At 44.5% G+C, this 72,089-nt stretch overlaps 1 protein-coding gene across 1 annotated transcript; it reads left to right on the top strand.

Moving 5' to 3' along the window:
• The first annotated feature begins 23,825 nt into the window (after positions 1-23,825).
• LOC142214635 (NACHT, LRR and PYD domains-containing protein 12-like) lies at positions 23,826-68,676 on the top strand. The gene is made up of 14 exons (XM_075283572.1): positions 23,826-23,865; positions 24,572-24,735; positions 31,865-31,960; positions 32,383-32,387; positions 42,621-42,691; positions 43,201-43,266; positions 46,393-48,094; positions 49,374-49,544; positions 49,946-50,116; positions 59,971-60,141; positions 60,361-60,531; positions 61,785-61,955; positions 65,551-65,721; positions 68,589-68,676. The coding sequence occupies exons 1-14, from the start codon at positions 23,826-23,828 to the stop codon at positions 68,674-68,676; spliced, it is 3,258 nt and encodes a 1,085-aa protein (XP_075139673.1).
• Positions 68,677-72,089: the final 3,413 nt, after the last annotated feature.

The following is a 72,089-nucleotide window of genomic DNA, read 5'->3' as shown; positions in this document are numbered from 1 at the left end:
TTGCCATCTCACCTTAAAAAATATGCTATAAAAAGTGATCAAAAAGTCGTATGTACACCAAAATAGTACCAATGAAAAGCACAGGTTGTCTTGCAAAAAATAAGCCCTCAACCAACTCTGTCAATCGAAAAATAAAAATGTTACGCATCTCAGAAGATGGCGATGCATAAAACATTGATTTATGTCCCCAAATGGGTTTTTGTTCAGCAAAATTACTAACGCATAAAAAACCTATAAATGAGGTATCGCCGTAACCGTACCGACCCGCAGAATAAAGTTCACATGATACTTATGCTGTACGCCATGTGGAAAACATTTAAAAAGTAAAATGCAATGCCATAATTGAGTGATTTTTTTTATCCAGCAAAAAAAGAGTTAATAAAAAATAGCCAATAAGCTATAGGCACCCAAAAATGGTGTCATTACAAAATGCATCATATCCCGGAAAAATACAAGCACTCATATGGCCACATCAACACAAAAATAAAAAAATATAGCTTGAATAATGTGAAGACAAAAAGAAAACAAAATCGCCAAATGCGTCAGGAGGGGAATATATAAGTGGTGTGAGCGTATGTCAGGGTACAGACCAGTTTTGCAGCTTACAAGAAAAAAAACAATAGAAGAGACCCCCAAAGCGACCCCCCCCCAGTCATAGGAGCTACCGGGACATAGTAGGGAATTTGATGCTCCCAATGTCCTCCGCACCGCTTATATATTCCCTCTTCACCATCCGCTGTGCAGTCACATCTGGGATACTAATACTCATTACACCCCCTGATAAATTCTTTGAGGGGTGCTGTTTCCAAAATGGGGTCACTTGTGGGGGTTTCCCACTATTGTGGTACTTCTAGGGCTCTCTAAATGCAACATGGTATCTAAAAACCATCCTAATGAAATTGCTGCCCGAAATCCCTAAAGGTGCTCTTTGATTTCTGAGGACACGTATTGAGTCACATTGCACAGAAGGGCCACATATGGAATATTTCTACAAACTGCAGTATCAGAGAAATAAATATTATGGTATGTTTTGCTGTTAACCCCTTCTTTGTTACGGAAAAATGTGGTTTGAAATGGAAAATGTGCATAAAAAAGTGACATTTGGAAATTTGACCTTCATTTTGCATTAATTCCTGTGGAACACCTAAAGGGTTAATAAAGTTCCTATATACAATTTTGAATAGTTTGAAGACTACTGTTTCAAAAATGGGGTCATTTATGGGAGTTTTCTATTATATAGGACCCTCAAAGTGACTTCACAACTAAATAGGTCCCTAGAAAACAAAATCTTTACATTTTCTTGAAAATCTGACAATTTGCTACTAAAGTTATAAGCCTTCTAACTTCCTAGAAAAGTAAAAGGACATTGAAGAAACAGCTGATATAAAGTAGACATATGGGAAATGTTAATTAGGAAGAATTTTGTGTGATAGGACTGTCTTTGTTTTCACGAGATTAACAGAAACTTTCAAAAATGATAATTTTATGTAATTTTCAGTATATTGTCCTTTTTTTTAACAAACAAACGCAAAGTATAATGACCAAAATTTACCACCAACATAAAGTACAATGTGTCACGAAAAAATCTTGGAATCACCTGGATAGGTAAATGCATTATGAAGCTATCCTCACATAAAGTAAAAGACGTCATATTTGAAAAACAGGGTCTGAGCCTTAAGGCCCAAAGTACCCTGCGTCCTTAAGGGGTTGAAGGTAAGCTTGCTGTCCACCAAAATCCCTAAGTCTTTTTCATTGGCAGTCTTACCCAGTAATTTACTATTAAGTACATAATCATACATTTTATTACATCGACCAAAGTGCATTACCTTACATTTGTCAACATTAAACTTCATTTGCCAAGTCTCCGCCCATGCTTTCAATTTCCTTAGATCCCCTTGTATTATTCTACTATCCTCCTCATTATTAATTACCCTACAAAGTTTAGTATCATCTGCAAATATGGACACCCTGCTCTGTAATATGGACACCCTGGTTTGTAAACCCTCTACCAGGTCATTAATAAAGATATTAAACAAGAGAGGACCTAATACTGACCCTTGTGGCACCCCACTGGTGACTGTGGCCCAGTCTGAATATTTACCATTAACAAGTACCCTCTGTTTCCTATCAGTGAGCCAGTTGCTAACCCAAATGCAGATGTTTGCCCCCAGTCCCAACATACTCATTTTGCATGCCAACCGTTTATGTGGAACAGTATCAAAAGCCTTTGAAAAGTCCAGATACAGCACGTCCACTGCATTACCCATGTCCAGATACAGCACGTCCACTGCATTACCCATGTCCAGATACAGCACGTCCACTGCATTACCCATGTCCAGATACAGCACGTCCACTGCATTACCCATGTCCAGATACAGCACGTCCACTGCATTACCCATGTCCAGATACAGCACGTCCACTGCATTACCCATGTCCAGATACAGCACGTCCACTGCATTACCCATGTCCAGATACAGCACGTCCACTGCATTACCCATGTCCAGATACACCACGTCCACTGCATTACCCATGTCCAGATACAGCACGTCCACTGCATTACCCATGTCCAGATACAGCACGTCCACTGCATTACCCATGTCCAGATACAGCACGTCCACTGCATTACCCATGTCCAGATACAGCACGTCCACTGCATTACCCATGTCCAGGTACACCACGTCCACTGCATTACCCATGTCCAGATACACCACGTCCACTGCATTACCCATGTCCAGATACACCACGTCCACTGCATTACCCATGTCCAGATACAGCACGTCCACTGCATTACCCATGTCCAGGTACACCACGTCCACTGCATTACCCATGTCCAATCTTGAACTGACCTCCTCATAGAAGCTGATCAGATTAGTCTGACAGGGCTGATCCCTCATACACCCATGCTGATTTGGTGTTTTAAGATTATTTACATTGAGATACTCCAGGACAGCATCTCTTAGAAAGCCCTCAAATATCTTTCCCACCACAGAAGTTAAACTTACTGGCCTATAGTTTCCAGGTTCACTTTTACACCCCTTTTTGAAAATTGACACCACATTTCCTATTCAACAATCCTGTGGAACAGACCCAGTCATTACTGAATCCTTAAATATTAGATACAAGGGTCTATCTATGACCATGCTTAATTCCCTCAGAACTCAGGGTGTACTCCATCTGGACCGGGCGATTTCTCTATTTTAGTGTTTTGCAGGCAGCGCCGCACTTCTTCCTGGGTTAAGCAGGTAACATGTAATTGAGAGTTAACATTACCCCTAATTATGTCGCTGCCAATGGATTTTCTTGTGTAAACACTGTAGAGAAGAAGGCATTTAATACTTGTATTATTTATGTAATTGAAGAATAATTTTGGATTACTTTTACTTTCCTTGGCAATGTTTCTCTCAGCCTCAATCTTCGCCTCTTTTATTTGTCTTTTGCGCAGGTTATTTTTCTCCTTATAGTATTTAATGCTGTGTTGCTACTCTCTTGTTTTAGTACTTTAGATGCTTCCTTTTTATCCCTCATTGCATTCTGTACCGTTTTAGTTAGCCACATTGGGTTTCTATGATTTCTGGCCCGCTTATTCCCATATGGTATGGGTTTTCTAGTGCTCCTATTTAGTATATTTTTGAAGATGTCCCATTTAGTTTGTGTTCCCTTCACGTTGTGGACATTGTCCCAGTTTATGCTTCCAAGCTCCTCTCTCAGTTGGTTAAAATTTGCCTTCCTGAAGTTTAGTGTTTTTGAACCCCCTCTAATGAACATCTTATTAATGTGTACAAGAAAACTTATTATGTTATGGTCACTATTACCCAGATGTCCCCCAACCTCCACTTTTGACAGTGTGTCAGGTTCATTTGTTAAAATTAGGTCTAAAAGTGCCTCGCCTCTTGTTGGGTCCTGCACTAGTTGCGATAGGTAATTGTCTTTTATTACTGACAAGAACCTGTTCCCTTTGTTGGATCTGCAGGTTTCTGCCTCCCAGTTGATATCAGGGTAGTTGAAATCCCCCATAATAATGACTTTATTCTGCTTTGGCGGCCGTCCGGCTGCTATAGCGAACCCGCCGGCATGCGCCGTAGTACAACAGCGTATGTCGGCAAAGAGTTAACTGAGCGCCAGTAGTGACAGAGGCGTGTATGGTGGGCGCTTGGTATAAGAATCCAGCCGGTATGGGCCGTAGTATTCAGGCACTGTAAAAGTTAAATTAAACTACCCCCCCCCCCCCCGTTTTAAAATAACTTAAAAAAGAATGTTCTCTACTTACGGAACGTGCACCCTGGGCGGGCATTCAGGGTGCGCCGTCTTCTTCTTCCCCGCCTCTTCTTCCTCTGACGTCTTCGGGTCCCGTCCTCCTCCGGCGCTTGCTCGCAGACACGGATAAAAAAAAATAGCCTGGGCGCATGCGCAGTAGCCGTAGTAGAAGCTGCGTAAGTAGAGAACATTCTTTTTTAAGTTATTTTAAAACGGGGGGGTAGTTTAATTTAACTTTTACAGTGCCTGAATAGCCTTTTTAACGGCTATGCACGCATATGTGGGGGCTCTATCAGCATGATTTTGCTGATAGAGCCCCTTTAAGTGAATGTCTGGTGTTTTGGTGTGTGGGGGGGGGGGGATTGAAGGAGACGGCAGACAGGCAGATTGTTCAGATGTTATGGGCCGTAACGTGTGTATGGGTGTGTTCAGAGGGTACAGCGGAGTGTAGAGGAAAAGGAGTGATTGCGGCTGTGGAGCCGAACTTACCAGTGTGGCATGTAGAGCTTGGGAACGTGGATGGATGGTGAAGACGAAACAGCAGTGTGGTCACAGTGCAGTCAGGGAGAGTAGCTGGCTGGAGACAGTATGTCGGGTGCTGCGGCCTACATTGGAGGCGTAAAATGGTAGCGTGCAGGAACACGTTCTGTAGGTGGGTAACATACGCATGCTCCTGGCAACAAAGTGGAGTGGCTGGGTGGGCGTTGTTGCGGAGCGTGCAAGGGGTGGAGGGTCGGCAAACATGGCTGCTCCGGAGCATGGAAGAAGTAGCCTCCTGCAGTATCGTTAAGGTGAGGGGAAAAGTCTTAAAGTATGTGTAAATGTGATTGTGTGAGGTTAGGGGCTAGGCTGTAGAGGGCAATAGGAAGTTTTGTGGTTTGCTATGCTTGAAAGTGTGTGAGATTACACAGATGGAGATGTGAGTTTGGGTTTTGTGGGGGTCCTAGGAAAAACGTATGTGCGCTATTGTGACGAAAAGTAGCCTATTGCGCAATCCAGTGTAGTAACTATGTTTGTGGAAACTTTGAACCAAATCGGTGGAGCGGGTTTTGCGTGATTGAGGAACAAACATCCAAACACACAAAACTCACAAACTTTCACCTTTATAATATTAATAGGATTTTCAGCTTCTTCCGTTATATTTGGAGATTTATAACAAATCCTTATCAGTATTTTATTATTTTTTGTTCCTCCCATAAGGACTCCACATATTCATTTTCCTCCCAGATGTCCTCACGCAGAACTGGCTTAAGGCCTGATTTTTGTATAAGCAAACCCCTCCCGCTTTCTTATTTCTACACTCCTTTCTAAACATACTGGACCCTGTTCCTCTCTTCTAAGGGCTCGTTCACATCTGCGGCCCGGTCTCCGTATTTGGGTTTCCGTTTCCTGCCTAAAACACAGGCAGGATACGGAAACCTGCAGGAGACTTTCTCACCCATTCATTTGAATGGGTGAGAAAGCTGTCCGGCGGTGAGCGTTTTGCGCTCTCCGCCGCGAAACCGGGTTTTATAATCCGGACACAGAGTCGGACATGCACTACTCTGTGTCCGGATAAAAAAAATCCGGTTTCGCGGCGGAGAGCCTAAAACGCTCACCGCCGTGCACGGCCGGACCCGGTCTATGGTTTCCGTCTTCTGGCATGCAGAAGACGGAAACCATAGAACGGAGACCCCAGACGCAGGTGTGAACCCAGCGTAAATTAGATGTTGTTCTCCTTCCCCCCCTTTTCGTTTCCTGTCCTCGTGGTGTCTTGTCTTCCCCTAGTTCTGTGTTGTTCTGGTATCGCTCTTGGGGCCGTGTTGTGTCCGCAGATTTTCTTTTTGATTTGTTTTGATTTGTGTTCTGCTGGCACTTATGCTTCTTGTTTAGCCCGTTTAGGGCACTGTTTTGCCGTTTTCCTGTTATTGAACTTACTTTTGGTTAGTCTTCTTTCTGTTATTTTGTACTGTACTGTGATTCTGTTTCTTTATTTTGAAAATTTCAATAAAATTCAGTTTACACCTAAACATACTGGACCCTTGTATATTTACCCTTGTATATTTACAGCCCATTTTGTCTTGATTCCTGTTAAGCACTTATAGGGTTGAAATACTTGATAGTGTTGTTTTGGCTTATTTAAGGGGGTGCAGTTTTGAAAATGGGGTGATTTATGGGGGGGGGGGGGGGTTTAATACAAGGGTCTTTCAAAACCCCTTCATAACTGGATTAGTCCCTTAAAAAAATGGGTTTTAGAAATTTCTTGAAAATTTTGAATATTGTTGTTTCACTTGTAAACCTTATGATGTCCGTAAAAAATAAAAAGGCGACTAAAGTTTGATGCCGACATAAAGCAGAGATCTGGGACATGAGATTTATGATATAATTTTGGTGGTCTGACTATCTGTATGCAATGCACATCATTTCAAACTTTATAAAATGCATATTTTTCAAAATTTCCACCAAATTTCCTATTTTTTCATAATTAAAACATAACCAAAATTTACCACTAACACGAAGTACAATGTGTTACGAAAAAACAATGTCAAAATCACTTTGGTAAGTTATAGCATTCCAAAATTATTGCCACATAAAGTAACACGCCAGTTTTGAAAAATCGAGCTTCATCAGAAAGTCAAAAAGTAGCAGGAAGGGGTTAATATTTTAAAGATAATAAACATAAAAGTATATAAATTTGTCATTCATGGGATTGGACCGATCTGGAGAAAAAAAGATAACCCGGCATTTTTATTACACCCTGAATGCCATAGAAACAAGACCCACAAGAAAATCCAGCAATTCAGTAACATCCCACTTAGAATACGTTTCTGGCTTCAAGGCAGATTCCGTTTTAGGGATAGTTCACACAGGGACAAAGAGGCTGATTTTCAAAGCGGATTTCGCATCAAAATCATCCCTTTTATAATAGTGGTCTATGTAGACTGCTAGCTTCTTTTTTTTTCTGCTAGCAGAAGAAAAAAAGCGACATGACCTTTCTTCAAGAGTTTTCTGCCTGAAGAAAGCAATAGATGTGAATGGGAGGTGAAAAACGCCTAGTTTTTTTTTTGCAAAAAAAAAGTGACCGAAACCGCAAGGCGCTTTTTTTTTCCGGCCTATTCACTTTATGGGAGGGGAAAACAGCCTGGCGTTTTTTGAGAAGGTTTTTACAAAAAACGCTCCTAAAAAAAAAAAAAAAAAAAACCTCCAAAAAGCGCGGCATGGTCCAAAAAAAGCCTAATGGGATGGGAAGCGTATTTGGCCGATGCCAAAATAAGCCACATGTAATTTACGTTTGAACTAGCCCTTAGATCATGTTCAGAGCTAATGACTAGTCACCAAGACCAGATACATCATATAGACTATGACGGATATACTGTGCTAGCCTCTGCCCGCGACTTCATCTGCAGGTTGTTGGAGTGGATGATCCGCCTATATTCAACAAATTGCTGCCGTCGATGGATTGTCTGCTCCAGCGTTTTGGCAGCTCTTATTCTGTCCTGCTGCTGAACTTGTTTCTTGCACTCTGCCTGTGATTGTTCCGGCAACTCAGCAGCTCACTGGGACACTATATAACGAGTGTGTTGTTGGCGTTGATAATCCACCTGCTCCGGCAGCTCTCAAGTTGGCCTGGCACTGAAATTGTTCTTCGCACCGTGCCTGTAATTGTTCCGGTATCTCAGCAGCTCGCTGCGACGCCACATAATGCATGTGTTGTTAACATCAATGATTCCCCCCCGCCCCCCTCAGCTCCGCTTGAGAAGTCTGTGACTTCTGGCTTCCTTCATAGCTCTCCTTTGCAACAAATTAGATTCTCTTTTTCCAGGAATGTTTAAGATTGACAAACTGCCAATTTGGATTAAAGGTATTTGCTCATGTCAGTTTGTCTCCACTGACTGGAGCAGATAAGATGATATGCAAATGCTGTACCCAAGCCACTGAGGGTTAGCGTATGTTTACACATAGAGATAACAGCCCTGGGACCTGAGATAAGCTGCTGCAGGAGCAGTGTAATATAGTATGTGAACATAAATTCATAACAGTTGTGAAGCCATGTCATTTACTGGGATAAAAAATAGCCTGTGTTTTAATTGAGGTTATAAACTATGTGCCAAATTTCATTAAAATCAGTTCAGCCCTATTTGCGTGATTTAGGAACAAAAATCCGAACTTTCACATTATTAGGATAGGAGGAGTAGGATAGGATATACCTATACAGCCATTCATATACATTAACCATATACTATACAGCCAGTCCTATACACTAACCATATACTATACAGCCAGTCCTATCCACTAACCATATACTATACAGCCAGTCCTATCCACTAACCATATAATATACAGCCAGTCCTATCCACTAACCGTATACTATACAGCCAGTCCTATCCACTAACCATATACTATACAGCCAGTCCTATCCACTAACCATATACTATACAGCCAGTCCTATCCACTAACCATATACTATACAGCCAGTCCTATCCACTAACCATATACTATACAGCCAGTCCTATCCACTAACCATATACTATACAGCCAGTCCTATCCACTAACCATATACTATACAGCCAGTCCTATCCACTAACCATATACTATACAACCAGTCCTATCCACTAACCGTATACTATACAGCCAGTCCCATCCACTAACTATATACTATACAGCCAGTCCCATCCACTAACCATATACAATACAGCCAGTCCTATCCACTAACCATATACTATACAGCCAGTCCTATGCACTAACCGTATACTATACAGCCAGTCCTATCCACTAACCGTATACTATACAGCCAGTCCTATCCACTAACCGTATACTATACAGCCAGTCCTATCCACTAACCGTATACTATACAGCCAGTCCTATCCACTAACCGTATACTATACAGCCAGTCCTATATACTAACCATATACTATACAGCCAGTCCTATCCACTAACCGTATACTATACAGCCAGTCCTATCCACTAACCATATACTATACAGCCAGTCCTATCCACTAACCATATACTATACAGCCAGTCCTATCCACTAACCATATACTATACAGCCAGTCCTATCCACTAACCGTATACTATACAGCCAGTCCTATATACTAACCATATACTATACAGCCAGTCCCATCCACTAACCATATACTATACAGCCAGTCCTATCCACTAACCATATACTATACAGCCAGTCCTATCCACTAACCATATACTATACAGCCAGTCCCATCCACTAACCATATACTATACAGCCAGTCCTATACACTAACCATATACTATACAGCCAGTCCCATCCACTAACCATATACTATACAGCCAGTCCTATCCACTAACCGTATACTATACAGCCAGTCCTATACACTAACCATATACTATACAGCCAGTCCTATCCACTAACCATATACTATACAGCCAGTCCTATCCACTAACCATATACTATACAGCCATATACACTAACCATATACTATACAGCCAGTCCTATACACTAACCATATACTATACAGCCAATCCTATATACTAACCATATACTATACAGCCAGTCCTATCCACTAACCGTATACTATACAGCCAGTCCTATCCACTAACCATATACTATACAGCCAGTCCTATCCACTAACCATATACTATACAGCCATATACACTAACCATATACTATACAGCCAGTCCTATCCACTAACCATATACTATACAGCCAGTCCTATATACTAACCATATACTATACAGCCAGTCCCATCCACTAACCATATACTATACAGCCAGTCCTATCCACTAACCATATACTATACAGCCAGTCCTATCCACTAACCGTATACTATACAGCCAGTCCTATCCACTAACCGTATACTATACAGCCAGTCCTATCCACTAACCGTATACTATACAGCCAGTCCTATCCACTAACCATATACTATACAGCCAGTCCTATCCACTAACCATATACTATACAGCCAGTCCTATACAGTAACCATATACTATACAGCCAGTCCTATCCACTAACCATATACTATACAGCCAGTCCTATCCACTAACCATATACTATACAGCCAGTCCTATCCACTAACCATATACTATACAGCCAGTCCTATCCACTAACCGTATACTATACAGCCAGTCCTATATACTAACCATATACTATACAGCCAGTCCCATCCACTAACCATATACTATACAGCCAGTCCTATCCACTAACCATATAATATACAGCCAGTCCTATCCACTAACCGTATACTATACAGCCAGTCCTATACACTAACCATATACTATACAGCCAGTCCTATCCACTAACCATATAATATACAGCCAGTCCCATCCACTAACCATATACTATACAGCCAGTCCTATCCACTAACCATATACTATACAGCCAGTCCTATCCACTAACCGTATACTATACAGCCAGTCCTATCCACTAACCGTATACTATACAGCCAGTCCTATCCACTAACCATATACTATACAGCCAGTCCTATCCACTAACCATATACTATACAGCCAGTCCTATACAGTAACCATATACTATACAGCCAGTCCTATCCACTAACCATATACTATACAGCCAGTCCTATACACTAACCATATACTATACAGCCAGTCCTATCCACTAACCATATACTATACAGCCAGTCCTATCCACTAACCATATACTATACAGCCATATACACTAACCATATACTATACAGCCAGTCCTATACACTAACCATATACTATACAGCCAATCCTATATACTAACCATATACTATACAGCCAGTCCTATCCACTAACCGTATACTATACAGCCAGTCCTATCCACTAACCATATACTATACAGCCAGTCCTATCCACTAACCATATACTATACAGCCATATACACTAACCATATACTATACAGCCAGTCCTATCCACTAACCATATACTATACAGCCAGTCCTATATACTAACCATATACTATACAGCCAGTCCCATCCACTAACCATATACTATACAGCCAGTCCTATCCACTAACCATATACTATACAGCCAGTCCTATCCACTAACCGTATACTATACAGCCAGTCCTATCCACTAACCGTATACTATACAGCCAGTCCTATCCACTAACCATATACTATACAGCCAGTCCTATCCACTAACCATATACTATACAGCCAGTCCTATACAGTAACCATATACTATACAGCCAGTCCTATCCACTAACCATATACTATACAGCCAGTCCTATCCACTAACCATATACTATACAGCCAGTCCTATCCACTAACCATATACTATACAGCCAGTCCTATCCACTAACCGTATACTATACAGCCAGTCCCATATACTAACCATATACTATACAGCCAGTCCCATCCACTAACCATATACTATACAGCCAGTCCTATCCACTAACCATATAATATACAGCCAGTCCTATCCACTAACCGTATACTATACAGCCAGTCCTATACACTAACCATATACTATACAGCCAGTCCTATATACTAACCATATACTATACAGCCAGTCCCATCCACTAACCATATACTATACAGCCAGTCCTATACACTAACCATATACTATACAGCCAGTCCCATCCACTAACCATATACTATACAGCCAGTCCTATCCACTAACCGTATACTATACAGTCAGTCCTATACACTAACCATATACTATACAGCCAGTCCTATCCACTAACCATATACTATACAGCCAGTCCTATCCACTAACCATATACTATACAGCCATATACACTAACCATATACTATACAGCCAGTCCTATACACTAACCATATACTATACAGCCAATCCTATATACTAACCATATACTATACAGCCAGTCCTATCCACTAACCGTATACTATACAGCCAGTCCTATCCACTAACCATATACTATACAGCCAGTCCTATCCACTAACCATATACTATACAGCCAGTCCTATCCACTAACCATATACTATACAGCCAGTCCTATCCACTAACCATATACTATACAGCCAGTCCTATCCACTAACCATATACTATACAGCCAGTCCTATCCACTAACCGTATACTATACAGCCAGTCCTATACACTAACCGTATACTATACAGCCAGTCCTATATACTAACCATATACTATACAGCCAGTCCTATCCACTAACCATAAACTATACAGCCAGTCCTATACACTAACTATATACTATACAGCCAGTCCTATCCACTAACCATATAATATACAGCCAGTCCTATCCACTAACCATATAATATACAGCCAGTCCTATCCACTAACCGTATACTATACAGCCAGTCCTATATACTAACCATATAATATACAGCCAGTCCTATCCACTAACCGTATACTATACAGCCAGTCCTATCCACTAACCGTATAATATACAGCCAGTCCTATATACTAACCATATACTATACAGCCAGTCCTATCCACTAACCGTATACTATACAGCCAGTCCTATCCACTAACCGTATACTATACAGCCAGTCCTATCCACTAACCGTATACTATACAGCCAGTCCCATCCACTAACCATATACTATACAGCCAGTCCCATCCACTAACCGTATACTATACAGCCAGTCCTATCCACTAACCATATACTATACAGCCAGTCCTATCCACTAACCATATACTATACAGCCAGTCCTATATACTAACCATATACTATACAGCCAGTCCTATCCACTAACCATATACTATACAGCCAGTCCTATCCACTAACCGTATACTATACAGCCAGTCCTATCCACTAACCATATACTATACAGCCAGTCCTATACACTAACCATATACTATACAGCCAGTCCTATCCACTAACCATATACCACACAGCCAGTCCTATACACTAACCGTATACTATACAGCCAGTCCTATCCACTAACCATATACTATACAGCCATATACACTAACCATATACTATACAGCCAGTCCTATCCACTAACCATATACTATACAGCCAGTCCTATATACTAACCATATACTATACAGCCAGTCCCATCCACTAACCATATACTATACAGCCAGTCCTATCCACTAACCGTATACTATACAGCCAGTCCTATCCACTAACCGTATACTATACAGCCAGTCCTATCCACTAACCATATACTATACAGCCAGTCCTATCCACTAACCATATACTATACAGCCAGTCCTATCCACTAACCATATACTATACAGCCAGTCCTATACAGTAACCATATACTATACAGCCAGTCCTATCCACTAACCATATACTATACAGCCAGTCCTATCCACTAACCATATACTATACAGCCAGTCCTATCCACTAACCATATACTATACAGCCAGTCCTATCCACTAACCGTATACTATACAGCCAGTCCTATATACTAACCATATACTATACAGCCAGTCCCATCCACTAACCATATACTATACAGCCAGTCCTATCCACTAACCATATAATATACAGCCAGTCCTATCCACTAACCGTATACTATACAGCCAGTCCTATACACTAACCATATACTATACAGCCAGTCCTATATACTAACCATATACTATACAGCCAGTCCCATCCACTAACCATATACTATACAGCCAGTCCTATACACTAACCATATACTATACAGCCAGTCCCATCCACTAACCATATACTATACAGCCAGTCCTATCCACTAACCGTATACTATACAGCCAGTCCTATCCACTAACCATATACTATACAGCCATTCCTATCCACTAACCATATACTATACAGCCAGTCCTATCCACTAACCGTATACTATACAGCCAGTCCTATCCACTAACCATATACTATACAGCCAGTCCTATCCACTAACCATATACTATACAGCCAGTCCTATCCACTAACCATATACTATACAGCCAGTCCTATCCACTAACCATATACTATACAGCCAGTCCTATCCACTAACCATATACTATACAGCCAGTCCTATCCACTAACCGTATACTATACAGCCAGTCCTATCCACTAACCATATACTATACAGCCAGTCCTATCCACTAACCGTATACTATACAGCCAGTCCTATCCACTAACCATATACTATACAGCCATTCCTATCCACTAACCATATACTATACAGCCAGTCCTATCCACTAACCGTATACTATACAGCCAGTCCTATCCACTAACCATATACTATACAGCCAGTCCTATCCACTAACCATATACTATACAGCCAGTCCTATCCACTAACCATATACTATACAGCCAGTCCTATCCACTAACCATATACTATACAGCCAGTCCTATCCACTAACCGTATACTATACAGCCAGTCCTATATACTAACCATATACTATACAGCCAGTCCTATCCACTAACCATAAACTATACAGCCAGTCCTATACACTAACTATATACTATACAGCCAGTCCTATCCACTAACCATATAATATACAGCCAGTCCTATCCACTAACCATATAATATACAGCCAGTCCTATCCACTAACCGTATACTATACAGCCAGTCCTATATACTAACCATATAATATACAGCCAGTCCTATCCACTAACCGTATACTATACAGCCAGTCCTATCCACTAACCGTATAATATACAGCCAGTCCTATATACTAACCATATACTATACAGCCAGTCCTATCCACTAACCGTATACTATACAGCCAGTCCTATCCACTAACCGTATACTATACAGCCAGTCCCATCCACTAACCGTATACTATACAGCCAGTCCTATCCACTAACCATATAATATACAGCCAGTCCTATCCACTAACCGTATACTATACAGCCAGTCCTATATACTAACCATATACTATACAGCCAGTCCTATCCACTAACCATATACTATACAGCCAGTCCTATCCACTAACCGTATACTATACAGCCAGTCCTATCCACTAACCATATACTATACAGCCAGTCCTATACACTAACCATATACTATACAGCCAGTCCTATCCACTAACCATATACTATACAGCCAGTCCTATACACTAACCGTATACTATACAGCCAGTCCTATCCACTAACCACATACTATACAGCCAGTCCTATCCACTAACCATATACTATACAGCCAGTCCTATACACTAACCGTATACTATACAGCCAGTCCTATCCACTAATCATATACTATACAGCCAGTCCTATCCACTAACCATATACTATACAGCCAGTCCTATATACTAACCATATACTATACAGCCAGTCCTATCCACTAACCATATACTATACAGCCAGTCCTATCTACTAACCATATACTATACAGCCAGTCCTATCCACTAACCATATACTATACAGCCAGTCCTATCCACTAACCATATACTATACAGCCAGTCCTATACACTAACCATATACTATACAGCCAGTCCTATCCACTAACCGTATACTATACAGCCAGTCCTATATACTAACCATATACTATACAGCCAGTCCTATCCACTAACCATATACTATACAGCCAGTCCTATCCACTAACCATATACTATACAGCCAGTCCTATACACTAACCATATACTATACAGCCAGTCCTATATACTAACCATATACTATACAGCCAGTCCTATCCACTAACCATATACTATACAGCCAGTCCTATCCACTAACCGTATACTATACAGCCAGTCCTATATACTAACCATATACTATACAGCCAGTCCTATCCACTAACCATATACTATACAGCCAGTCCTATATACTAACCATATACTATACAGCCAGTCCTATACACTAACCATATACTATACAGCCAGTCCTATCTACTAACCACATACTATACAGCCAGTCCTATACACTAACCATATACTATACAGCCAGTCCTATCCACTAACCACATACTATACAGCCAGTCCTATACACTAACCGTATACTATACAGCCAGTAATATACACTGACCTTGGCCCTAACAGACAAGACTCCATCACGCCGGTAGAAGTGTCTGTAGGCTCTGAGGTAATTTCCCGCCCAGTGTTTGCTCTTTTTCTCATCCATAGCTCGGCCCCGCCCTCCCGGTATCTGGCCCCGCCCCGGGTATCTGGCCCCGCCCCATGAAGCCTGTGTCATGTGACAGTGATGGCAGTGAGGAGCTCTACATGGTGTAATATGGAGGCAGGTGTATATGGAGGCAGTGAGGTGTGATGAGTAAGTATAGCCCAGGAGTGTGAGGAGATGTCACTGACTAGAGCTGCCCTGTGAGGAGTGACTGAGGCCCTGACTGGCTGCAGCACCACCATATTATACCGCCAGTGTCTCCTCAGTCCTCACAGCGCCTCCTGCTGGTGCACCCTGGCCCCTCCTCATCTCCCCAGGTAGATGCCTCTTCCCGTCAGACCCTCTTCACATCTTCGTTCATTATTCTGTTGGAGGAGTCGGCTTAGGGACCCCCGAATGGAAACCTATATACATTACCTAAGAAACCAGACAGACCTCATAGACTAGAATGGGGTCCATGTGGTTTCCGCACATGAAGAGAGAAGATAGAAGAGTGCTGCTTGTATCGCTCGTGATTTTTCATACTGATGACCGGTCCTGTTTATCAGTATATGAGCTGTCCAACACCCGGCCCCCGCACACATCAGTTATTATGGCCACCTCTGGGGTCTGGTAGATACAGTAGTGGCCAGGGGGGGGCATGTACCTGCTTCTATTCCTGTACTAGCCCCGGCCACTGCTGAGGCTTCCAGGGCTCGGAGGAATGACCGATGTGTGCGGGGTCTGGGCGGCGGACCACCACACATTATATACTGATGGCCTATGCTGTGGAGAGGTCAGTAGGAAATATCATTATGGGTCTGTCTGGACAACCCCATTTAAAGGGGGATTCACATTACTGTTATTTAAAGGGATTCTGTCATTAGAAACCCTTTGTACAATAAATACACGAAGGGATAGCCTTAAGAAAGACTCTTCTCTTACCTTTATTACTCTGATCTGCAATGCCATTTCTGAGGAATTTCTTCTTTCTTCCTTATACAAATAAGTTTTCTCGTAGCACGGGGGGCGTCCCTGGTCCTGTGTGACAACTCTCCAGCGACGGCCTCTGTCTTCTTCCCTCGCGCTGCTTCTTCTCTGGGTCCAAAAGCACTGACTGAGCATGTCCGTCGGCCATTTTCCTGTGGGCCAAACGGGAGAGGTCATAGGAAAATGGCCGACTGCTCATGTCCATCTTACATGTATTTATTGTAAAAAGCGTTTCTAATGATAGGATCCCTTTAATGTCTATTGCTCTTTTCCATCATAGGATAAGAGCAACAGACATTAACAACTGATGCAGGCGGAGCCCCTCCATCTGCTGTCGTCTACATTCACCCTCTTATAAATAACGTAACAAAAGCTTTCTTCTGTCAGGATTTTTACTTTTCTGATGGATGCATGAAGGTTACAAAAGTAAAGTGACAGAAGGACGGACACAAGAAAGGGCAGAAGAGGCGTCCGCCATGTTTTTAGGGTGGATGCTGAGAGCCATTTCCGGAGGGGTTGGGCTGAGAATAAATAGAGGAGTCCATTTTGGTGGTTCGACTTCCCGACTCCCCAGTCCTGGCCTGCGGGGGATCATTCATGGTGTCCACTGCTGTCCACTTTGGATCATATAATACTGTGGGGAGGTCACTGTAAGCATATAATACGGTGTGAGGGCCATTGTGGGCACATAATACTGGGTGGTGGCCACTAAGGGCATATAATGCTGTGTAGAAGCCACTGCGGAGCATATAATGTGGGGGGGGGGGCATTGTGGAGCATATAATACTGTGTGGGGGCCACTGTGGAGTACTGTTAACAGTGTCCAGCCCTGTTCACATGGTGGAATCAGGCACTGATTTTGCAGTGGATTTCGCACATAAATCAGCAAAACCCCCCACTAAATTATGATTGGTTTTTTTGCTGCAGTGTGCATGAGTTATTCCAAAAGGGGCCCAGTGGGGCTCTGTCACCCAAGGGTTCATACTGGAGCCGGCCCTGTAAGCATATACTATACAGCCAGTCATATATACTGTACATCATATACACATGACAGATATACGGTATATAACTATACAGCCAATCACATATAAGATCCCCCCACCATTATGGGCAGGGTCTTCCGTACTAGTCATGACCTCAGCCCTGTACTGTGAGTATTCAGCCGGTGTTATATGAATTATTTGCTTTGTGCTGTGCCCTACCCCGTTATGTCCTGTAATATGTACTGTACACGCAGAGACTGGACCGGTGCCAGGACTTAACCACTTCACAACCAGGACATTTCCCTCGTTCAGGAACATATTTTATTGTGCATGTGGTTTTGAGTCCTAAAACATGTTTTTTTTTTAGTTTGGAATATTAAAAAAAAAATTTTCTGCAGGAACTTATTTTTTATGGATTTTTACTTGTTTTTTCTTTATTTTAATATCTAAGAAAATGTAAACAAAAAGGAGGGAAATGTGTTTTTCACTTTTTTCATGTTTTATGTAACGCCTTAGGCTAAAATAGTTATTTTCCCCTCTCCTTTATGGTAATTTTTATGTAGGTGAGAGATATTGTTGTACTGCTTCTGAGCAGGGCTAGAACCTGTGATGTGGGCCTGGTAATGGTGATTTATTTTTTTTTTCACTTTAGCTTTTTAAAATATTTTTGTCTTTTTATTTATTTTTTATACTTTGTGTTCCCATAAGGTCATAATAGATATTTTGGTGTAATTTAAACATAATTTTTGGTTTCTTTTCTGCTGATTTTCCCGGATACATTAGGATTACAGCCTCCTGAGTTATAACTGGAGAACTGTTGTAGATCCCTTAGGAACAGCAGTTCATATCCTTATTGTGGCCGGGTTATCTTCTCATACATGTAGTGTCCTCCTGATAACCAGCCATGATGTCCTTATTGTGGCCGGGTTATCTTCTCATACATGTAGTGTCCTCCTGATAACCAGCCATGATGTCCTTATTGTGGTCAGGTTATCTTCTCATACATGTAGTGTCCTCCTGATAACCAGCCATGATGTCCTTATTGTGTCCAGGTTATCTTCTCATACATGTAGTGTCCTCCTGATAACCAGCCATGATGTCCTTATTGTGGCCGGGTTATCTTCTCATACATGTAGTGTCCTCCTGATAACCAGCCATGATGTCCTTATTGTGTTCGGATTATCTTCTCACACATATAGTGTCCCTCCTGATAGACAGTCATGATGTCCTTATTGTGGTCAGGTTATCTTCTCATACATGTAGTGTCCTCCTGATAACCAGCCATGAAATCCTTATTGTGGTCAGGTTGTCTTCTCATACATGTAGTGTCTCTCCTGATAACCAGCCATGATGTCCTTATTGTGGTCAGGTTATCTTTTCATACATGTAGTGTCCCTCCAGATAACCAGCCATGAAATCCTTATTGTGGTCAGGTTGTCTTCTCATACATGTAGTGTCTCTCCTGATAACCAGCCATGATGTCCTTATTGTGTCCGGGTTATCTTCTCATACATGTAGTGTCCTCCTGATAACCAGCCATGATGTCCTTATTGTGGTCGGGTTATCTTCTCATACATGTAGTGTCCTCCTGATAACCAGCCATGATGTCCTTATTGTGGTCAGGTTATCTTCTCATACATGTAGTGTCCTCCTGATAACCAGCCATGATGTCCTTATTGTGGTCAGGTTATCTTCTCATACATGTAGTGTCCTCCTGATAACCTGTCCACAATAAGGAAATCATGGCTGGGTTTCTTACAAGTCTCAGACTATAGAAAGTTCCTTATTCGTGTTCTTGGCAGAGCAATGTGGTTGGTAACGGCAAGTTGTGTCTAGTTAGGGAAGGACTGAGAAAAGCTGTGGTTACTAAGAGGATGGAGACAGAAAGGAGTGAAAGTGTATTCTGAGAAAGGTTATTCAGTGTGAGCGCAGCTCTTGGGTTCCTTCAAGTGAAATGAGCTACAGAAAGTAAAAGCAGCAAAGACCAGTGTCTGAAGATGGTGACTGACCATGGAGTATAAGGGCTGAGAGGTGCCAGTCAGCTGTGATAGGGCTGAGAGACACCTTGTACAGAAACCTCTCTCCTCCACAACTTATTAGGGCCTGACTCCATTGATATAAATGTGAGTAGACATTTCCTCCTATCTATTATTAGAGACGGGCAATCCTCTGGAGCTTCTAGAGATGACCCTCTGGTTTGTTTCAGTCTGAATTTGTTTGGATAGAACACAAAGTGAAATTATTATATTTGGGGATCTCCTTATCCTCCAGAGTATAATAGGTGGAGGCCTAGGGGAGGTGTAAAAAATTTTAAAAAAACATTCATACTCACCTTCCATTACCGCTTCTGGGCCTCAGTGGTGAACCCGGGAACTTGATGTCGCCTAGAAGGCCAGAAGAAAACTGATAGAGAGCGCTGGACAGCGCGAGGAAGCCCCGAATAGGTGAGAGAAGGTGAATATAATTTTTTAATTTTTTTTTTACCTCATCTGGGCCTCCACCTACTATACTATTGGGGTCCGGATACCAGAATATAATAATATCACTGCTTGTTTTGCGGGTAACGAACTCCTAAAGTTTTGTGTTGGGGAGAATACTAAACTTTTAGAAAATTTGTATCAAACTTGAAGCTTGATTTGATCCAAACCAGTTTGCTCATCTCTATCTATTACTTCTTGATAATTTCTTCTTTACTGTCCATAGTTTCTGTCTCTGATATATTTGTGCTATTGGCTCTGCCTGTGTATTGGAAAGAGATAATTCTATTAGTCTTGAATTGCTTCTTCCATTTCAGTTCTAGCTTTGCTTTAGCTTTGTAGAAGGTTTTTTTTTATATTATATTCACTGACACAGATAATACCCATTGTTGCGACATTGGGCTGTATATTAAGATTTTGTATCTTTGTATGGCATATATTTCCTATTTTATGATAGGCTTTTATTATAATAAATAAAGATGGTTTGGTATTTATTGTCTTTACTTTCTTCTTTTCACTTTTCACTCACCTTTCTTGCACTCCTTTTTTCTTCCATTTTTCACCCCAATCATATCACACTCACTTATTAATATGATTTCCTTATTATTTTGTTTATTATTTATTTATTATTTTTATATATATATAATCTCTCTATTGTGCTGGTTATATATATTATCGGCACTAGGTATAGATAACTTTGTCCATGCCCGGCACGCATGCCCCTGCGAGCTACTCGGGTCGCGTGCGGCTGACGAAATCGAGGCTTGGCTCTCTAGCCACGCCTCGGTTTCGGTTAGCCGATCACGTGATCGGACTAAGCTATTTTCACGCAGTGGGCATGCGTCACAATGGGTGGGACGGCCTCTCCCCCAGTACATCTTCGTCCTGTGAACAGGAAGTATATTACTTGCTGCAATAAACTTAGACCCCTCCTCGACGTAGGTTATTGGCTCCTCATCTCATGATGAGGCTTATTTATATTGCCACATGTATGCACCCGACTCCACCCCCGGAAGAAGGCCGGTCATACGGCCGAAACGCGCGTCGGGCTAGGACTCCCCACAGTTACGGGCTCCTGCAGATCACTTTATTATGGGTAAGGGATTTATGTTCTTTCCCTTAGGCATGTCTGTTGGGCTTTCTACCAATCTATGTTGAGGACTAACTTTTTATGTCTCTTTACTATCGAGTTTATTCAGATATGCCATGTAAGGGTATGGATGAACATGTATAGCATTTACTTTGCATGATTACACTGGGTCTCCCCTACCCCCTGGTATATAATTTTTGTGAGTATATTTTTTTTTTCTCTCCTCCCTTATGCTGCATATACTTACATACTTTAGGAGGGAGATGATGTACACCTAGATATGTATATGTGCCCATTTTGTCATGTGGGTAACAGATAGTATCTCAGTGTCATTGTGTACTTTCACTCTAGTGGTCTGACAGTGTTACACCCGTATTTGTGGGTTGTCCTTTTCGTTTGAATTATTGGTGTTCTATGTGTCTTTATATGTTTATATAACCTTTTATTAATGGTAATAAAGTATGTCATTTTATAATACTTTTTGTGTATGTTGAATACTTCATACCTTTTTTTGGGATTATTTATATCCTGAACCGTTTGTCTATATGCACTTTTCTGGTTGAAGTATGCTTCTCATAACTGGGGTTACTGGTGGGAGTTATTCATTTATATGCATTTAAGTAACTTTGAAACTCCCTTGTGCTATGCGTGTTCTTTGTTCTAAACCAGTTTGCTCATCTCTATCTATTACTTCTTGATAATTTCTTCTTTACTGTCCATAGTTTCTGTCTCTGATATATTTGTGCTATTGGCTCCGCCTGTGTATTGGAAAGAGATAATTCTATTAGTCTTGAATTGCTTCTTCCATTTCAGTTCTAGCTTTGCTTTAGCTTTGTAGAAGGTTTTGTTACTGTGTGTTACTGTGTGTAAGGTCATATTCCAAGCTGGTGGCCATAAGACATGTGTACAACATAGACACTGCTTGTAGCTTCTTATAGGGTCCATGCTTATCTATACATTGGGGGTCTAGAAGGGAATAAGCTCAGGGTCAGCTCATCTGATTTTAGATGTACAAGGTTACTGCTGTCTTAGAATCACCTTGTATATCTTGAGGTGTTGGTGTTTCTGATATCAGCTCCCTTGAGTGAAAGACCTGAAGTTAAAGGGATCATTTAAACACTTTTTTTTTCTAGTTGACACGTCGGAATAGCCTTAAGAAAGGCTATTCGTCTCCTACCTTTATAAGTCATCACCAGCCTGCCATTCGGTGAAAAATCCGTTTTTTTGTCGGTATGCAAATGAGTTCTCCCGCAGCACTGGGGGTGGGCCCAATGCTGCGAGAGAACTCTCTCCAGTGACGCCTCCATCTTCTTCAGCAACCGCCTCTTCATCTTCTTCTTCTGGCTGGGGTCAGACTTGTGCGCCTGCGCAATTGGCTCTGCCATCGGGACACAGGCAGAGCCGAGTGCACAGGCCGGCTAGTGGCCATTTTTTGGAGGCTGCTTACACGCGCATGTGCAGTACGCGCCCGTAGTTTTATGGAGAACAGGAGCATCACTGGAGAGAGTTCTTTTGCAGCATTGGGGACGCCCCCAATGCTGTTTGAGTGCTGGGGCCCGCCCCCAGTGCTGCGAGAGAGCTCATTTGCATACTGACAAAAAACGGGATTTCAAGCAAACAGCGGGGCGGAGAAGACATCGAAAAGGTAGGAGAAGAATAGCCTTTCTTAAGGCTATTCTGACGTGTCAACTAGAAAAAAAGTGGTTAAATGATATAATCCCTTTAAAGGGGATGTCCATGATTCGAACATAATTAGTACTGATGACCTATCCACAGGATAAATCGCCAGTATCAGAGCGGTTGGGGTCCAACACCATTATTCCATGCCGATCATCAGTTTCAGGCCCTGGAAGCCATATACTAGGTATACGACTGCTCTGATTCAAGTGAATTGGTGTGGGGCTGCAGTTCCAGGTGCCACCACTACACTGTATGGACCGGTTAGCTGGTATTGCCCCTGGTTGTTGATGTTACATACTGTAATACACTGTACGAAGCCTGACTCCTGAGTAAGTGGAACTAGACTTGGGTTTAGCCTCAGAGATTTTTTTTCATTTATTGACTGTAGCAGAGATCTGGAAATGTTTCTGTCAAAAGCTAAAAAATAATATAATGTTTTCTTACTGAAAACTCTTATTAATTAAAGTTCTTCATCTTACGGGGACGTGATTGTGGAGACCAGTATGTACCAGGAGTCATCCCAAACAGTTGGCAATCAAAATGGTGAGAGTCTTTTTAAATAATCTTATTCAATACACCAGGTCTGTAAACATGGGTATCATACAGTCATGGCTGATCTTCCTTAAAGAAGACCTTTCATCATCTCACCATCTCCAACTTTACCTCCCTCTATAGGATCTGCTTCGCTGATTCTGACGCAGTTGGGAATTTTTCTCTAGCTCTTACTGATTCCAAGCATTTATTACTGGTAGTTTCAGCATAATTGTGCTCTCTTTCAGAACATAATTGCATTAACAATAACAGAAAGGATTGCTCGGGAGTGGGGGGGAGGGATTAAATAAAAAAATTCTAACTGCTCCAGGATCAGTGAGGCGGCAGTTTGTTGAAGGAAGTAATGAGTTGGAGTCGGTGACGATGGTGAAACGTCCTCTCTAATGTTTTTCTATCTTGTACTCCTTTGTGTATCGTTCAATGACAGGGTATGTAAGGGGGCAATATTATTTTTGTGTGGTCCAATTAAAAATTATATGGGATCCAATTAAATAAAGCATTGACTAGTGGAGGGTGAGTGGCTACTATATGAGTTTAGCACCTTGACAACATTACCACCTGTAGTGCTTTGTTGGGGATTTCGTCAATCCTGATGATCCCAATACTAATACTTTGTTAACCCACTTATCAGCCCCCAAAGTGTCATTGTGCTATGAGTGGTTCTATGTATGGCCGCCATTACTATGTTTTCTCCTAGATGATGAGACTCAGCAGTTTTACTGCCATCTTTGTCAATATGAAGATCATGTACTGAGGATGACTTATGAATATTTCCAAGATGATCTACTCTACATCGTGGAGAACTTGAGTTCAATATCATTTCTGAGTGAGCTGAAGTCCCGAAATTTTCCAGATGTTGAGGTGAGAGGACATTATAGAATGCTGACTCTGTTCAGATGTTGTTTAGTAGGGGTTTCCTTCATACATAACTATATTTATGATCATTGACAAACATTTATAACACACTTTTCTCACACAAGAGACTGAAAGTGCAGGAAATGTAGTGGAGTAGGGGAGGTAGTGTCTGCCGTACAGGCGCTCATCCCCAACACCTATGGGGTCAGGAAATCAATTTATATCACAGTATATTTTTGCCATGTGTGAGTAGACTGGAGTACATGGAGTAAACCCACACAAATATGGGGAGAACCCACAAACTCCATGCAGATGTTGTCCTTGGTCAGATTCGAACCCAGGAGCCCAGCACTGCAAGGTAACTGAGCTATCCAATGAGCTAACGGGCTTAAATTTGTAGAAAATTAAACATTATTGTAAATATAAGAAATTACATTTTTTTTACAGATGTTTTTACAGATGTTTTCTAACCCTCTTAGTGGTCACAGTCATTTGTCTTGAAAAGAGATGAGTGAAACAATTTGAATCGAACAGGACTTGACTCGAATTTTCGAAAAATTTTAGGGTCAACCTGATCATTGCATTTGAAAAACTATTATACTCTGGTTTATATTCAGACAACAGAGTATAATAAGTGGTGGGCCAGTAGGTGAGGGAAAATAACAAACAGTCACACTCTCCTTTACTGATGTCCAACGGTCTTCCAGCAACCTCTTCCATGGTCTGGTTGACGTCACATTTCCCGGAGTCACCATTGAGGTCTGTGATTGGTCTGAAGTGACCCCAGACTATAAAAATAGCATTATAGGTTCTCGCCGAACAAGTATGGCCTGAAAGAAACTGGAAGGCCGATCCTCCTGAATATTTGCCAAGCAGGGACACTACAGTAGTATAGAGTCTACATGTTTCATCAAAACTCCCCTTTTCTTTGACGTTGACAGGTACCACGCATCCTTAGTGCCCAAAACACCTCATGTCAACACGCCCCTTTCCTCCCTGTTACGCCCCCTTTCCTTTGTGCGTTCACAGGTCTCCCCACCCTCCTCCAACCCATCCACGCCCCCATCCGGCCTACACAGGCATATCTGGGCAAGTCCCCTCACACCCGTCCCTTCAGAGGACCATCTGCGCACATTCCAGAGGTTGAAGAATGCGATGTGTTCAAGAATGTCAATTTGATCCAGGGCTGATAATGTGTGAGGCTTTTATATCAAGGTGTGTGGCTATAGGCTGATGGAATTAGAATGATAATGATGCCTTTCTCATATCGCTTATTAGGAGTATACAGATATCGGTTATTAGGGGTATACAGAGGCATGTCCTGGCAAGTCGTATGTCTTTGGGTGTTATAGCTAGCTGTGTCGCTATAGGCTGATGGAATTAGAATGCTAATGGTAATGTATTTTCAGAGCGAGTTATTAGCTTGTGTACAGATTAAACACAGTAAAAAATGCAATGTTTTAATAACGTTATTCAACAAATCAGACTTACATTATATAATAATATGTACATGATCGACAAAGACTTATTAAAATTAATATCTTGCGCTAATATATCGCACCAAATAATGAAAGGGGAGATGTACAGGACTGCTTGTATACACAACTTGCATCACAGCTAGATATAGAAAGCAGACGTTCCATTACAAATCTCTCAACTAATTTATCATTATATTAGTTCTTCTTAGTAAACAAATCTAGCACCTTCTTATAAGCGACACCGCGGGTTAAATAGTATAAAAAAAACAAGGTGTAGGCGCCACAAACATGTTTTAAATGATTGTAATTGTCTATTTTGATAGATGTATCTCTTACAATTCCTTTCTATAAACTGGACAAAGCTTCGAGGGTACATCTCAAAAGCTGGTGAAAATCCATAAAAGTCCAAAAATATAGCGACATCATGATACAATATAATTAACAACCAGTGCGAACCGCGTTTACATGAATCATCCGTATTGACGATGTACGCCGCGGGTCTCTGTAGCACATGATCGTCCGGTAGAAAGTCACACGGAAATATGCCGGCAAATGTACAGTTCATATAGTGGTCAGATTTAGCGATATTTGTAAGTTGTAGACTATTAATTTCTCAAAATGGCTGTGGCTGTTTAATCAAAAATTGCATACGATTTCTCTGCGATTGTTAATTTCCACAATATTTGTATGAATAGAATAAACTATCATATTCACTGTGTGGGGTGTTGGCACTGCAAAGTGCACCTCTGCTCCAAGATTCCTTGTTTTAATGAGTGAAAAATGTCCGCCTGGTTCTTGATCCGGTGACAAATCAAATGCAAATATGTATACCCATTTATAAATTCCTCTCTGTCTATGGCCGATCCACTATCACTTCTCTGCTTGCCTGAAATATGGAGAAGGGCCACGTACTCCCTGACGGCAGAAGCCGTTTCAAAATCCGGTTGAAACGGTCTTGCAGTGATCTGCTGACCGTCCAGGTAAGGCGAGGCTTGATTCACATTATAGTGGTGGAAGCATAGCGGATTGCAGCTATATGAACCGCTAAAGGCTTCATTTTCAACAAAACCTATTTTTACCGTTTTAGGCACTTGTCCCAGAAACAGGTTTTCTTGCCTGCTTACTGGCGGGAATACTATAGACTTTGAGGCACGCCCTAACAATGGGATATTTACGCCGTGGCCGATAGAAGGGCCTGGCTGTTGCCGATTCTGACAGCCGGTGATACCTGAACCCGCTTGATATACAGGCAGACTTGTAAGATTTGCACCTTAAAGAGGACCTTTCACCATATCCAGGCACATGCAGTGTTATATACTGCTGGAAAGCTGACAGTGCGCTGAATTCAGCGCACTGTCGGCTTTCCCGATCTGTGCCCGGTGTGAAGAGCTTACGGCCCGGTACCGTAGCTCTTCTATGGTTATAAGGGTGTTTCTGACCATTAGCCAGAGACGTCCTTCTGCCTCGCAGCGCCTATCGCGCTGTGCTGTGGAGCCGGGAGGAACGCCCCCTCCCTCTGCTCACACAGCTTGTCCGTAGACGAGTATTATCAGGAGAGGGAGGGGGGAGTTCCTCCCCGCTCCACAGCACAGCGCGATTGGCGCCGCGAGGCAGAAGGACGTCTCTGGCTAATGGTCAGAAACGCCTTTCTGACTGTAAAGCGCTACGGTACCGGGACCGATAGCGCTTTACACCGGGCACAGATCGGGAAAGCCGACAGTGCGCTGAATTCAGCGCACTGTCAGCTTTCTGGCAGTGTATAGCACTGCCTGTGCCCAGATATGGTGAAAGGTCCTCTTTAAATTGTTCAGCATCCGCAGACATCAGGCAAAAAGAGTCTTTATTTCTTGTTAGTTTAATTTTCAGATCCAGACCATTCAGTATGAGTTTCAGTTGATTAAATATATCGCCAAAAATGGAACCCAAAAGCTGTACAGGTCTAGATCGCGAAGTATATTGAGCTCTTTTAGCAAATCCAAGATTATTACCCGCAAGGGCCCTTTCATGATGGTGACCGGCCGTGTCTTTATAGAACAGGTCCAACGTGAACTGCAATGATAGAGCTTGCGGGCTGTAATTTAATATAGTCTCTATGTCCGCTCTATACCTGTACAAATTATCTGAGTGTGAAATAAGTCGCTGAGCGTCACATCAGTCTGGCTGAAAAGCGTGGCTATTGGGTAATTAATCAAGCCAACATTAGCGTCCGCAGGAATACCCTGAAGCGTACAGAAGCGTGTTGTTCAGGTCGTAATAATATTCCCCGCTCCCTGAAATGAAGAATTCCAAACGGGGCATTGTCCGCGGGAGCCTTATGGGCACCTGCTAGTAGATTTAAGGACTACCACCCCCGAACACCTCCGGGCTCTGCCGGCTGTGTATATTCTAAAGAAAAATACTTTTAAAACGTGTTAGAAGGTTAAGCGTATTCTAAGTCGACTACGTAGCAGCGGCAAGATGCCGGAGAGATTACGCCGTAATTGGGCTCTTATATGCTTATAAAAGCAACGCCTTCTGTCAGGAAATCTATTTTGCGTCATGCTAGCGATGATTTAATAGCCGCCATAGGCGAGATCGCCTTAAACATCTTGAATTGACGAATTACGCTAAAGGAACGACAGAAAAAGATACTAAAGAAGTGATGTAAAGCTATAAGGAGGCTGTGTGATAAAACAATCTCCATAAAGAAAAAGAAGCGCTTAGTGAATCAGACGGGCGGATTCATAGGTCCGCTATTGGGATTTGCAATTCCGTTAATAACGAGTTTGCTTTTTAACAAATAATGAATCATGCAGAGAAAATGTACTTGGTGCCCAAACACGAGCTCAACAGAATAAGTCAAGTCTTTACATCTCCACCCGATGTAAGACAGAGCGTAATACAATGCATGGATACTGAAATTAGCGGTATTTTACACAGCTCTGACTTACTGGATGATGTGAAAATTAAAAGATACACAGACATAATGCAAAAGTACTTGGTTCTCGCTAAGCAGAGTGCTAAGGAGCTAGCAACTTTACACCTTGTTAAGCAGTCTGAGCTTGATCATCAACAATTGCCAAATACAACTGCTGTTAAAAGCGATTCAATTCATGAGATTGTAACGCATGTTAACCCCCGTTTTAAGAAAAATGCTGAACTTTTGTTAAGTAGGATGAATCAGAGTGGTGAGGTTGCGACCTTGAATGATAAAGGTGAATTAAGGGTGACGTTGTTCCTGGCTCTAACATGCTGGACCTTGTGCACAACGCTACGCAAAGCCATAGGCTCTCGAAAAACAAAGCCCTGCTGGGATGGGATGCGTTTATGCTGGCCATGGCCGACATAAATATTCCTTCTACTGTTGTAGGAAATTCATCTACGAGAGAAATTCGGGACGGTTTAAAAACGAACCTGATTGAGTCTCCTGTAAATGTCACCCCTAAGCGCCATCTCCTGGTCAAACCCTCCTCAGCTATTGGTGCTACAAAAGCCAGCTTATTTCCGAAACAGCGCGTTCCTTCAATATTACAAGCTTTTTGGTTAAGCTTGTAAATACTGTTCATGTGTATATTATGATGCAGTGTAACGGCGTATTATTATATAATGTAAGTCGGATTTGTTGAATAAAGTTATTAAAACATTGCATTTTTTTTACTGTGTTTAATCCGTATACAAGCTAATAACTCGCTCTGAAAATACATTGCCATTATCATTCTAATTCCATCAGCCTATAGCAATACAGCTAGCTATAACACCCTAAGACATAGGACGTGCCAGGACATGTCTCTGTCCCCCTAAGACATACAACTTGCCAGGACATGTCTCTGTAAACCCCTAATAAGGGAGCGTTCACACTACCGTCGGTGTCTGACATGTAGTGTCCGCTCCCAGTGTCCGCTCAAAATCCGACTTCACAAGCGGACAGAAAAACCCTGCATGCAGGGTTCCTCTGTCCGCTTGTGAAGTCGGACATCTTCACTTGCGGACAGGAAAGGACGGGCACGGAGTGCAAAAGAACGCACCCGATGCCCATTGAAATAAATGATAGGTGTCACGGACACAGCTAGTGTCCGCTCCTAGTGTCCGTGACAGATTTTGAGCGGACACTAGGAGCGGACACTACATGTCGGACACCGACGGTAGTGTGAACGCCCCCTAACTGATATCTGTATACTCCTAATAAGCGATATGAGAGAGGAATCATTATCATTCTAATTCCATCAGCTTATAGCTACACACCTTGATATAAAAGCCTCACACATTATCAGCCCTGGATCGAATTGACATTCTTGAAGACATTGCATTCTTCAACCCCTGGAATGTGCGCAGATGGCCCTCTGAAGGGTGAGGTGCGAGGGGACTTGCCCAGGCATGCCTGTGTAGGCCAGATGGGGGCATGGATGGGTTGGTGGAAGGCGGGGAGATCTGTCAATGCACAAAGGAAAGGGGGCGTAACGGGGAGGAAAGGGGCGTGTTGACATGAGGTGTTTTGGGCGCTAAGGGGGCGTGATACCTGTAAACTTCAAAGAAAAGGGGCGTTTTGATGAAACATGTAGACTCTATACTACTCACTACATACATTAGAAGATAACCCGACCACAATAAGGACATCATGGCTGGGTTTCTGACAAGTCCCAGACCATAGAAAGTTCCTGCACTCATGGTCGTACCCATTGATAACCGATCAAGACAAAAGATGTCACCACGAAGATGGTCAAAGATAATGTTTAAATTGGAAAAAAAAATGTTATTATTTATATTTCCAAACATGTTTAAATTTTCATTGTCTACAAATTTAATTAAGTTTATGTACATGGGAAAATTCCTTTACTCCAGGCCTGGTCTATGCCCTGCCCCTTCTATATCTACCATCAATCCAGACACTGTTTGACCTGAAGACCAGAAGAATGTCTCAGCCAATGGGTCTCTTAGAAACAGGGGCCACATGAGATCATGATGCCTAATTACACTATTATATCTTAGTTTAATCGTTTATTCCTGACCCCCTCACCAGTTGGAGAGGGGGGTGTTTGATTTTTACCTTATTCTTAGTTCATTCCAAGGTCTTCTCTGTTGCTGATGGTGACACTGAGAACATCGAATCCAGTTGGAAATCTAACTGCAGGTTCCACTAGGGGGAGCTCACTGCAGAGGGATTTGTACAGCCGATTCAATCTTCTGTATACAGAAAGCTCCTTCTATTCTTTGAGGGCCTGTTAATATATTGTAGCCTACAACTTAAGGCCTCATGCACATAACATAATGTGCAAGCCAAGGGGGTTCCAAATATATAATGGGAGCTACTCTGATGTCCTTTGATTTCAATAGGGACTTCCTTTCCATTCTCTAGCGACGGAGCTGGATAGGACATGCTCCATATTGCATGGAAATGACTGGAGAATTGGAACCCCCCATCGGACTGCACACTCATGTGAATGGGACCTAAGGGCGAATTTTCTGAAAGTGTTTCCCATCAGAAAGTATTGGTCAGCACTAGAGATGAGCCAACAACCAACATGCACATTCCCACTTGCTACACAACAAGCAGAACAATGTCTTTTCAGTCCTGGCCATGGGAAATGTCATTTTTTTAGAATAATTTTTGGGTGTCTTACTTGCAGTTCTTATGGATTTTAGAGGAATAATCTGTTGGATTTGCCCACTTTGATTTGTAGAAATACAAAGGCCTACAAGATGACAGAAAACGATTGGCCCAGATTCTGCTACGTGATATTAGTGGCCTCAGAAGAGAAGATATGATTGCGCTGTGGGTTAGTCTCTATTAGAGATGAGCGAACACTAAAATGTTCGAGGTTCGAAATTCGATTCGAACAGCCGCTCAATGTTCGTGTGTTCGAACGGGTTTCGAACCCCATTATAGTCTATGGGGAACAGATACTCGTTAAGGGGGAAACCCAAATCCGTGTCTGGAGGGTCACCAAGTCCACTATGACACCCCAGGAAATGATGCCAACACCTCTGGAATGACACTGGGACAGCAGGGGAAGCATGTCTGGGGGCATCTAACACACCAAAGACCCTCTATTACCCCAACATCACAGCCTAACAACTACACACTTTACACACTCAATACCACCTCTCTGACAGTAGGAAAACACCTTGAAACATGTGTATTTGGCACTTGCAGTGAGGAGAGCTTGTCACCAGCAGTGAATTTGGCCCTTGTAGTAAGTTGAGGTTGGCACCAACATTTGTTTTGAAAATCAGGGTGGATTGAGCCTCTAACCAGCAGAGTTTGGGCAAATTCATGGTGGAGGGAGCCTCTAAAAACCCCAGTTTGGACCAATTCATGGTGGAGGGAGACTCTAAAAACCCCAGTTTGGACCAATTCATGGTGGAGGGAGCCTCTAAAAACCCCAGTTTGGACCAATTCATGGTGGAGGGAGCCTCTAACCAGCCCAGTTTGGGCAAATTCATGGTGGAGGGAGCCTCTAACCAGCCCAGTTTGGACCAATTAATGGTGGAGGGAGCCTCTAACCAGCCCAGTTTGGACCAATTAATGGTGGAGGGAGCCTCTAACCACCCCAGTTTGGACCAATTCATGGTGGAGGGAGCCTCTAACCAGCCCAGTTTGGACCAATTCATGGTGGAGGGAGCCTCTAAAAAACCCAGTTTGGACCAATTCATGGTGGAGGGAGCCTCTAAACAGCCCAGTTTGGGCAAATTCATGGTGGAGGGAGCCTCTAACCACCCCAGTTTGGACCAATTCATGGTGGAGGGAGCCTCTAAACAGCCAAGTTTGGACCAATTCATGGTGAAGGGAGCCTCTAAAAACCCGTTTGGACCAATTCATGGTGGAGGGAGCCTCTAAAAACCCCAGTTTGGACCAATTCATGGTGGAGGGAGCCTCTAACCAGCCCAGTTTGGACCAATTCATGGTGGAGGGAGCCTCTAAACAGCCCAGTTTGGGCAAATTCATGGTGGAGGGAGCCTCTAAAAAACCCAGTTTGGACCAATTCATGGTGGAGGGAGCCTCTAATTAGCCCAGTTTGGACCAATTAATTGTGGAGGGAGCCTCTAACCAGCCCAGTTTGGACCAATTAATGGTGGAGGGAGCCTCTAACCACCCCAGTTTGGACCAATTCATGGTGGAGGGAGCCTCTAAACAGCCAAGTTTGGACCAATTCATGGTGAAGGGAGCCTCTAAAAACCCGTTTGGACCAATTCATGGTGGAGGGAGCCTCTAAAAACCCCAGTTTGGACCAATTCATGGTGGAGGGAGCCTCTAACCAGCCCAGTTTGGGCAAATTCATGGTGGAGGGAGCCTCTAACCAGCCCAGTTTGGACCAATTAATGGTGGAGGGAGCCTCTAACCAGCCCAGTTTGGACCAATTAATGGTGGAGGGAGCCTCTAACCACCCCAGTTTGGACCAATTCATGGTGGAGGGAGCCTCTAACCAGCCCAGTTTGGACCAATTCATGGTGGAGGGAGCCTCTAAAAAACCCAGTTTGGACCAATTCATGGTGGAGGGAGCCTCTAAACAGCCCAGTTTGGGCAAATTCATGGTGGAGGGAGCCTCTAACCACCCCAGTTTGGACCAATTCATGGTGGAGGGAGCCTCTAAACAGCCAAGTTTGGACCAATTCATGGTGAAGGGAACCTCTAAAAACCCGTTTGGACCAATTCATGGTGGAGGGAGCCTCTAACCAGCCCAGTTTGGGCAAATTCATGGTGGAGGGAGCCTCTAAACAGCCCAGTTTGGGCAAATTCATGGTGGAGGGAGCCTCTAACCAGCCCAGTTTGGACCAATTCATGGTGGAGGGAGCCTCTAACCAGCCCAGTTTGGGCAAATTCATGGTGGAGGGAGCCTCTAAACAGCCCAGTTTGGGCAAATTCATGGTGGAGGGAGCCTCTAACCAGCCCAGTTTGGACCAATTAATGGTGGAGGGAGCCTCTAAACAGCCAAGTTTTGGGAAATTCATGGTGGAGGGAGCCTCTAACCAGCCCAGTTTGGACCAATTAATGGTGGAGGGAGCCTCTAACCACCCCAGTTTGGACCAATTCATGGTGGAGGGAGCCTCTAAACAGCCAAGTTTGGACCAATTCATGGTGGAGGGAGCCTCTAAAAACCCCAGTTTGGACCAATTCATGGTGGAGGGAGCCTCTAACCAGCCCAGTTTGGGCAAATTCATGGTGGAGGGAGCCTCTAAACAGCCCAGTTTGGGCAAATTCATGGTGGAGGGAGCCTCTAACCAGCCCAGTTTGGACCAATTAATGGTGGAGGGAGCCTCTAAACAGCCAAGTTTTGGGAAATTCATGGTGGAGGGAGCCTCTAACCAGCCCAGTTTGGACCAATTCATGGTGGAGGGAGCCTCTAACCAGCCCAGTTTGGACCAATTCATGGTGGAGGGAGCCTCTAAACAGCCCAGTTTGGGCAAATTCATGGTGGAGGGAGCCTCTAACCAGCCCAGTTTGGACCAATTAATGGTGGAGGGAGCCTCTAAACAGCCAAGTTTTGGGAAATTCATGGTGGAGGGAGCCTCTAACCAGCCCAGTTTGGACCAATTAATGGTGGAGGGAGCCTCTAACCAGCCCAGTTTGGACCAATTAATGGTGGAGGGAGCCTCTAAACAGCCAAGTTTTGGGAAATTCATGGTGGAGGGAGCCTCTAACCAGCCCAGTTTGGACCAATTCATGGTGGAGGGAGCCTCTAAACAGCCCAGTTTGGGCAAATTCATGGTGGAGGGAGCCTCTAAAAAACCCAGTTTGGACCAATTCATGGTGGAGGGAGCCTCTAATTAGCCCAGTTTGGACCAATTAATTGTGGAGGGAGCCTCTAACCAGCCCAGTTTGGACCAATTAATGGTGGAGGGAGCCTCTAACCACCCCAGTTTGGACCAATTCATGGTGGAGGGAGCCTCTAAACAGCCAAGTTTGGACCAATTCATGGTGGAGGGAGCCTCTAAAAACCCCAGTTTGGACCAATTCATGGTGGAGGGAGCCTCTAACCAGCCCAGTTTGGGCAAATTCATGGTGGAGGGAGCCTCTAAACAGCCCAGTTTGGGCAAATTCATGGTGGAGGGAGCCTCTAAACAGCCCAGTTTGGACCAATTAATGGTGGAGGGAGCCTCTAAACAGCCAAGTTTTGGGAAATTCATGGTGGAGGGAGCCTCTAACCAGCCCAGTTTGGACCAATTCATGGTGGAGGGAGCCTCTAACCAGCCCAGTTTGGACCAATTCATGGTGGAGGGAGCCTCTAACCAGCCCAGTTTGGACCAATTCATGGTGGAGGGAGCCTCTAACCAGCCCAGTTTGGGCCAATTCATGGTGGAGGGAGCCTCTAAAAAACCCAGTTTGGACCAATTCATGGTGGAGGGAGCCTCTAAACAGCCCAGTTTGGGCAAATTCATGGTGGAGGGAGCCTCTAACCACCCCAGTTTGGACCAATTCATGGTGGAGGGAGCCTCTAAACAGCCAAGTTTGGACCAATTCATGGTGAAGGGAGCCTCTAAAAACCCGTTTGGACCAATTCATGGTGGAGGGAGCCTCTAACCAGCCCAGTTTGGGCAAATTCATGGTGGAGGGAGCCTCTAAACAGCCCAGTTTGGGCAAATTCATGGTGGAGGGAGCCTCTAACCAGCCCAGTTTGGACCAATTCATGGTGGAGGGAGCCTCTAACCAGCCCAGTTTGGGCAAATTCATGGTGGAGGGAGCCTCTAAACAGCCCAGTTTGGGCAAATTCATGGTGGAGGGAGCCTCTAACCACCCCAGTTTGGACCAATTCATGGTGGAGGGAGCCTCTAAACAGCCAAGTTTGGACCAATTCATGGTGAAAGGAGCCTCTAAAAACCCGTTTGGACCAATTCATGGTGGAGGGAGCCTCTAACCAGCCCAGTTTGGGCAAATTCATGGTGGAGGGAGCCTCTAAACAGCCCAGTTTGGGCAAATTCATGGTGGAGGGAGCCTCTAACCAGCCCAGTTTGGACCAATTCATGGTGGAGGGAGCCTCTAACCAGCCCAGTTTGGGCAAATTCATGGTGGAGGGAGCCTCTAAACAGCCCAGTTTGGGCAAATTCATGGTGGAGGGAGCCTCTAACCAGCCCAGTTTGGACCAATTCATGGTGGAGGGAGCCTCTAACCAGCCCAGTTTGGACCAATTCATGGTGGAGGGAGCCTCTAAAAAACCCAGTTTGGACCAATTCATGGTGGAGGGAGCCTCTAAACAGCCCAGTTTGGGCAAATTCATGGTGGAAGGAGCCTCTAACCAGCAGAGTTGTGGGAAAGCAGGGTGGAGGGAGCCTCTAACCAGCAGAGTTGGTGGAAATCAGGGTGGAGGGAGCCTCTAACCAGCAGAGTTGGGGGAAATCATGTTGGAGGGAGCCTAGTATTAGCAGAATTGTGCAACGCTTATGGTGGATGAGTATGAGGATGCGGAGGAATTGGAGAGGTTGAGTACAGACATGGAGTTTCATGTTGGGGTGCTTTACACAGGTGGGCACAAAAATGAAGGCTCTATCCAGTGGTGGTTCATTTTTATCAAAGTGAGCCGGTCGGCACTCTCAGCTGACAGACGGGTGCGCTTGTCAGTGATGATGCCACCGGCTGCACTGAACACCCTCTCAGATAGGACGCTGGCGGCAGGACAGGACAGCACCTCCAAGGCATATAGGGCAAGTTCAAGCCACAGGTCCAACTTCGACACCCAATACGTGTAGGGCGCAGAGGGGTCGGAGAGGACAGGGCTGTGGTCGGAAAGGTATTCCCGCAACATGCGCCTATACTTCTCACGCCTGGTGACACTAGGACCCTCCGTGGCGGCACTTTGGCGAGGGGGTGCCATCAAGGTGTCCCAGACCTTAGACAGTGTGCCCCTCGTTTGTGTGGACCGGTGAGAACTTGGTTGCCTACTGGAGGAACTGCCCTCCCTGCCGCCAACGTCACATGCTGGAAACATCTCCATCATATTCTGCACCAATTGCCTGTGGCAAGCATTGATGCGATTGGCCCTCCCCTCTACCGGAATAAAAGACGAGATGTTGTTTTTATACCGGGGGTCAAGGATAGCAAAGATCCAGTACTGGTTGTCCTCCATGATTTTGACAATACGCTTGTCGGTTGTAAAGCACCCCAACATGAACTCAGCCATGTCTGCCACAGTGTTAGTTGGCATGACTCCTCTGGCCCCACCGGAAAGTTCAATCTCCATTTCCTCCTCATCCTCCATGTCTACCCATCCGCGCTGCAACAATGGGACGATTCGAAGTTGCCCGGAAGCCTCCTGTATCACCATCACATCATCGGACAACTCTTCTTCCTCCTCCTCCTCCTCCTCCATTAAACGCAGTGAAGCGGACAGATGTGTGGACCTACTCTCCAGCTGTGACGGATCGGATGCTATCCCTAACTCCTCTGTGTGATCTGAGTTATCCCTGATGTCAATCAGGGATTCTCTCAGAACACACAAGAGCGGGATTGTAAGGCTCACCATCGCATCCTCAGAGCTCACCCTCCTTGTGGACTCCTCAAAGACCCGTAGGATGTCACAAAGGTCTCTCATCCATGGCCACTCATGGATGTGAAACTGAGGCAGCTGACTTTGTGGCACCCTAGGGTTTTGTAGCTGGTATTCCATCAAAGGTCTCTGCTGCTCAACCACTCTATTCAACATCTGAAACGTTGAGTTCCAGCGTGTGGGGACGTCGCACAAAAGCCGGTGTTGTGGCACATGCAGGCGTTGCTGGAGAGATTTTAAGCTAGCAGCGGCTACTGTCGACTTGCGAAAGTGGGCGCACATGCGCCGCACTTTCACCAGTAGCTCTGGAACATTGGGGTAGCTCTTTAGGAAACGTTGCACCACTAGGTTGAAGACGTGGGCCAGGCATGGAACATGTTGGAGTCCGGCAAGCTCCAGAGCTGCTACCAGGTTCCGGCCGTTATCACAAACGACCATGCCTGGGCCCAGGTGCAGCGGCTCAAACCATATTGCCGTCTCATCGAGGAGGGCATCCCTCACCTCGGAGGCAGTGTGCTGTCTGTCCCCCAAGCTGATCAGCTTCAGCACAGCCTGCTGACGTCTACCAACGCCAGTGCTGCAACGTTTCCAACTCGTAGCTGGGGTCAATCTAACAGCGGAGGAGGAGGCGGTGGCGGAGGAGGAGGCGGTAGAGGAGGAGGAGGAGGGGGGTGTTCTTCTCGTGTCCCTGCCAGGAATGTTAGGCGGGGAGACGAGGTACACCGGGCCAGTTTGGGAAGCAGTCCCAGCCTCAACTACATTCACCCAGTGTGCCGTCAGTGAAATGTAGCGTCCCTGTCCGCATGCACTTGTCCACGCGTCGGTGGTCAAGTGGACCTTTGTGCAAAGCGCGGAACTAAGGGCCCGCCTGATGTTGAGTGACACGTGCTGGTGCAAGGCGGGGACGGCACACCGGGAGAAGTAGTGACGGCTAGGGACGGCATAGCGAGGTGCCGCAGTTGCCATCAGGTCCAGGAAGGCGGGAGTTTCAACAAGCCGGAACGCCAACATCTCCTGGGCCAGCAGTTTAGCGATGTTGGCGTTCAAGGCTTGCGCGTGTGGGTGGTTAGCAGTGTATTTCTGCCGCCGCTCCAATGTCTGAGAGATGGTGGGTTGTTGTAAAGAAACGCCTGATGGTGCCTTTGATGGTGCAGGAGAAGGAGATAAGACAGGACCAGGGGAGGATGAGGTAGAAGTCAACAAAGTGGCGGAGGCAGATGAAGTGGTGTCCTGGCTCGTCCTCTGGAGTGCATCGCCAGCACAGTCAGCAGTGGCAGTGGCAGAGGCAGAGGCAGAGGCAGTGGCAGTGGCGTGAACGGCAGGCGGCCTTTGTCCTGCCGTTGCTGCCTGCCACTGATTCCAGTGCTTGGATTCCAAATGACGGCGCATTGAAGTGGTGGACAGGTTGCTCTTCTCAGAGCCCCTAATCAATTTCGAGAGGCAAATTGTGCAGACAACACTATATCTGTCCTCGGCGCATTCCTTGAAAAAACTCCACACCTTCGAGAAACGTGCCCTCGAGGTGGGAGTTTTTCGGGGCTGGGTACGAACTGGAACATCTTGGGAGATTCCGGGTGTGGCCTGGCTTCGCCTAAGCTGCTGACCTCTGCCTCTGCCTCTAGCTACCCTTTTTGGTGCTGCACCTGCCTCAACATCCACACTACTTTCCCCGCTTGACATCCCCCCTGTCCAGGTCGGGTCAGTGTCCTCATCATCCACCACTTCCTCTTCCAACTCCTGTCTCATCTCCTCCTCCCGCACAATGCGCCGGTCAACTGGATGCCCTGACGGCAACTGCGTCACATCATCGTCGATGAGGGTGGGTTGCTGGTCATCCACCACCAAATCGAACGGAGATGGAGGAGACTCTAGTGTTTGAGCATCTGGACACAGATGCTCCTCTGTTAGGTTCGTGGAATCGTGACGTGGAGAGGCAGGTTGAGGGACAATGAAAGGAGCGGAGAACAGCTCTGGGGAGCAGGGACAGTTTGGGTTATTGTTCTGTAAAGCTTCGGAATTTTGGGAGGAAGGAAGACAAGACTGTTGGGTAATAGGAGGAGAGGAGGCAGAGTCTGACTGGCTGCTGGACAATGTGCTGTAAGCGTTCTCTGACAGCCATTGCAAGACCTGTTCCTGGTTCTCGGGCCTACTAAGGTTTGTACCCTGCAGTTTAGTTAATGTGGCAAGCAACCCTGGCACTGTGGAGTGGCGCAATGCTTGCTGCCCCACAGGAGTAGGCACGGGACGCCCTGTGGCTTCACTGCTACCTTGCTCCCCAGAACCATTCCCCCGACCTCGCCCACGGCCTCGTCCACGTCCCTTTCCGGGAGCCTTGCGCATTTTGAATTCCTAGTTAGAAATTGGCACTGTATACCAGTAGTAAAAATTGTGGGTGCACGTAACCCCAATATATTCTTTGAATTCCCAGTCAGAAACTGGCACTATATGGCAGTAGCAAGAAATGAGGGTATTTGTATTCCCAATATACTCTTTGAATTCCCAGTCAGACAATGGCACTGTATACCAGTAGTAAAAATTGTGGGTGCACGTAACCCCAATATATTCTTTGAATTACCAGTCAGACACTGGCACTATATGGCAGTAGCAAGAAATGAGGGTATTTGTATTCCCAATATATTCTTTGAATTCCCAGTCAGACAATGGCACTGTATACCAGTAGTAAAAATTGTGGGTGCACGTAACCCCAATATATTCTTTGAATTCCCAGTCAGAAACTGGCACTATATGGCAGTAGCAAGAAATGAGGGTATTTGTATTCCCAATATACTCTTTGAATTCCCAGTCAGACAATGGCACTGTATACCAGTAGTAAAAATTGTGGGTGCACGTAACCCCAATATATTCTTTGAATTACCAGTCAGAAACTGGCACTATATGGCAGTAGCAAGAAATGAGGGTATTTATAACCCCAATATATTCTTTGAATTCCCAGTCAGACAATGGCACTGTATACCAGTAGTAAAAATTGTGGGTGCACGTAACCCCAATATATTCTTTGAATTCCCAGTCAGAAACTGGCACTATATGGCAGTAGCAAGAAATGAGGGTATTTGTATTCCCAATATACTCTTTGAATTCCCAGTCAGACAATGGCACTGTATACCAGTAGTAAAAATTGTGGGTGCACGTAACCCCAATATATTCTTTGAATTCCCAGTCAGAAACTGGCACTATATGGCAGTAGCAAGAAATGAGGGTATTTGTATTCCCAATATACTCTTTGAATTCCCAGTCAGACAATGGCACTGTATACCAGTAGTAAAAATTGTGGGTGCACGTAACCCCAATATATTCTTTGAATTACCAGTCAGAAACTGGCACTATATGGCAGTAGCAAGAAATGAGGGTATTTGTATTCCCAATATACTCTTTGAATTCCCAGTCAGACAATGGCACTGTATACCAGTAGTAAAAATTGTGGGTGCACGTAACCCCAATATATTCTTTGAATTACCAGTCAGAAACTGGCACTATATGGCAGTAGCAAGAAATGAGGGTATTTATAACCCCAATATATTCTTTGAATTCCCAGTCAGACAATGGCACTGTATACCAGTAGTAAAAATTGGGGGTGCACGTAACCCCAATATATTCTTTGAATTCCCAGTCAGAAACTGGCACTATATGGCAGTAGCAAGAAATGAGGGTATTTGTATTCCCAATATACTCTTTGAATTCCCAGTCAGACAATGGCACTGTATACCAGTAGTAAAAATTGTGGGTGCACGTAACCCCAATATATTCTTTGAATTACCAGTCAGAAACTGGCACTATATGGCAGTAGCAAGAAATGAGGGTATTTGTATTCCCAATATATTCTTTGAATTCCCAGTCAGACAATGGCACTGTATACCAGTAGTAAAAATTGTGGGTGCACGTAACCCCAATATATTCTTTGAATTCCCAGTCAGAAACTGGCACTATATGGCAGTAGCAAGAAATGAGGGTATTTGTATTCCCAATATACTCTTTGAATTCCCAGTCAGACAATGGCACTGTATACCAGTAGTAAAAATTGTGGGTGCACGTAACCCCAATATATTCTTTGAATTACCAGTCAGAAACTGGCACTATATGGCAGTAGCAAGAAATGAGGGTATTTGTATTCCCAATATATTCTTTGAATTCCCAGTCAGACAATGGCACTGTATACCAGTAGTAAAAATTGTGGGTGCACGTAACCCCAATATATTCTTTGAATTACCAGTCAGAAACTGGCACTATATGGCAGTAGCAAGAAATGAGGGTATTTGTATTCCCAATATATTCTTTGAATTCCCAGTCAGACAATGGCACTGTATACCAGTAGTAAAAATTGTGGGTGTATATAGCCCCAATTCTATTGCTAGGGGACTTGCAGGGTATTTCTGGGGTGAAGGTGGGGGGGGCACACCGTTGGAACGGGTATCGGGGTATATATCGGGTATACGGGAATACACTGACAGTGTATTCCATTCAGGATCCTGGGAAAGCTGGGTTGCGGCGATTGAGCCCGTCAGTGCCACGTTACACTGACAAGCTTCTCCCTGGAATTTAGCTCTTACAAGAGCTGTTGGTTGTCTTCTCCTTCCTATCCTAGCCTGTCCCTGCCTACCCAGAATCTAAGCCCTAGCTAGCTGGATGGAAACCTCCGTCCCCGGTGAATTGCAAGCTCAGAATGACGCGAAGCTGGGCGTCGCTGTTCTTTTAAATTAGAGGTCACATGTTTTCGGCAGCCAATGGGTTTTGCCTACTTTTTTCAACGTCACCGGTGTCGTAGTTCCTGTCCCACCTACCCTGCGCTGTTATTGGAGCAAAAAAGGCGCCAGGGAAGGTGGGAGGGGAATCGAGTAATGGCGCACTTTACCACGCGGTGTTCGATTCGATTCGAACATGCCGAACAGCCTAATATCCGATCGAACATGAGTTCGATAGAACACTGTTCGCTCATCTCTAGTCTCTATGTCTTACAAAGGGAACGGCCATTTCTTACCTTACAGGCTGTACTGGAGGAACTCCGTGAGGAAGGTAACGTCATGTTTTACTTGGTGTATTTTGGGACTCATTGGCTGGTTTCTAGTTCCAAATCGAATCTGAAAGAAATAATTCCTGAAAGGTTTGCTGATGTGTAGTGGTGATGATGTCATCAGTGACCTCTAACACCCGCAGCCCCTCATGATTGGCAAGGTATTTTGGAAAAGGTCATCCAAGGTCACGTGGTATAAATCACTTGTGCCGATATCACATCAAAAAATTATATTTTTGTGCAAACTAAAAACAGCTAAAAATCTCTATAAGGTCTTAATAGACAGTCCTATATATAGTGAAAAAATATTGCAAAAATTAAAAGCAATTCACAAATATGTCGAAATATGAAATATTTTTTCCCATTTTCTGTCATATAATCCTAGGTGTGCGGTGTAGTCCAGAGTGTCTATGATATATTCAGTATAAAGGCTGATATATTAGATATCGGACATTATTGCTGATAATATCTGTACATAACAGTAACATTCACTTGATTTCTTTCTGTATAGGTAACGCCCTGGTGCAGACAATTTTACTGGATGAAAATGGGCACTCACTGACCTCAGCACTGAAAGGTACAAATTTTATAGCTGTATAACAATATTATTGCCAGAGGAGAAACTTAAAAGGGTTGTCCCAACTCAAGGATCCTATCTATACTCCTAGCTTATGAGGATTTAAGACTTTTCCGAAATACATTGCTTCAGCAAAACTGCTTTCTTTGGCTGCTATCTGAGATAATTCACTTCATTGTTTACACTGTGTCTCCATAATCACGGAACGGGGAATGATCTTATCTCTCCGCTCTGGACAAGTAACGTAGCTCCCTGCTCTCAGGAGGGGAGGGGCAGCTGAGTGCTCGGTGCTTGTATTTTTGAGCTCTTTATCTCTCCGCCCAAGACAAGTGACGTAGCCTCCTGCTCTCAGTGAAGTGAGGGGGAGCTGAGTGCTTGGGGGCAGCTTGTATTTTTGAGCTGTTTATCTCCCTCTTCCAGTTATTAGATCGGCTAATTGAACTTTGCTGATAAGTGCTGAGACAGCGAGTCTGTTACCTCTGTATGTAAACACAGACCTAAAACTGAGCTTATTGCAAGTTGACTCTTGGTCCTGTAACATGTAAGTTGGGGATTCTCATCACCTATCAAATCCAGTTCTGTCACATCAGCTTCATATTGTGCATCTTACAGTGATACAGTGCTAATTTATTTACAACCATCCCTCATTACTGACTGCAAACATGTAGTGCTATGAAGAAAGCTAAGCAGAGCAAGTGAAACCCCGCCCACCAATTTACCGATAAAACCAGGAAGTGAATAGAGCATACAGCCTGCAAGTTATTTAACAGACAAGTTGGGAATACCCCTTTAATACTTCTGGGACCCAATGCAAAATGTGTTACTATGTTCCAGGTCTCGGCTATGTAATACAGCCAGGACCCAGAAGTCATGCCACAGGCTGAGTGTTAGCTACACCCTCCGCACAATGTAATAGTAAGGTGCTGAACGGGAACGGATTAAAGTCAGCTAAATAAAATCTCATCGCCTTTCTATTAACTATTTATCTCTCCCAAGCCCAAAGAGCAGCTTTTGTGGTATCCAAGATTTGTTGTGAAAACTCGAGACAGAAAATAAAAACAAATGTTTGTTCTCCTCTGAATTTATCCCATCCAAGGTCAATTTCTTCCAACCAACAGATCTTCATCAGTTCCAATATTGAGGCTAAATGATACGTCTTCAATTTCGGAAGGCCCAGCCCTCCGACACCGATGATTTATAGAGGAGCTCTCCCTACTCCTGGAGGTTTATTCATCCAGATAAAATCTTGTAAACGATTTTCTATAAAAAACAAAGGAATCCACATAAAGTAAAACAATATCACAGGAGAATCTTCATTCAGACCCCAGAGTATAATGAGTGGAGACCCAGGGGATGTGAATCAACTTGCCTCACCAGTTCTGGACATCCTCACAGCATCCTGAAGTTCCTCTTCTAGCCTCTGGCTGAGGTCATGTGTCCTGGGGTTAAGTGGGGTGCAACAACATCATGACATAGGGTCAAAGTGAGAAAACAGTAATTGTGGGAAAATAAGTGTATTTGGGTTCACAACTGGCTCAGTTATAGGAAAAAGAAAGTGGTTATTAATGGTAGGTACTGAAGCTGCGTCATAGCCACCAGTGAGTAGAAATGGACAATCCTCACAAGATTTGTTTCATGATGCCCTTTATAAAAGGAAAAATATTACAGGTTGTGGGAAAGGGTGTTGGAACCCCATTCGACCCAAATTTTCCAAAAGTTTTGGGTTTTACCCATACAAAAAATTTGGGAGTTTGCCATCCAAAAAACACAATTATACTCTGGACTGTCTTCGTACCCCAGAGTATAATAAGTGGAAGTCCAACAACATAACAAACAGTTATACCCACCTTGCCTCACCTCTCCTGAGCATCCAGCAGTCCTCCAGTGTCCAATTCTGGCCTATTCAGGCCTCTGGATGGTGTCATGCGCCCCAAGGTCAGCACTGAGGTCTGAAATTGAGCCTCAGCAAGCATGTGGGTGCACCAATGTCAAGATGCTTTGACCCAGTGTCATGACATTGACATGCCCCATGTGACCACTGATACCAAAATACAGGTCTCAATGGTGACCCCAGGCTGCATGACATCAGCCAGTGGCAGTAGAGGGCACTGGGAGACCAAGGAAAGGTGACTATACCTATTTTCGTATTGCTTACACCCCCTAAAGAGACCCCAGATACAACAATAACTCGCCCATATCTACAAACCACAAGCATCCAAATTGTATATTTCATCCAATGCGTTCAGCATTGTTCTGCACCTGATTTCGTCTCACAGCAGGATCCAGGACTGCAAAAGTGTGCGTGGCATCCACAATATCTACCACTCCATATATAAAGATATGCAGGATCGTCTCAATCCCGGGAGCATGGAGAAATCCCAGCAGAGAACAGTATATAGAGCATTTACAGTATAGTACATAGAGCGTACATAGTGCATAGAGCGTCTCCACTCTTGTCCATCTCCCCACATATAGAAGTTGCAGAGACTAAGCAGGATACGCCAAGTGCAAGGAAATGCCAGCAGCACAAGCGGTGATTTATGGGTTGTCGATGCAACAATACAGTATATATGAAGGAGCACAATGCTAAAGTGCAATATCCTACTTATATACCTTGGGAGTGTAGTCAGTCCCAACCAAAATGCTTACTCTTACCCTCTAACTAAAGAGAGTTCTGCCTGGTGCCCATTGTGCAAGGTTTTGTCTACTGTGTCCTCAGAAGAGGTTTCATATCGTAGTTCAGAGTCAATACAAACAGATCTGGCAGGAACAGTTTAACAATATTGACTCCTTGTTTCTGAGGGGTAAGGATGGCGTCATAGTAGGGGCAAACTTGTTGCCAGAAATGGCTGCACTCCAGGAGATAATATTCACTCCATGTGCACAGTATGGAGAGACGTTTTCCCCATTCAGGGGCAATCAGGGATATCTTCTACGAATAACACATTGTGCCAAGATGAAAATCTAACGTGTAAGGAAACATCTAAAAATATTTATGGTCTTGATGTTTTAGTAGATTTTATAATTAGATTTCATTCCAATTTGTTTTCCTATAGATGTCCAGAAATCTCACAAGTAACATATACACGACCAAAATTTATTTCACATCCTGTTTTATTTCTATAGAAGTTCAAAACTGTTTAAAAAAAAATCTGCATGAAAAAACTAAGAAACTTACAGAAAACATACCTCCAGGATGTAACCAGGGAGAGGAAAGATTCTCCTTCTCTACACGTTATGTGAACCTCATCATTGTCTCCACACATCACTTCAGGAAACATTCTGAGAATGAGCTCATAGAGACCGGGGCAAGACATGAGGAATATCTAAAGGAAAAACAAAACGAATTACAGCGCATTTCCCCTAATAAGATGTTCCGTTGGTGCCACCGATCTGGACTTGTACCACATATGGTCATGGTGAGCGGAGTGCCCGGTGTAGGGAAGACCACACTGATGCAGAAGTTTGTCTATGACTGGGTGAAGGGCGATCTCTATCAAAGATTCTCTTTTGTCTTTTTCTTCAAATTCCGAGAACTCAACAGACTTAAGGATAAGGTTAGTCTGGAGACCATGATCCTTCATCAGTACCCATATCTGGAGGAGCAGCTGGAGAACATCTTACAAGATCCAGAGAAACTTCTCTTTATATTTGATGGATTAGATGAAAGCAATCATACAATGGATTTCACATCACGTCACTTGTGCTCTCATCCTAAACAGCTCGGACATTGTGGTCAGATTGTGGTTAGTTTGGTGAGAAAGTCTCTTCTTACTGGTTGTTCTGTCCTAATGACCAGTCGCCCAACCAGACTGGCGTCAATTGATTGTACAGTTTTCCAGAGAATAGTAGAAATCATTGGGTTTCTTCCAGAAGAACGAAAGATTTACTTTGAGAATTTCTTCTCCAACCCTGAACTGTCAGAAAAGGCTTTTACTTATGTGAAGCAGAATGCCACCTTGTACACGTTCTGTTACCTCCCGTCCTACTGCTGGATCATCTGTACTGTATTATCCAGGAGCTTCCAGACAACAAGTAGTGACCAGCAGGTGACATTATTACCCAGAACAGTGACACAACTCTTTGCCATATTTGTCGCCAACATTCTGTCCAATCACAGCCTGGAGAAAAGTGACGCTCAGAAGATCCTGCAGTCCATCGGATGGATGGCAGAATATGGAGTCATGGATCACAGGATTATCTTTGAGGATCGAGATCTAGACTCTTTCTATGTGGACAAGAAGTCAAAGCTCTTATCAAGTTTTCTGATGCAATCGGAGGAACCTGTGACCTATTCCTTCTTACATCTCACTGTCCAGGAATTCTTCTCTGCCTTGGTCCATTATACTGATTATGCTCCTGAGGAGTTACAAAATTCATTAGAAAAAGCCAAATCCTATCCTGATGGACGTGGTGAGATGTTCCTCCGTTTCCTGTGTGGTCTATCGGATGGCACCACCAGGTCTATACTATCTGGATATCTGGACAAACAAGTAGCTCAGTTCTCCAAAGATGTTATCACTTGGATGAAGAACCTCATTTTAGAAGATCAGAAGCTGGAGGAAAGTGACGACAAGAAGCGGCATCTTCTCAGGACATTCTACTATCTCTCTGAATCCCGGAATAAGGCTCTAGTGCTGGAATCATTACAATCACTCAGAAGTTTGGACCTTTCTGATGTTCACCTGTCAGCTCTAGACTGCACAGTGTTGGCTTTCATCATGGAAATCTGCACACACATAGAAGAACTCGATCTAACTCAATGTTCCTTAGACACTGAAGGATTAGAAAGACTTTCACCAGTGTTACATAACCTGCAGAATCTGAGGTATAATAATAATTATATTTTCTTAAGGGGTTTTATGGAGCTTTTACTTTGATGGCCATTTTATGTACTTATGAATCTGAGTAATGTAGAATCTGCCAGACAGGTCAATATATGACAGATAATACAGATTTTAGGTTTCCACAGCTCACAATTAATCCATAAAGAGTTTCCACTGTGGGAATTCTATTTCATGTATAGTCCTCTCCATATAGCTGCGGTGTCCCAGGGCTCGGTGGAAACATGGCCAATCTGGAAACAGACAATAGGTGGCGAGAGTTAGGCCCAAAATGGTTCCTAAATTTTCTTAGTTTTGTCAAGGTGACAAAAGTGATTTCCCCAAAGCTCCAGGGGCCTTAGGGCAGCACAGTGATGAGGGGATGTATAGGTGAGGGTTGTTCCCCTGGGCACACCCGGGCGGTGATCTCCTTGCTGGTTGAAGATTCCCTCATGGGGGACAATGTGTAAAAATTGTTTTTAGAAAAGATAAAATAATAAAAAATAAAGTAAGAAATATATATATATATATATATCACCACTACCACGCCCATGTCACAGGTTCTAGCCCTGCCCCCAGCCACACAAAAATATATATATGACTCTGGCCATTAGTGAGTAATGCAATGATGACATTATTTCCTTTTATAGGTATATAAATGAATACTCAACACAAATAGAAGGAATGAATTGGCCACAGCAGGCATTTTATTAATAAAATACATAAGATGGTATTCTAAATCATTTCTTCTTTAATTTTACCTCCAGTCGTTCGCCTAGCTTGGAGGCACCAAATCACCCAACCAGTATTCAAGGATCCATCTATTAAAAGGTCCCCTAATACCTCCCTCCCCCAATCATACCTCCCACATACTTCATTCCTGACTCCTTGAACCCCTGCCAAGCTGCTGTGACATTCCTCAGCAGACCTCTAGTAAAAACGTACAATTCTCCATGGCCCCATGCAAGGACATTCCCCGTGTCTTTCTATTCAAACCCTGCTCTTCAACCTCAACTGGACCAAGCTAACCCATCCTCTTCTATTCCAACCAATGGCTACAGCCCCCTTAAGGCCCATGTCATAGGATGCTCCCCCTAGGCTGCACCTTCAGTCCAGCCAATCCTGGAGCTACATATTGAGAGTTGCAATAAATAGAAGAGGAAAGAAAGTTCTCAGCAGCAGATGACCACTGATATAATCGCATCGATCCTGGATATTACATGTCCTGCAATAATCTCTAAACTTATGTGGACAACTCACCTATATCTCTTCTTATTCTTACAGTTTGGCTGGTAATGCTCTACCAGACACTTCTTGCACCCAGTTGGCCTCTGTAATAAGAAATAACCAGTCCCTGAAGAGACTTGACCTGTCTAGTAACAGTCTGTCCGGTCCTCACTTCAGTGACTTGATGGCCGCTCTGTCCAGTCCAGACTGCAGGATAGAGGATATATAGTGAGTATAAGAGATGTGTACAGGAGGAGACATGTGGGGACAAGTTATACAGGGATTTTATTCTATTTTATGCTCCACCATTGTTATGTCTATGAGATAAACTGCTGACTGCACCTTCATATGTGACGTCTCTACTGAGCTGTGTATCTAATCCTATCCTGTGTGATACTGTATACTGAGCTGTGTATCTAATCCTATCCTGTGTGATACTGTATACTGAGCTGTGTATCTAATCCTATCATGTGTGATACTGTATACTGAGCCGTGTATCTAATCCTATCCTGTGTGATACTGTATACTGAGCTGTGTATCTAATCCTATCCTGTGTGATACTGTATACTGAGCTGTGTATCTAATCCTATCATGTGTGAGACTCACTTTTCATCATCTTATTCTTACAGTTTGGCTGATAATGATCTACCAGACACTTCCTGCACCCAGTTGGCCTCTGGAATAAGGAATAACCAGTCCCTGAAGATACTTGACCTGTCTGATAACTTTCTGTCCGGTCCTCACTTCAGTGACTTGATGGCCGCTCTGTCCAGTCCAGCCTGCAGGATAGAGGAATTACAGTGAGTATAAGAGATGTGTACAGGAGGAGACATGTGCGGGACAAGTTATACAGGGATTTTATTCTATTTTATGTTCCTCCGCACCATTGTTATGTCTGTGAGATAAACTGCTGACTGCACCTTCATATGTGAAGTCTCTACTAATGTCTGTCTGTTCCATCTCTTCATATCACTTCTCTCTATGTCATGTATAGGGTAATATGTACCACAGGAGTTGCCACAACCACAGAGTCTTTACAGGCCCTATATCATTATATTAGCTGTAGTTGTATCTATCACTGAACCTATAACATTGTAAGGCCATTTATAGAGGTACTAGCTGGTACCCGCGACTTGGTCTGCGGTGATTGTAGCAGTGGGTATATACAGGCGCCGGTAAGGTTTTCGTACTGTGTATAAGGGATGGGATATGAAATGTAACTTTGTATCTTGTTTTTGCTGTAATTCAGAGAATACGTGAGACTTTTGTGTTGAAGTTACTTTGTATTTGAGCTGCTATATATACGGTGTTGTGAGAAACTTTACATAGTGACTTTGGGACAGAAGTATTTGAAGTTAACCCTTTCCCGCCGATGGCATTTTTTGTTTTTCGTTTTTGACTCCCCTCCTTCTAAACCCCATAACTTTTTTATTTCTCCGCTCCCAGAGCCATATGAGGTCTTAATTTTTCCTGGGACAAATTTTTCTTCCTGATGCCACCATTATTTATTGTATATAATGTACTGGGAAGCAGGGAAAAAATTCAGAATGGGGTGGATTTGAAGAAAAAATGCATTTCTGCGACTTTCTTACGGGCTTTGGTTTTACGGCGTTCACTGTGCAACCAAAATGACCTGTCCCCTGTATTCTGTGTTTCGTTATGATACCGGGGATACCAAATTTATATGGTTTTATTTACATTTAGACCCCTTAAAAAAAATCCAAAACTGTGTTAAAATATTACTTTTTGAAAAGTCGCCATATTCCGACAGCCGTAACTTTTTCATACGTGCGTGTACGGGGATGTATAGGGCGTCTTTTTTTGCGGGACCAGGTGTACTTTTTAGTTCTACCATTTTCGGGAAATGTTATTGCTTTGATCACTTTTTATTCAAATTTATATCAGAATCAAAACAGTGAAAAAATGGCGGTTTGGCACTTTTGACCATTTTTCCTGCTACGGCGTTTACCGAACAGGAAAAATATTTGTATAGCTTTGTAGAGCGGGCGATTTCGGACGTGAGGATACCTAACATGTATGTGTTTCACAGTATTTCACTACTTTTATATGTGTTCTAGGGAAAGGGGGGTGATTTGAATTTGTAATCCTTTTTTTTTTTTTACTTTTTTTAAATTTTTTTTTTGCATTTATTAGACCTCCTAGGGGTATTGACATGGGTGGGCGGTGTCGCGGATTGTCAGAGCGGTGGGGGTCGGCAAACATGGCTGCTCCGGAGCGTTAAAGAGAGCCTCCTGGAGTATCATTAAGGTGAGGGGCAAAGTGGTAAAGTATATGTACTGTATATGTGATTGTGTGGGGTTAGGGGCAAGGCTGTAGAGGGCAATATGAATTTTGTAAAAGATAGAAAAACACCGAGCACACTTTATAGTGTAGATAGTCTATTCACCTTTTTAGATAATTGTAATGAATGTATCAGACCTGGTGGCCTCTCACCTGGTTTGGTTGTGACAGCGTTCACAACTCCGTACTAAGGTGTATATGATACCAGGTATGGGGAGCAGCACGTCTCAAAGGCACCAGTTGTGTCAACCGGGGAAACAGCAGAGGAATAAGGCAGGACGGCGCTCACAGGTCCAATAGATTTTATTAATAAGAAGAATTGCACTTCTTATTAATAAAATCTATTGGACCTGTGAGCGCCGTCCTGCCTTATTCCTCCAATATGAATTTTGTGGCTTGCTATGGTCCAAAGTGTGTGAGATTGTAGAGATGGTGGTGTGAGTTTGGGTTTTGTGGGGGTCCTGGCACAAACGTATGTGTGCTATTGTGACGAAAAGTAGCCTATTGCACAATCGGGTGTATTAACTATGTTTGTGGAAAATTCCAGCCAAATCGGTGGAGTGGTTTTTCCGTGATTGAGGAACAAACATCCGAACATGCAAACATCCAAACAAACAAACAAACACACAAAACCACAAACTAACAAACTTTCACATTTATAATATTAATAGGATACTGAACATTCACTCAGTTATACAGGACTTCTCAGTAAACAGTAAACCTTTCCAAAAGCGTGGCCCTTAACATTACGCTGTCCCACACGGAGGTTGCTCAGCTTGCAGATAATTTCCCCTTTAAATGTCAGACCACTTCCCTTCAATACCTAGGGATCCATATCCTCCCGACCCTTTCCACTTGTATCGTCTCAATTATCTCCCATTGCTCGAGACTCTTGTGGCCGACCTTCGGAAGTATGGTACATATGTTCTCACTTGGTTTGGTCGTATTCACTCCCTTAAGATAGACATGGTCCCTCGGCTCTTGTATCTATTCCAAATGCTCCCCATTCATCTTCCGCTCGTCTTTTTCACTAGAGTTCAGTCCTTGTTTGGGAGGTTTGTATGGGGCTCAGCATGGGGTAGGATAGAGTACCAGACGTTGACCTGCTGCAAAGATGGGGGGTGCGGGCCTTTTGGATTCTAGACTTTACTACCACGCAATGGGTTTCTATTGAGGCCGACTTGATTTTAGTTCCTCTTCCTTCTTTACCATGGATCCTGGCTCATTTTCGCCCATTCTTCTCTTTGCACTTATACTTCTGGACCCCGTTCCCCTTATTACTATGTTACGATTCATTATGCTAGATGGGGTTGTTCCTTTGCTCCTTTGTTTACAGGCGCGGCCTGTTTGCGTGCATTGTTCTTATTCTCCCCCTTTTTTTTTCTTTTGTTATATTTGAAAAACTTTAAAAACATCTGATTGTACACTAGTGTTCAAAGGTTTAGGGTTACTTAGAAATTTCAGTATTTTTGAAAGAAAAGCACTTTTTTTTCAATGAAAATAACATTAAATGAATCAGAAATCCGCTCTAAACATTGCTAATGTGGTAAATGACTATTCTAGATGCAAACACCATCATCCACCTTCTTCATAGAGCTCTCTCTCACCTAAAGAAACCCAGGAACACTGTGAGAATAATGTTCTTTGACTTCTCCAGTGCTTTCAACACCATTCAGCCAGGGCTACTGAGGGAGAAGCTGAACCTTGGTGGTGTGGACCATCACCTGTCCAACTGGATCCTAGACTACCTGACAACCCGCCCTCAGTATGTGAGAGCCCGGGACTGTGTGTCTGATACTTTGATCTGTAGTATGGGGGCACCACAAAGTCCAGTTGTTGCCCCATTCCTCTTCACACTGTACACTGCTGACTTCAGGCACAACTCATCCAGCTGTTACTTACAGAAGTACTCCGATGACTCTGCTATAGTCGGCCTTATCACTGATGGCGACGACAGGGAATACAGAAACTTAAACCGTGATTTGTAGAATGGTGCCAGCAGAACCACCTCAGGATTAATGCTGGAAGACCAAGGAGATGGTGGTGGACTTTAGTAAACGGAGAAGTGCTCCGACCCCGGTGGAGATCCAAGGGACATGTATTGAGATAGTCAGGACCTATAAGTACCTGGGCGTGCTCCTCAATAATAAACTAGACTGGGCTGACCACCTGGAGGTGCTGCACAGAAAGGGCCACAGCAGACTCTACCTGCTCAGGAGGCTGAGGGCCTTCGGTGTCCAGGGGCCACTTCTTAGGGCATTTTTCAACTCTGTGGTTGCTTCTGCCATCTTTTTCGGTGTGGCCTGCTGGGGGAGCAGTATATCAACCAGGGACAGAAATAGACTTGACAGGCTGATCAGAAGGGCCAGCTCTGTCCTGGGGAGCCCCCTGGACCCAGTACAGGTGGTGGGTGACAGAAGGATACTGTTCGTGGTGACCTCCATGCTGGAGAACAAATCCCACCCCATGTATGGGACCTTGATGGCACTTGACAGCACTGTAAGTGACCGTCTGCTCCACCCCAAGTGTGAGAAGGAGCTATCGCAGGTCCTTTCTTCCAACCGTGACCAGGCTGTATAATCTACATCAGACCAAGCGAAGATCACTCCGCACAGGAAACTAATGATTATGATTATGAAGTCTTCCTTCTTTCTTATTCTCTTCCTTAGCTGCTATGGACTCCTAGTATATCTTCTCTTCTCAGCTTATGCGTGTCTACGTCTGTAATATATTACAGTGTATTATTCTATCTGTATTACTATGCTGCTGTAACATGCTGAAATTTCCTCCCTGTGGGACTATTAAAGGATTATCTTATCTTATCTTAATGCAATATCTACATAGGTGTGTATTTGCCCATTTCCAGCAACCATCACTCCATTGTTCTAATGGTACATTGTGTTTGCTAACTGTGTAAAAAGGCTAATGCGTGATTAGTAAACAAGTCTGTTAGCACAGATGAGAACAGTTTTACTGGTTAGAAAAGCTATAAAACCGACCTTCCTTAGAGCTAGTTGAGAATCTGGAGCATTACATTTGTTGGTTCGATTAAACTGTCAAAATGGCCAGAAAAAGAGAACTCTCATGTGAAACTCGACAGTCTATTCTTGTCTAAGAAATGAAAGTTATTCCATGCGAGAAATTGCCAAGAAACTGAAGATTTCCTACAACTGTGTGTACTACTGCATGACAGATGACAAACAGGCTCTAACCAGAGTAGAAAGAGATGTGAGAGGCCGCGCTGCACAACTGAGCAACATGGTAAGTACATTAGAGTCTCTAGTTTGAGAAATCGATGCCTCACAAGTCCACAACTGGCAGCTTCATTAAATACTACCCGCAAAATGCCAGTGTCAACATCTACAAAGGCGACTCCGAGATGCCGGCCTTCAGGGCAGAGGGGCAAAGAAAAAGCCATATCTGAGACTGGTTAATAAAAGGAAAAGATTAATATGGGCAAAAGAACACAGACATTGGACAGAGGAAGATTAGAAAAAGTGTTATGGACAGACAAATCGAAGTTTGAAGTGTTGGGATCACACAGAAGAACATTTGTGAGACGCAGAACTGAAAAGATGCTTGAAGAGCCTGACACCATCTGTCCAGCATGGTGGAGGTAATGTGTCGATCTATGGTTGCCTTGGTGCAGGTAAAGTGGGAGATTTGTACAAGGTAAAAGGGATTTTGAATAAGGAAGGTTATCACTCCATTTTGCAATGCCATGTCATACCCTGTGGACAGCGGTTGATTGGAGCCAATTTCATCCTATCTGTAATGGAATGGCCAGCGCAGTCACCAGATCTCAACCCCAATGAGCTGTTGTGCGAGAAGCTTGACCGTATGGGGGCAGAGATGGAGGGGACATGAATCTGGGGGCAGAGATGGAGGGGACATGAATCTGGGGACAGAGATGGAGGGGACATGAAACTGGGGGCAGAGATGGAGGGGGACATGAATCTGGGGACAGAGATGGAGGGGACATGAAACTGGGGGCAGAGATGGAGGGGGGACATGAAACTGGGGACAGATGAAGGGTGTATATGAAACTGGGGGAGAGATAGAGGGGGGACATATAATTTACGGGTGACTGAAAAGATTAATGAGTGGGCGGAGTCAACACAAAAGTGGGCGGGGCTAAATTTGCTGCGACGCGCACAGCGTGCCGCACATTTTGTCCCTCTTTCAGTTCTTCAAAAGTTGGGAGGTATGTCCTTTATGACTATTGTAGATTCCATGTGTTGTAATACTCACCGATTTCTGACATGCCATAAAGCAAGAACGTTATTCTAGGATGTTATATTTCTCACATATTTCACTGGGGGACACAGCACCTTGGGTATAGACCCAGCCACTAGGAGACAGACACTAGGAAAATGAAGGCTGTTGGCTCCGCCTACACAGTCTATACCCTCTCACAGATAGTGCACTAAGGCAGTTTTAAACCTAGTGTCGTAGGAGGCAGTCACAACCTGACTCAGGTCTTTCTGTCTTTCACCGTTTTTATTTTTTCTTTCTCTTTCAGAGGCAGTGGGTCATCAGCTTGTATGCCACATTAGTCGTACGCCCCGTGGGCGCAAGTGCTCTTTGTTGAGCGCCTCGCCAGTCACCCTATCTTATCTTTTCATCATATACTGAAGGAACAGTGGCTTCACCCGGACCGTCCCCTGTCTTCTAACAGGAGATCAGATGTTCTCTTTTCCTTTCAGGAGCAGTTGGTTTCCAAATGTGCCAAGTCTCCCGCTGTTCATCCTGCTATTGCCAGGCTCTCCAGGGCCACTATTTTACCTCTAGCTAACTCTGTTTCTCTCAGTGATCTGTCTGATAGGAGGTTGGACTCTCTCACTAAGGGAGCTTTTTCTGTGGCTGGCTCTGCCTTCACTCCCCCTTTTCCAGATTCCTGGGTTAGTAACGCTTGTATCACCTGGGCCAAATAGCTTCAGGCTTGTCTTTCTGATGAGATAGTTCTACAAGACAACCAGCTTCTGGTGGATAAGATTTTAAACGCTTCTAAATATCTACAAGATGCTTCTTTTGAAGCGGCTCGCTGTTCTAATATTGTGGCTATGTGTCGCACGGTTTGGATCCATTCCTGGATCACTGAACCCTCCAAGAAGGTTGTGGTTGCTCTTCCTTTTTCTCAGGGTGAGCAGGGTCGTCTCTTCAGTAGAGGCTTGGAAAAGCTCATTTCTGAGGCCAGTGGTGTTAAAAGTTCTCTTCTTCCCCAGAGACGTTCCAGGCATCAGCCTGCTTCTTTTGGCCATTCCCAGCGTTTATGTTTTTTTTTTCAGGGCTCTTTATCCCGCTTTGGAGGGCAATCCCCTCAGGATTCGCGCTCCAAGAAGCCCTCCTTCAAGCCCAGACATTCCTGGCAGCAGCACTCTAAGTTTTTCAGGTCTTGTGCTGCCAAGACTCCCCTGCATGAAGGTCTTCCACCACCCGGGTTTTCTCAGGTGGGAGGTCATCTGCTTGCCTTCTGGGAGGTTTGGGATGCCTGGGTTAGGGAGGTGGGGTCGACCAGCTACTCTATAGAAGTTTCTGCCCTCCCAAGTAGAGGTTTTTTTTCGTTCCTTTTCATCTTCTTCCTCCGCTTGCGCAGCCACTTTTCTCAAGGCAGTTTCCAGATTTCAGCGGCAGGGAGTTATCATACCCGTGCCTGCTTCAGAACATTTCCAGGATTACTATTCCAACCTGTTCATGGTCCCCAAGAAGGACGGTTCTCTCCGTGCTATCCTGGACCTGAAGTCTCTCAACAGGATTGTTCGTGTTCGGAGGTTTCATATGGAGTGCGATCCATGGCCACTTCCATGGAGCCGGGAGAATTTCTTTCGTCCATCGACATCAGAGATGTTTACCTCCATATTCCCATAGCTCTGGCCCATCAGCATTTTCTGCGTATTTCGGTAGGTTCGCAACATTTCCAATTTGTCATCCTTCCCTATGGGATGGCCACTGCTCCTCAAGTATTCACCAAGGTGATGGCCTCTCTCATGACTATTCTCCATTCCAGAGGTGTTGCTGTTATCCCGTACCTGGACGACCTGCTGGTCAAGGCTCCCTCCAGGACGGACAATCTCTCCACTTTGCAAATTACCCTGGATCTTCTTCAGTGGTTCAGCTGGCTCATCAACAAGGAAAAGTCCTGCCTTGTGCCATCTCAGCACATGGAGTTTCTGGGTATGATATTTGATACCCGTCAGGGCAGGATTCTTCTCCCAGAATCCAAGGTCTGTGCACTACAGTCCAGTGTGTTACACCTGCGGGAGAGGTCTCTGTGTTCCCTCTGGTTCTGCATGTGGGTCTTGGGCTTGATGGACTCCTCTTTCAAGGCCATCCCCTTTGCCCAGTTCCACTCGTGGCCTCTTCAGCTGGCGATTCTGGCAAGCTTGGACAGGTTCTAGTTCAGTCTGGATCACTTAATTCTTCTGCCCCTTAGAGTTTGTCGCGAGCTTCTTTGGTGGCTCTCCTCCCCGGGAGCATCCCTGGGGAAGTCTTTTTTTGCCCACTCATTGGCAGGTTGTCCCCACCGACGCCAACCTTTCCAGCTGGGGGGAAGTGTTCAGAGTTCTAAATGTTCAGGGCCAGTGGTCCTCGAACGAAACCTCTCTCCAAATCAACCTGCTGGAACAGAGGACCATCTTTCTAGCTCTTTATCACTAGACCTCCATCCTCCAGGGTCAGACAGTCCCCATTTAGTCCGACAACGCCACCTCCTTTGCCTACTTAAATCACCAGGGCAGGACCAGGAGCCAGGCGGCTTTTCAGGAGGCCTCTCGATCCCTGAGATGGGCAGAGCTTCACGTCCCTGCTCTTTCAGTGGTCCACTTCCTGGGAGTGGACAATTGGGCAGCAGACTTTCTCAGCTGGGAAAGTCTTGATCCAGGAGAGTGGTTCCTTCATCAAGAAATCTTTCTTCAACTTTGTGTCAGGTGGGGCCTTCACCTCCCGTTTAAATCACAAGCTACCTCTCTAGGTGGCCAGGTCTTGGGACCCTCAAGCTCTCGCTGCCGATGCTCTCGAGATCCCCTGGTTGAACTTTCAGCTTCTGTACCTGTTCCCCCTTCTTCCTCTTCTTGTTCGGGTCCTAAAAAACTCAGTCAAGGGGGATCCTTCCATCCTAGTTGCTCCAGACTGGCCTCGGCGGGCCTGATAAACACATCTCATGTTTCTTTTGGCATCCAGGGTTTTCTGAGCCTGTCATTCAGACCATGCTCAAGGCCAGGAAATCTCAGTCGGCCAAGATTTACCATCGAACTTGGAAGGCTTATGTTCACTGGTGCGAAGCTGAAGATTGTCATCCTCTTTCCTTTTCCTTGTCCAGGATCCTGGCTTTTTTTCAGTCTGGCTTAGATCAGGGTTCTGGTCTTTCTATTCTTATGGATCAGGTCTGTGGCTTACTGTGTCCCTCCCTTCAAGCCGCCAGTTGATCCTTGGGATCTTAACCTTGTCCTTGAGGTACTTCAGGCTCCTCCCTTTGAGCCTCTGAAGGAAATTTCTCTTCGTTTTCTTTCCTGGAAGGTTGCCTCTCTCGTGACTATCACTTCTATTCACAGGGATCCGAGCTGGCTGCTTTGCCTCACCGGTCTCCTTTTTAAAATTCTTCACAAGGACAAGGTTGTCCTTCATCTTCCACCATCTTTTCTTCCTAAGATGGTGTCTTCTTTTCACATTAATGAGGACATAGTCTTGCGATCTTTTTTTCCTGATCCCAAGCATCCTCGTGGGCATTCCTTCACTGTCTGGATGTTCTCCGGGCAGTCTGGGTCTACTTAGTTCTCTTGGACCTCTTCTGACACTCCGAGGCTTTGTTTATACTTCCAGAGGGCTCTAGGAAGGGCTTGCCTGCTTCCAAGGTTTCCATCTCCAGATGAATTCGGTCTGTCATTAAGGGAGCCTATCGGTTTAAGAGTAAGGATCCGCCCTTCCGTGTGACGGCTCACTCTATTAGGGCTGTCGGTGCCTCTGGGCTGTTTTGAATCAGGCTCCTGCAAGGCTGCCACCTAGGCTTCTGTTCACACTATCACTAGATATTACCAAGTTCCATTCTGTGTCTTCTGCCAATGCCAGCTTGGCTTGTAAGGTTCTGCAGGCAGCAGTGTGCTAGATTGTTCGCATGGCTGTTTATTTTTCTCCTCCCTCTGGGACTGCTTTTGGACATTCCAAGGTGCTGTGTCCCCCCAGTGAAATATGCGTGAAAAAAATCCCTTTTTCTAGAACATGGATTTGCTGAATCTCGTGGATATTTTTATGGATATTTAATGTTGATGGAGATTTTCTCTTCATGGTCACAATTTATGAATTTCATCTGAATGTTCTGCTGATGCGTCACTTAAATCTGATCCTCTTATTGTTACAGCTTAGGTGATAATAATCTACCAGACACTTCCTGCACCCAGTTGGCCTCTGTAATAAGGAATAACCAGTCCCTGAAGATACTTCACCTGTCTAATAACCGTTTGTCCGGTCCTCACTTCAGTGACTTGATGGCCGCTTTGTCCAGTCCAGCCTGCAAGATAGAGACATTACAGTGAGTATAAGAGATGTGTACAGGAGGAGACATGTGGGGACAAGTTATACAGGGATTTTATTCTATTTTATGTTCTCCTCACAATTGTTATATCGATGAGATCAACTGCTGACTGCACTTTAATATGTGATGTCTGTTTTGAAATGCTGTATCTAATCCTATCATGTGTGATACTGTATACAGATAAATCACTCACATCTCATCTTCTTATTCTTACAGACTGGCTAGTAATTATCTACCCGACACTGCCTGCGCCCAGTTGGCCTCTGTAATAAGGAATAATCAGTCACTGAAGATAATTGACCTGACTAATAACTGTCTGTCTGGTCCTCACTTCAGTGACTTGATGGCCGCTCTGTCCAGTCCAGCCTGCAGGATAGAGGAATTACAGTGAGTATAAGGGATGTGTACAGGAGGAGACATGTGGGGACAAGTTATACATGGATTTTATTCTATTTTATGCTGTCTGTAATAAAGTGCATGTGTAGTGCCAGTCATGTTTAGTTCAACCCAAACATCTCATGGAGAATAAGTACATTCTGGAAACTAATTTTCATGATGGATCCCATTGATCCCCTAGTTTCTGGGGGTTATCCTTTACTCATGATCACTTGCCAGGCTTCCCAACTGTATAATCTGTCAACTAAGTTTTCCTTTATTCCTGTGACATTTACCAACTACTAGCAATGAGCGAACCAGTTTGTAGCCGTGTCTTCTGGTCCTATATATGGCAACCAACATATAAAGAACAGCATCAAAATCCTTTAGAAACCTCACTACTCCATATATGATTGATCAATTATAGTTTCAATTCACCACAAAAGAATTCTCGATGTGCACCAAGCACACTACAAACATATACAGAGCATTACAGATGAGTGCGCTTTCATCCTGAAGACTTATTACAATTCCTGGAACAATCATACAATACAATAAAATAACGTGGACTAGTGGTGAGGCACTGCAAAAGCAATGGTCTTACTTACCGAGTTTTAGATGTCCAATAACAGGACTCCTTGTTGATCATCCCTATGAACTGCAGTTGGGATCTAGTTGCCCTCTCAAAAAATGTTTTGGTAGATTTGGTTACGATCCACAGACTACGGATCATAACTTATTGTTTTTGAGCTTCCAATTCTTCAGTATCCTCGGGAAGGAAAGGAATAGTCCGGGCAGGAAGACAATGAACACAAAACTCTCTGGCATGTACAAAGTTTTCTAAACATCCTCTCGGGAGTCCATTTATTTTATAGTAACAGTCCTTACAACTGCAAATTATTTTTCATCTAATGGGAATGATGCCTTTAGGGCGTTGCTTCTAATCAGAATAGCCAGAGATTATGATGCATGAATATATTAACTGAATATCACAGGGTGCCGAACATTGTGAACTTACACAAAATACCCTTACACAAGAATGTGTGCAAACAAAAAACTGTGTGCAACAGCTAAAGCCCATCTAGAACATATTATACATTCAGGAATTCTGTATTTCTACAGTTACAGATACAAGAAGGGGATTCTCTGATGACATTTATGAATTTCACTAATAGCCAGTGACGTTTTATCTGCATATTTGTAACCTATAGATTGAGAAGAACATTCTGTATACATCACCACATCTCATCTTCTTATTCTTACAGTTTGGGTAATAATAATCTTCCAGACACTTCCTGCATCCATTTGGCCTCTGTGATAAGGAATAACCAGTCCCTGAAGATACTTGTCCTGTCTCGTAACAGTCTGTCTGGTCCTCACTTCAGTAACTTGATGGCCGCTCTGTCCAGCCCAGACTGCAGGATAGAGGAATTACAGTGAGTATAAGAGATGTGTACAGGAGGAGACATGTGGGGATAAGTTATACATGGATTTTATTCTATTCTATGTTCCTCCACACCATTGTTATGTCTATGGGATAAACTGTTGACTGCACCTTCATATGTGACGTCTCTACTGTCTGACTGTCCAGCCTATAGACTTATTGAAATTATTACTTACACAAGGCCCAACAGCCGTCCGTCCAGCAGCACTTCGGCCCGCAAAGCCCCCCCAGAACACATAGGAGTGGCCAATTATCAAGATGAGGCAGGGAACTGTAACGAAACAAAGAGAGAACAAGGAAATACAACAAACCAGTACAACCACAGCAACAACAACCCTCAACCCCACAACAGTCCATCAACACGACCACCCATTCCCTCACCAGTCCGCAATGAAGGACAAATATACAGGAGGAACCTGATTCCCACCGCCCCAAATCTCCTAACCACATCATCTCCTAGCCGCCACCGAGACGCCTCTGTAGCCGCCACAATTCTGAAGGGATTGGACGCAAAGTCACTTGAATCCACCCTGGACAATATAAAGGCCTGCTTAAAGACAGTGACAAGTTGATAGCACAACAAGTCCCTCTAAACCTGCTGATAGTGGCACCACGTCACTGCTGACACTGACAAGGCCTGTTGTAGAGACCACAAATGCACTGGCCATAATTCGCCCTCCGCCAACGTGTTCGACACCAACTCGCGGAACCTGTCAAGCTGAAATCAAGACAAAGCATCAGTCCTCGTACTCAACACCCCCGGAACATGGTGCGCCTACATACTGACATTGAATTGCAGGCAGCGAAGCACCAGATGGCGCAACAGGGACACCACCAGAGTGGACCAAGCAGACTGGGAATTGATGACAAATACCACAGCACTATTGTCGCAGTGAAAACACACACACACCTATTCTGGAGCTCCAAACCCTATAACTCCACTGCCACCAGAATGGGAAACAGATCCAACAACACCAAGTTAAACACCAGCCCTGCCAACACCCACTCCACACACCATCGACCACGGAAGAAAGTCCCGAAACCCGCTGATCCAGCAGCATCCGTGTGCAAATCTAAGAAACTACTACTCACCACCGACCCAAGCCACAAAGACCACCCATTTAAATGCTGCAAGAAGGAATCCCACACAACTAAGTCTGCCCAAACTTCTACTGTAAGCTGCACAGTGGTGAGGTGATTGCACTCCAGCTGTCAGCGTCGCTAGGTGGCGACAAAAATACCCCACCCATTCACATAATCTGACAAGCAAAATTCAACTTGTCCTGCAATGACTGCACTTCCCGGAAGTGCGCCTTATGCAGCTCCTGAAACACCAGCTTAGTAGCCCTCAGATCCTCTAGCTTATCTAAAGGCAAGTGCGACTCCATCAGCATCCAATGTAACTCAATACCCACTACCCATACTTATGACATTGGAGGGTCCCTCAGTCTTGTCCGGCATTAGAAGCACCACAAACAGCTCCGCCATCTGCTCAATCATACGCAACAGCTCCAGACAGTCAGCAGAACCCCTCGGGCCGACACACAAGAAGTTATCCAGGTAGTGTATGAGAGAGGACAGCTCAGAGACTTCTTGAACCACCCACTCCAGAAATGAGCTGAAGGTCTCAAAGTAAGCGCCGGAGATAGAACAACCCATGGGCAAGCAACAATCAACAAATTATTTATCCTCCCACATACACCCCAGCAGATGAAAACTCTCAGGATGGACTGGCAGCAACCTAAAATCAGCTTTAATGTTGGTTTTAGCCATAAGGGTCCTGGGCCTGTCCGCCACACCAAAGTCACCACCGGATCAAAAGATGCATAGGAAATCGAAGACAAGGTGGGATCAATGCTATCATTAACAGACGCCCCTGCTGGATAAGACAGGTGATGAATGAGGTGGAAATTTTTCGGATCCTGCTCAGGGACCACCCACCAGGGGGACACATGCAAATAAGGCCAAGGCGGCTCCATAAAGTGGCCCCCCATCGTACTCAATTTGACCTCCTTTATCAACTTCACCCCTCCCACCTCTGGACGATCCCTGGCAAACTTCAGATTCCCTGGCCTAAATGCGGGGGCCTCCGCATTAAACGGGAAGCGGAATCCCTCATGAAAACCGGTGGACAATAAGGCGGCTGCCCCCTGGTCCGGATACCTACTTAGAAACGACGCATAGCTTTGACCCTCACCGGCATCCTCCCTTTTCTCAACAATGTCCACCTGTTTCCCTTTTCCTTGTTTAAAGTACTTGCTAAAACTATGGGTACCCCCACACCCTGAACACTCGTGTTTGAAGTGACAAGTTTCACCAAACTTGCAATGCCTTTCGTTAAAGTGCCAGCAGAAATCTTTACACTGAGACACCTAGTTCCCGGCTCCTGGGCTCGATCCCCCAGTGCCCCCACGAAAGGACGATGTTGATGGGACTGACATAAGTCGCATCCATAGCGCAATGTCCTTATGGTCCCAATGCAGCCCTGTCCGCACTGCCTTCTGCTGTCAGAACTGCTCGTCGTACCTCAGCCACGTGAGCCCACCATGTATACGATGCGCCTCCCCACAGCATCCATGTAGCCAAACAGTGTTCTGGCTCCTTCTCCCCATTGATGCTCACCAAAATGGCAAACATCAGTAGCTAATTGGCGAATGTCCGCGATACCCACCCCCACAGCAGAAGAAGAAAAGACAACCCTCAGCTCACCTGACTGCATCAGGGGCCTGCCCGGATCAGCTGCCTCTGGTCCTTCATGCAGTTGTCCAGTGGAGATCTCTGGGAGGCATTCCCACTTCTTTAGCGCTGCTGTCCATAGTGCCCTCCACAGCTGATACCATCTCCAGTGAGCTTTGTGCCTGTCACCCCACTGGGGAGCCACTGGTGCCATCTTCTGCCAGACCCACCCAGAAGTCCCACTCTTCTTGATCCTGGCCGCACCAGAAGTGCTGGCCACGTCACTTCCGGGGAGATGCACAGGAGCCCAGACTGGTGGCCCCCAAGGTAGGAGAGAGCCACCCCCCAGCTGACTCCTGGGAAGCCGCCAACCTGCTCCTGCCACGTGGAGGGAGGGGACAGCACACCTCCCTCCAGATGCGGCAAGTCTGCCCTTGAGCCCAGGGCAGCGCCAGCAGAGCAGGGCTGGGCTTCCGGACATGGAGGGTCCCTCCTGGGGCTCATAGACCTCTGCCTCGCCCATATTCAGGGGAGAAGTGCTGTCCGGAGGCCGCGACCTCTGAGCGTGCACAGTCCACGGGGAAAATGGTTCCCAGCCCACAGGCCCATGAACTCCTCCAGTCCCCTGCTTCCATGCACGGCCGCAGTCAACTGCACCATATCAAGGTCCCACATGGCAGCTCTTGTGAGTAACTGACCAGAATGACTCTAGCCTGACTTCATCACCCCTCTTAACACCTCTGACCACTCTCCCAATTTTCCTGCTCAGACACTCTTTTCCCTTAACCCTTTCGACCCCTAATCCTTTCCCCTGTCATGCAGGCCCCTTTCCTTTTTTGTCTGATACCTTTTCTCAATCTACAGATGTTCTGTGGATGTTTCATCCACATCTCATCTTCTTATTCTTACAGTTTGGCTTATAATGACCTACCAGACACTTCCTGCACCCAGTTGGCCTCTGTAATAAGGAATAACCAGTCCCTGAAGACACTTGACCTGTCTGGTAACCGTCTGTCCGGTCCTCACTTTAATGACTTGATGGCCGCTCTGTCCAGTCCAGACTGCAGGATAGAGAAATTACGGTGAGTATAAGAGATGTGTACAGGAGGAGACATGTGGGGACAAGTTATACAGGGATTTTATTATATGTGTATGAAATAGACTTTCAAATAAAATGTGAAGTCACAGTTTAAGACCATGAGATTTGTCATTGATTTTTGGTACAGATTTAGCATTCCTCAAACACATATCAAAAGATGAAAGTTACACAATAGAACATACAACACATATTAGAGGGTTAAAGTGACACAATAGAACATAGAACGCATACAGTAGCATGCAAAAGTTTGGACACCCCTGGTCAAAATGACTGTTATTGTGAAGCAAGTTGAAAATGAAATGATCTTTATTAGGCATAGCATTAAAGATTAAACACACTTGTCTATAATTTTAAGCAATATTAGTGTATTATTATGTTTGAGTACAATTTTAGAGTGAAAAAGAGAAAGGAGTACCTTGAAAAAGTGTAGGTACCCTTGTAGATGTGTGCTCAGGAAACTTTGACCAAGGTCTGAGATCTTAATTAGCCAGTTGGGTTATGGCTTGTTTACTATCATCGTTAGGAAGGGCCAAGTTATGCAAATTGTTCAGCTTTATAACTAGCCAGTCTTCTCTAACCTTGTACTAAAATACAACAGCTATGGCTTCTAAGCAGCTGCTGAGCACTCTGAAAATGAAAATGGTGAAGGTCACAAAGCAGAAGATGGCGATAAGAAGATAGCAAAGTGTTCTCAAGTTGCCCTTTACTCAATTCAAAATGTATCTAAGAAATGGCAGTTACAGGAACAGTGGAGGTCAAGATAAGGTCTGGAAGACCAAGAAAAATTTCAGACAGAGCTACTCGTGGGATTGTCAGAGTGACAAATAAGAACCCCGCCTGACTGCAAAAGACCTTCAGGAAGATTTAGCAGACTGTGGAGTTGTGGTACATCGTTCTACTGTTCAGAGACTCCTGCACAAGTATGGCCTAAATGGAAGAGCCATCAGAAGAAAACCTCTGCTGCGTCCTCACCATAAAATTCAGCGTCAGAAGTTTGTAAAAGTATATCTAAACAAGTCTGTTGCATTTTGGAAACAAGTCCTGTGGACCGATGAGAATAAAATATAACTCTGTGGTCACAATGATCAAAAGTATGAAGAGGAGGAAAAAAGGACACAGAATTTCAGGAAAGGAATATCTCTCCAACCACTAAGCATAGGGAAAGATCAGATCAATCATGCTTTTAGGTTGTGTTGTAGTCAGTGGCACGGGGAACATTTCACAGGTAGAGGGAAGAATGGGTTTAATGAAATTTCAGCAAATTCTTGAAGCAAACATAACACCATCTGTAGACAAGCTGGAAATGGAGAGGAGGAGGAAGAGGAGGAGGAGGCTTCTACAAATGGATAATGATCCTAAACACGTCACAATACACCACAGACTAGCTAAAAAGGTTCAAGCTGAAGGTTTTACCATGGCCCTCAAAATCTGTGCCTAGACCTCAAAAGAGCAGTGCATGCAAGACAACCCAGGAATCTCACAGAACTGGAAGACTTTTCCAAGGACGAATGGATGAAAATCCCTCAAACAAGAACTGAAAGACTTGGCTGGCTACAAAAAGAGTTTAGAAGCTGTGATACTTACCAAAGTGGGTGCTACTAGGTACTAACCATGCAGGGCGCCCAAACTTTTGCTTCAGGCCATTTTCATTTTTTGTTATTTTGAAAGTGTAAAATATGACAATATGTATTTTTTCCAAAAAATACATTGGGAATGTGTCATCTGTAATGTTATGACTCATTTTATTTTCAGCTTAGCTATTCACATTAACAGTCATTTTGACCAGGAGTGTCCAACCTTCTGCATGGCACTTACTAGAGTGTTAAAGTTTTTCTCCATTTTACTTGAAAAAATTAACTTATTTCGAAATTGATGGACATGTGGAAAACTGCATGCATGTTTTTGTCCGAGTTCTCAATGTGGATTCAGTTTGTACAGGTAAAATTTATTGGGGGGGGGGGGGGAGTTACTAAACTGCTGATGCTGTTGCTGTTTATCCACCTAAAATAGGTCACAATCTCCTTTTTTCCGACCATATTAATACTTTTGCGAAGAGTGGATGGAGCAGGACAGGGACTAAGGCGGCCAAGTGTGAGGATTCCTTGATCTACCAGATTTGCTATAACTTGCGCAAAAAAGCCGTCATGTGTAATAGCTGGAAGGCTACCCACGGCCTGGTGTAGATTTCAGTTCTGGTTTGCAGGACCTCACATGCTGTGCTATTTAAAGGTGGGGGCCTCTTAATAACGCTAACGTAGTTATTCCCTGCACTAGATAAGCTTTATTACTAATAAACCCTCCATCCTCTGGAGCTCCGATCATTACTTTTGTGGAAGGAAGCCAGAACTCTTGTTTTTAGGTCTTCCCTGTAAACACCCTGAGTCTATGATGTCACCAACTCCTCACAGACTTGGTTTGCACCCCTTGGAGACCTAAGTGGTAGCTACCATGGACAGATATATCAAAATCCAGTAGGTAAGGGCCCAAAGTACCTTTTTGCAGGCCTGTATGGGGTCCCTCTATTGTGTGGTGGGCCTATGGCTGGAGCATTTACGGCATAGGGGCCTGTAATAGGGTTATACCCATCATTGGCCATCACCAGGTATCTATACAGTAGTGAGTCAGAATACTTTGTACCTAAAAGCCTCATTATAGATTACAGAGACAAGCTGTGCCTGACATAAGTGTCTATAGAAGGGTCATGTGACCTCTTGGCATCATTATGATAATAAATCCCCCAGTATCACCAGTTCTAGTGATAAAAACTCAAGACTGTCCAGATTCAGTAATGTAAGATCATGAGGAAATTCTTACCATTCTGATAATACCAGGGGTCTGTTTCTGTTCCAGTATGAAGCTCAATGGTTTATCTGAAGAGGAGAAGGAAGCCATAAGAAATCTGGAAAGATGCAGAGAAAATCTGAAGATATCTTACTGAATGAACCTGACGTTAGATGTGTGATGAGCAGGGCTTCGATGGTTAATACATCTTTTTTTTTTTTTTTTTAAACTCGTTTTATTGAAGGAGATGCAACAAAATAAACAGGGTAATCAAGAAAAACATGTAGAGAACAGGAAAAGGAATAAAACAACACAAATAAACAATCAAAGAACTGCCACGCCACCATCCCACCCCCGCCCTTCCACCACGAGCAGAGAAAAATGCAAAAACGGAAGGGTACTATATAGAGATGAGCGAACAGTGTTCTATCGAACACATGTTCGATCGGATATCAGGCTGTTCGATGTGTTCGATTCGAATCGACCATCACGTGGCAAACTCCAAAAAAATTCGATTCCCCTCCCACCTTCCCTGGCGCTTTTTTTGCACCAATAACAGCGCAGGGGAGGTGGGACAGGAACTACGACACCGGAGGCATCGAAAAAAATCGGAAAAAGTCATTGGCTGCCGAAATCAGGTGACCTCCATTTTAGACGAATAGTGGATTTCAAATCCGGGTCATATGAGAATGTGAACTTTGTGACTAAGAGACAGGGATAGCTGTACAGGCAGGGATAGCTAGGGAGAACCTTTATTTAGGTAGGAATGTTATTAAAAATAACTTTTTGGGGCTCTATCGGGTGTGTAATTGTGATTTTTGTGACATAAACTTTTTCCAATAGGAATGCATTGGACAGCGCTGATTGGCCAGAGTACGGAACTCGACCAATCAGCGCTGGCTCTGCTGGAGGAGGCGGAGTCTAAGATCGCTCCACACCAGTCTCCATTCAGGTCCGACCTTAGACTCCGCCTCCTCCGGCAGAGCCAGCGCTGATTGGCCGAAGGCTGGCCAATGCATTCCTATGCAAATGCAGAGACTTAGCAGTGCTGAGCCAGTTCTGCTCAACTACACATCTGATGCACACTTGGCTCTGCTACATCTGATGCACACTCGGCTCTGCTGCTGCATCAGATGTAGCAGAGCCGAGTGTGCATCAGATGTAGCAGAGCCAAGTGTGCATCAGATGTAACAGAGCCGAGTGTGCACACTCGGCTCTGCTACATCAGATGTAGCAATCTGATGTAGCAGAGCCGAGGGTGCACTAGAACCCCTGTGCAAACTCAGCTCACGCTAATAGAATGCATTGGCCAGCGCTGATTGGCCAATGTATTCTATTAGCCCGATGAAGTAGAGCTGAATGTGTGTGCTAAGCACACACATTCAGCTCTACTTCATAGGGCTAATAGAATGCATTGGCCAGCGCTGATTGGCCAGAGTACGGAATTCGACCAATCAGCACTGGCTCTGCTGGAGGAGGCGGAGTCTAAGATCGCTCCACACCAGTCTCCATTCAGGTCCGACCTTAGACTCTGCCTCCTCCGGCAGAGCCAGCGCTGATTGGCCGAAGGCTGGCCAATGCATTCCTATGCGAATGCAGAGACTTAGCAGTGCTGAGCCAGTTCTGCTCAACTACACATCTGATGCACACTCGGCTCTGCTACATCAGATGTGTAGTTGAGCAGAACTGGCTCAGCACTGCTAAGTCTCTGCATTCGCATAGGAATGCATTGGCCAGCCTTCGGCCAATCAGCGCTGGCTCTGCCGGAGGAGGCGGAGTCTAAGGTCGGACCTGAATGGAGACTGGTGTGGAGCGATCTTAGACTCCGCCTCCTCCAGCAGAGCCAGCGCTGATTGGTTGAATTCCGTACTCTGGCCAATCAGCGCTGGCCAATGCATTTCTATGGGGAAAAGTTAGCTTGCGAAAATCGCAAGCTGACAGGGATTTCCATGAAATAAAGTGACTTTTATGCCCCCAGACATGCTTCCCCTGCTGTCCCAGTGTCATTCCAGGGTGTTGGTATCATTTCCTGGGGTGTCATAGTGGACTTGGTGACCCTCCAGACACGGATTTGGGTTTCCCCCTTAACGAGTATATGTTCCCCATAGACTATAATGGGGTTCGAAACCCGTTCGAACACTTGAACAGTGAACGGCTGTTCGAATCGAATTTCGAACCTCGAACATTTTAGTGTTCGCTCATCTCTAGTACTATAGTGTCAGCAAATACACAATTTCACCCATGGGTAAGGGGCAACGGATCCACCCAGCAGACGTCTCTACTCAGCATATGTAAGTTCCCAATGCTGAGCGCATGGAGGGAGCAGAATATTGGGTGGCATGAGAAGCACACCACGCTCCCCAGACCTTAGTAAATTTCTGTGGGCAGTCCCTGCCTTTGTATATAATTTGGTTGAAGGGGAGGATTGACTTAACCAGTTTGCGCCATTGAGACACCGACAGGGACCGAGGGGCCATCCACCGGAGGGCAATAGTTTTCCTGGCATAGAATAAATTTTCTCGCAGAAATATCCGGACATAATGGTGCCAGGTCTCATCATCCAGAACGCCAAATAAGCAAATTTCAGGAGAAAATGGGACAGCACGGCCCAGGACGTCTGCCAGGAGATCCCCCCCCCCCCCCCCCCCTCCAATAAGCCTGCACAATCGGACAATTCCACATCATATGCCAGAAGTCCGCACGAGAGTGCGGGCACCTGAGGCAATTAGAGGCAGGCAAACGATCCATCTTGTGGAGGCGAGTCGGGGTCAGGTAACATTGATGCAAGATAAACAATTGAACCGACTTATTGTTAGCCGAGGGAGAAACGTAGAGAGGAGATTCCAAAATACCCTGAAACGTTTCATCCATCAGCTCCGGGATATTGGTGCACCAGCGCATCAGGGCCGGGGTCTCAGCCAAGGACACTTTAGCATAAATCAGATATTCGTAAAGGGCAGAAATCAGATCCCATGGACCCTGAGCATACCAATCAAGGGGTATTCGGAAATGGCACTTGGCTGGATAGGAAACAGAGAGGAGAGAGCATGACAAATCTGGAGAAAACGAAAAAACTGGTGGTAGGGAATCTCGTGTGAGGTAGAAAGGGAATTGAATGTAACAAAGACCCCCTGTACATATAGGTCCGAAAGAAAGAGTACACCATACCGGGACCAAGACCGGGCATCAGGTAACCCATAAAGGTCAGGCAGACCAGGATTGTCCCACAAGGGGGTTTCTTCAGGGGTTTCAGAGTAGGAAAACACTTTCCGGGCCTGCTTCCAGACCTGTGCCGCCAGAGTGTGAAGAGGCAAAAGTTTGCCCCTAAATAGTTGAGGATTTTCTAACACCAGCCACAGGGTACACAAGTCCAGATGATGGGCCAAATGCGCCTCTGGGCCCCGGAGCTGCTCCGGGGAAAGTCAGGGCCTAACGAAGCGAAGCTGACCAGCTAGATAGTAAAGGAACAGGTCGGGGAGAGATGCACCCCCAGCTGTTTCGGTCTCTGAAGAGCGGATAGCCTCAACTTAGGTCTAGAGTGGCGCCACACAAAAGAGATAATAAGGGAAT

This window comes from Leptodactylus fuscus, chromosome 7 (genome assembly GCF_031893055.1).
Source record: "Leptodactylus fuscus isolate aLepFus1 chromosome 7, aLepFus1.hap2, whole genome shotgun sequence".
NCBI lineage: Eukaryota > Metazoa > Chordata > Amphibia > Anura > Leptodactylidae > Leptodactylus > Leptodactylus fuscus.
Note: the sequence above shows the minus strand (reverse complement) of the source record. Positions and strands in the feature narration are given on the sequence as shown.

Excerpts from the sequence above, each read along its gene's own strand:
- LOC142214635 (XM_075283572.1), top strand. The coding sequence starts at position 23,826 with ATGTACCAGGAGTCATCCCAAACAGTTGGCAATCAAAATG. Across the intron at positions 24,736-31,864 it reads GAAATTTTCCAGATGTTGAG|AAATACAAAGGCCTACAAGA; the intron begins GTGAGAGGACAT and ends TTTGATTTGTAG. Across the intron at positions 43,267-46,392 it reads ACTGACCTCAGCACTGAAAG|AAGTTCAAAACTGTTTAAAA; the intron begins GTACAAATTTTA and ends TTATTTCTATAG.